This window comes from Gastrolobium bilobum, unplaced genomic scaffold (assembly GCF_033153095.1).
Source record: "Gastrolobium bilobum isolate Gb01-03AN ecotype WA unplaced genomic scaffold, APGP_CSIRO_Gbil_v1 utg58275, whole genome shotgun sequence".
Taxonomy (NCBI): domain Eukaryota; kingdom Viridiplantae; phylum Streptophyta; class Magnoliopsida; order Fabales; family Fabaceae; genus Gastrolobium; species Gastrolobium bilobum.
Window position 1 is genome coordinate 146,416 of NW_026896427.1, and position 72,089 is coordinate 218,504.

Sequence of the window (72,089 nt, forward strand, 5' to 3'; positions counted from 1 at the left end):
TGTGTTGTTCCACTTAGACGGTAAGTTTGAGTATGTGGCGTCATACAAGACGGTGACACTTTTGGTGGGTGCAAATGGCGTCTTGCACTAGTGTGGGTAATAGACGTATTCCTGCATTTCTCTTGTCAGTAGATTAGTTATAACACACATGACATGATTATCTGCTGCATTGCACTGATTTTGGAACTGATATTGCATTACTGCTTTTAGAACTTATATTGCACATGTAAGTGAGCTTGGGGTGGAAGATCCTTGAGGACCCCTTGTCTTACTGAGATTTCTGTTTAGAGATCTCACCCTACGTTTGGGGCACATATTTCAGGTTTAGGTAATGCGGGGGTTGAGACCTCTAGAGGCAGGAGGCCAGAGTTTAGCTGATTTATATGTTGTTTTGCTGCTTATGATTGGATGCTGGATTATGCCTGTTGCTATTATGCTTTTAGTTTCATGTTATGTTATTGAATTGAGACTGTTGTTGGGCCTTGTTGCCTTATTTGGTGAGCATGGGGATTGTCCATGCCACATTTGTTTATGTATCGTTGTTTAGATTTGAGTTGTATAAACTATCAGGGTTGTCCGACTTACGTGTTGTAATGTCGTGACTAGACACTCAGTTAGTGATCTTATTTATGATATGAGATTTTCAGTATAGATATCTGTCTTTTGCATTTACATACAGACAATGTTTTTGAAATGAATTAAGTAATTCAAGTTAGTAATGATAATGACGTCATAATTGAAAATAAAAAGTTATTCCGTATTTATAATTAAGCGTGACTTAATACGAAGACATGTTAACAAACCGGACATGCACGAGGTGTTACACCAACACATTTTTTTCTCCTTATATTTTATGTCTAACAAACTCGTCTTTATGTGGGTAAGATCATTAGATTTACTCCTGTAAATATTTTAAAGACAAGCATCTAAACAAAATGAACAATTAGATTGTGATAAATGAAAATCCATCTCTTAAAAATACTAAAAGAAGCCGAGTCAAATTACACAATTTATGAATAACTACAGAACAAGCTAATACAATGATAACTACTAACTCAAATATTTGTCAACTCTACATGTATAAAAAGTTAGAGTTGAATACCTCGTAATGTTGATTTAGATAAAATACAATAATATACTTTTAAGATTTGCATTAACTTTTACTAAACAAATAAATTGATTCTTTTCGGTGCATCGTCTCACGGGTAAGATGCTAGTTATTTCTTCTATTTATTTTTATTGGTAAACATTTCTTCTATTCCTTTTAACATTATCATCTGATGTGTTAAATTTCCGTAATTGAAAAATAATTAATAACTCAAGTGAGAAGAAATTTATTCTTCTTAATTAAAAAATTTGAATTCAAGTCTTGAGAATTGAGAAACTAATTTTGAAACTGCCTCCTCCTACAATAAATCTGATAATGCTCAAATCGGATTAATATTTCCATCCTCTCGTCATTTTCACTTGGCAATTAAGTCAATTCTCTACCCCGCAAACTTTCCTTACGTAACGACACTAGTACCTTCTTGATATATTGCAAATAATATTTCATCATTTCAACGATAATGGTCCCACATGCCACAAAATTTATATCATTTTCATTTTCAATAATGGTCCCACATACCACAGATATTATACTAGCTAGAAGCTACTAGTCTCGTGAGTCGAAATTTTTTTTAGTGTATCTGTTAATTTATCGTGTGAAACGTGCATAAAAAAATAGGGTTTTATTTTTTTTTCATATTGCACAGACAAAATATCTAATGCAACACATAAAAAAAAAAGTGAGACTCATTAAAAAAAAAAGAGAAAATAAAAAAGTGAATACCATCAAATTTTTTGTATGTTGCATGAGACAAAACATGAGAAAAATAAAATCCAAAAAAGTACACACCATCTTAAAAAACAAAACAAATAATGTGATATTTTTTGTTCTATTTCACCATATAATTAGATAGATTAATTAAATCTTCGGTCCATCCAATATGCTAAAGTTTTTTTTTTTGGTATAATCTATAGGTATTTTTATTCAATCTTCTCCGATCACCTTATTTTTGAAGTACGGCAGCAAAGACTATCCCCTCGTTAGAAGAGTGGGTTGTTGCGAAATCGGCAAGTATACTGTTCGTTTCAAGTAATAAAAGTGATAAGTAAAGATCGTTCTCTCGAGGATTAATGCACCAAGGATTCATTTAACTATTCCCCTTAAGTTGGAAAAGAAAATTGATTTGTTGAGAAAATGATTGATTGTTGTAATTGTAAAAGCAAAATTTTTAAAAAAAAACAAGAATATTAAAAAGCATGCAAGAATTAATCAAGAACGAAAATAAAATATGAATTTGATTAAAAATGGTAAAAAACTGTAGCCAGGATGTACTTCACCTCCGATCCTCCCTTATATTCCTATATTGCATTTTATAATTAACTTATTAGTTTGCTCAGACAATTCCTTATTTCCCTATAAAATAATTGAAACCTAATGTCTTAGTGATTTCAACCCTTTAATCCAATTAGAATTCTAATGTCTTAGTAATCCCTCTTGAATTAAGCATTAAGCAAATGAATCATAAGTCTGCAATCTATGTAAGCCTATGTCTAGGTCATGCATAAATTATTATTCTACCCTTGTCCAGACTAAAATCCCAATATGTCTATTATGAGTCATAACCCTCAAAGCCCTATAATTTAGAGTGATCAGTTCTAAACAGGATATGGAAAAATTAACACAGGTAGAATAAAACAAACAAACTAATTAACTTATAAAATAGCAATACAAGAAATATAAAGAATTCACATTGGGTCCGTGATCCCAACTATAAAAAGAAATTAGCCAGACATATTCATGTCTGACTTAAACAAATTAAAATAAAAATTGTTCATGAAAGAAAAAGAAAAATAGAAGAAGAAAATAAAAGATCAATGGTCTTCGGTCTTCAACTCCGTCGGAATCCTGATCTCCAACATGAGTCTCCTCCTCTGAATATTGTTGCCTCTGTCTAATTGTCTTTTTGAGTTTCCAAGAGATGTCTTTTTACAGGGATGAAAACCATATCTTTGATTTTTCATAATATCTTCAATGAAATCTTCACTATAATTTTCAATCATATATTTGATCAAATCCTTCAAATCTTCTAATTATATCTTTGACCAAATCCTTCAAGTCTTCCTCTTTTTAATTTAATGGAAAACTTTCCTTAAAATTAATCAAATGAAGATTTGATAAGATCTTCAATGATTCAGAAATTCAAAGCAACTCTACTTGATATCTTCAATTTATCTCTTTATTGAGCTGAAATTACTGCAAAATATCAGAAATATTATGAGAATATTATTGAGAATAAAATAATAATTTAATTATAATTCTCATACTTTTTAATTACTTTTAAATCAATTTCATACTCATATTAATTCTTAAAACATAGTAAATTGGAGACTCATAATGGGTGCATTCAATTTTGCCAAAAAAAAAAGAAAGTGAAAGTAATCTTGCATTTGTACATCCTCTGCCCCAAAGAATATACTAAAGATTTATTCCTCGTACGTCATATCCAACAACTTAACATTATTTTATTTAAAAAAAAAAAATTATCTTCAATGTATACAGCCCACTTAAAAATCTGAACATGTAAAAACTCCTTCAATTTAAAGTTTTATCCTTTGCCACCTACCCCTTAACAGTGAATGAAGATGTCTCACTCAGCCTCCTCACCTGTTGCTTCGACCCAATGTGCAGCACCTGACATCAAGCGACCTTGTGTAAATTATGCTCCTTGCATTTGGGGCGATGTTTTCCTTCTGTATCATTCACAACATTGGTATTATATTTATACATGCAATTTTTTCGTACATACCTTAATTTTGGTATTGTTACTCTAGTAGTAGTTTATGAAATATTATGTTATTTTAACTTAGACTAGTCTACTTCCTACGCGAAAGACTCACCATAAGTAGAAATATGTATGAGAAAGTATAAAAAGCTCAGCTGTTAATTAGTTAAGTGTAACTTGTAAAGTTTGAAATAAGAGAGTAATTTTTCAAAGTCTTGAATAAATTATGTATAGTTTTTATGTGGAGGAATATTCTTTTTAATAAAGATTTTTAAAAATGGTAAGAAGACATAAATTATGTAGTCTGTACTTGATACAATAGCAGCAGCCCAAGAAATAGAAGAAGAGGAATTTGATGGTGCAAACCAATCAAGAGAACAAAGTATTGCAAAAAGGAAAGGGGTGCGTGAAAAGAAGATACCAGTTTAGAGATGATGTGTAGAAATTACGGAGGTAGCCACATGGGTTAGAGGTGACGTGTAAAAAGGGAAAAGAATAGTAAAAGTGAGTGGAGAGTAGTTGTTAGGAGGGGCTTTGTAATAAAAGAAGGAGAAACAAAGGGTATTGTACTTCTTATAGAATTTTAATAACAAAATATTCTTTTTCTTATCTCTCTATTCTCTTTCCATTCTCTTCTCTTCTCTGTCAATTCTTTCTATCAGTAGGGGATTCCCTCTACCAATTGGTGCTTTCATCCTGAACTATGGCCCCTGAAACTGGCTCTCGATCCATGGACGGTCATTGGGAGAACATACAAGCTAAAGTGGAGGTGTTGAAGGAGCAGATGGACAAACGCTTTCAAGAATTGACTTGCAAATCAGATGCTATTTTCAACAACTACAAAGAGCGTCAACCATCACCCAGTGGCTCAATGACCCCCAATCTTCAAGCTCATGAGATCATGCTGCAATGAAGAATTTATGACTCAAGGTATCATGCTATGATGGATTGACTAAACCTCAAGGTTGGATTTACAAAATCAATCAATTCTTTGATTTTTACGATATGAAAGAAGAACAACGATTGAAGATTGCCCCTTTCTATTTTGAGGGCAAGGCTCTGAAATGGTACCAGTGGTTCAACAAGAATTCCACCATTGATTCTTGGTAAAGATTCCTTCAATCTTTGCAAATTCGATTCGGCCCGTCTGAAATGGAGGATTATCATGGCCAATTGACTAAATTGCTTCAAACAGGAACAATGTTGGAACATCAAGAAGCATTTGAACATTTGTCCAACCAAGTAGATGGCCTATCAAAATCCTTTCTTGTATTGGGTTAAAACAGGAAATCCAACATGATGTTTCTGCATTTCGCCCTTCTTCCTTGTCATATGCAATGTCCTTAGCCAATATCCAAGAGTCTAAATTATAACTCAAGAATAACCCCCAAAATTGCATACACCCTATCCTTCATTATTACCCACACCCACACCACAATCACAATTTAACCAAAATACAAACGCTGTTAAACCCAATTTTATAAACACCAATGCTACGCAGAAGAAACCTACTACTCAACGACTCATCCAAAGCCAAATTCAAGAATGAAGAGAGAAGATCCTGTGTTTTTCTTGCGGAGAAAAATATTTCAAAGGCCACAAATATAAAGCTTCTGTACAGGTGTTAATTGTTCCTGATGAGGAGAATTTAGATTGCGATGTTCATCCTAATCCTGAATACATTGATGATAATCCAAACCCCTAAACAACAATATTATTTGGCTAAACTTTTGGGGTTCCAATATTCAATTGTATATAAGCCAGGCAAAGAGAATAGATTTGCAGATGCACTCTCACGAGTTCCTGCCATTTTCTGTCTCATGTCTCTTTCTAGTGTTCAGTTTGATATTTTGGAGCAATTAAAAAAAGGAAATCAAGCTTCTCCATTCTTTCAACAATTATATACAAAGTTGGTAGCAAGTCCATAAAGTCATGCTGATATAGAAGTCATAAATGGCCTTTTATTACAAAGAGGCAAGTTACTTCTTGACCCCTTATCTCCTTTGATTCCTAAATTTTACACGAATGTTATGCCACATTATCTAGTGGTCACATAGGCATACAAAAAACTTATGCAAGGGTAAGTAGCAACTTTACTTGGAAGGGCCTACAAAAATCAGTGAAAAAGTTTGTCAATTCTTGCGTAGTGTGTCAACAAGTGAAATACTCAACACAAGCTCCAGCAGAGTTACTTCAACCAATTCCAATTCCTAAGAGAATTTGGGAAAATATCATCGGAAGTTTACAGCTCAAAAGGTTGCTGCATTTTTCTCTACACTGGTATGCAGACTACATAGGTTACCCAGCTCTGTTATTACAAATAGGAATCCCATTTTCCTTAGTAGATTTTGGTTGGAACTTTTTGAACTTAGTGGCACAACCTTAAAGCGTACTACTGCATACCACCTTCAATCTGATGGACAATCTAATGTTATCAATCGTGTTTTGGAGTAGTATTTGAGATGTTTTGTTGCTGAATTTCTTAAACAATGGTCTAGGATTTTACTTTGGAATGAACTCTGTTATAATACTACTTTTCATAATTCTGCTGGAATGACACCTTTTAGAGTTGTTTTTGGGCGGGAACCACCTTTAATTGTGGATTACATACCATCACCAACAGTTTCAGAGGATGTGAATAGATTACTGTATGATAGAAATGTTATTTTACAACAATTGAAGGATAATTTACAGAAAGTTCAGACTTTAATGAAGAAGAATGTTGCTAAACATATAAGGGAGGTCAATTTTGCAGTTGGTGACTTGGTTTGGGTTTTGCTGAGAGCCATATCAACAAACCTTTGTGGCAGATCATATGTCTTACAAGCTCTCTCATAGATATTTTGGTCTGTTTCTTATACTCAAGAAGATTGTGAGGCTTCACGGGGTGCCCGAGAGTATCATTAGTGATAGGGACCCGAAGTTCACATCTCGGTTCTGGGAGGCGCTACAGGGAGCTTTTGGTACTCAGTTGAGATTGAGTACAGCTTATCACCCTCAGACTGATGGACAGACTGAGCGGAGCATCCAGACATTGGAGGACATGTTGAGGGCTTGCACATTAGAGCAGGGCTCAACATGGGATCGGTACCTACCATTGGTTGAGTTTTCGTACAACAACAGTTTTCATGCTAGCCTGGGCATGGCACCTTACGAGGCACTGTATGCTAGGAGGTGTCAGACTCCTACCTGTTGGTCTGAGGTTGGAGATCGTGATTGTAACACCCCGTGTATATCCGGTTTGTTATCATATCATCATATTAAGTGTTGCTTAATTAAAATGTGGAATTAACTTTTTCTTTTCAAATTATGATGTCATTATAAATTACCAAGTTGATTACTTAATCCTTTTTCAAAATAATGCTTGTATGTAAGTTGCAAATAGACAGCTATCTACACTGAATAACCTCATAATATAGATAAGTGAGTATCTAAATCACGAAACTACAACACGTAGTCCGGACCGTAATCCTGATACATTATACAACTCAAATCTAAAACAACATAGACAAGTCAATGTGGCATGGACACCCCCCATGCTCACCAAATAAGGCAACAAAGCCCAATAGAGTCTCAAATCAAATAACAGGATAATAAAAGTAAAACAGCATCCAATCACAATAGTATAATCATCATCATGCATCAGTCAACTAAGCTCCAGCCTCCTGCCACCCGAGGTATCAACCTCCGATTGATCTGAACCTGAAAATGTGCCCCAAACGTGGGGTGAGATCTCTAAACAGAAATCTCAATAAGACAAGGGATTCTCAAGGATCTCTCCACCCCAAGCTCACTTACATGTGCAATATAAGTTCTAAAAGTAGTAAAACAATACAAGTTCCAAAATAAGTGCAATGCAACAGATAATCATGTCATGTGTGTCAAAATATTCTACTGGCCAGAGAACATGCAGAAATTACATACGTCTATAACCTACAATCAGTGCAAGACACCACTTGCACCCACCCACAGAATCACCATCTTATATGACGCCACAAACTCAAGCTTACTGTCTAGGTGGAATAACACATGCATACCATAAAGCACTTGCACATAACAACTCAACAGCATTTCAAATATCAATACATGAAAACACATCATGCATATAAATCATCCCTCCATGAGGTATGGTGGAACCAACAATGGCTAAACCGAGGACACAAAAGCTTACCTCTCAAGCTATCCGTCCAAACCAAGAGTCCACACTGGCCCAAGGTCACCAAATAGCACAATCACAGTCTGTGTATAACAAAAACATCATCAATATCCATACTCTAAAGGATTCATTTCATTATGACAACATTTCCTCTTTCGTTTTCATCTTTTCTAGTTCATAATTATTAAGTATAATGCCCCACCATTAAAGGTATTAATGTTTCCCAACAGTAACATTGAATTCCTAGGGCATCGTGTCCAAATGAGGGCTTTCCCACGCAAAAACAACTGGTTTCTGGTCATTCTGATAGGTAGGAATTGATTCCTTACCTTGGTAATCGATTCCCAACAGAAAGGGAATCGATTCAAACACTTGGTAATCGATTCCCAACAGAAGGGAATCTATTCCCACGCGTGCAGAACAGAATTCTGCAGCAGATTTCTGCATAATCCGAGACCAAAATGCTTCCCCAAGGTTCAAGGTCCGGTTTTTCTAAAAGACAGAAGTTCCAAAGCATTAAACATGCATATATTAACCACTTTTAACTTCATTAATCAAAGTTCCCTCATTTGATGACTTAAACAAGCTAAAATCATGGATTTTAAGAGAAATGATCATGGTATACCTATGGAGGTCTCAAAACAGTAGAAAGATGTGCTCTTGGAGCTCTCAAATCTGCCTCAATAATTCAGATTACACAAGCCACGAATTTGATCACAAAGCAAGGTCCTTTTCCTTCAAAGGTGGCTTCTTGAAACAACAAATGCCAAGAAAATGGCCTCCACACCTCACCACTACAAGGTCAGCAACTCTCACCCACAAAACATAGCCCACAACTAAGAAATGGCTAGACTTTCAACCTCACATGGCTAGAGCACACTCATATAAGGAACTTTGGTGAAGAAAGTAAGGGAAAATGTAGGAACTTGGGCTTGGAAATGGAGAAAAGCACCACCCTTGCAATGGAGAGGAAGGTGGAATCCAAGGGGTTCCGAAGTCTCACATAGAAGGGATGCAATTTCTGACCTAGGGCTTTGTGCCAAGTCCTTATATAGTCACTTAAGTTTTAATCGCACAATATTAGCATTAATAGCTAAGCTTATCATTTTAATCTCAAACTTCAAATTCTGAACCTAGCCATTTTTCTAGGATTTTTCATATTTTAATTTTAATTTTTCGCAACACTTTTCTGATACGCGCTTTCACGTTGTCAGTATTACTTCTGACAACAATTCTCATTATTTTGACTACAAACTTGTTATACTAATCCTATATATTATTCTAGTAATATATACACACTTTTCATAATTTTTCGGGATACTTCATTGGTACACATTTATACCGTGGAGCAGAACCGGTATCTGCACTTTTCGTCAGAAAAGCGACTTTCAACATTAATAATCACTTACTATAATTATTTAAGTCTTCTAATAATTATTAGAGTCAATTATGGAATTATCTCATTAATCTCATAATTAATTATCGAAATTAATTAAATTCTTAATTTAACAGTGCGGGTTCTTACATTCATCCCACCTTTTAGGATTTTGTCCTCAATATTAGAAACATACATGTCCCGAAACTCGGGGTATTGCCGGAAGAGCTCGTCCTCTCGCTCCCAAGTACACTCCTCAGGAGTTCTTCCTGTCCATTGCACTTTTACCATAGAAATGACTTTGCTTCGAAGCTTCTCGTCATGGTCAAGAATCTTGAGTGGTCCGACGGGAGTCTTTAAGTTCTCCTGAACCTCCACGTCATCAGCTACACCACGTGCAACAGATCTGCTATATACCTCCGAAGCTGAGACACGTGATACACGTCGTGGATGTTGGCCAAGTTCGGAGGCAAGGCAAGCCGGTAGGCAACAGGCCCTACCCTACCAAGAATCTGGTATGGCCCTATAAATCTCAGGCTAAGCTTCCTCACTCCGAGATCCCGACCAACACCGGTGACGGGTGAAAGTCTCACAAACACGTGTTCACCCTCACTGAACTCCAGTGGACTATGCTTGACATCATAGTAACTCTTCTGGCGATTCTGTGCCTGCATCAGCTTCTCTCTGATCATCTGGATCTGCTGGGTGGTATCTTGGACAAAGTCCAAGTCAAATAACTCCTTATCTCAAACCTCAGACCAACAGGTAGGAGTCTGACACCTCCTAACATACAACGCCTCGTAGGGTGTCATGCCCAGGTTAACATGGAAACTGTTGTTGTACAAAAATTCCACAAGTGGTAGGTACCTATCCCATGCTGAACCCTGCTCCAAAGTGCAAGCCCTCAACATGTCCTCTAAGGTTTGGATGGTCCGCTCAGTCTGAGGGTGATAGGCTGTACTCAATCTCAACTGAGTATCAAAAGCTCCCTGTAGCGCCTCCCAGAACCGATATATGAACTTCGGGTCCCTATCATTGATGATACTCTCGGGCACCCCGTGAAGCCTCACAATCTCGCGAACATAAAGCCTGGCCAACTGCTCTATAGTGACGCTCACCTGCACCGGAAGAAAGTGGGCAGACTTAGTCTATCTGTCCACAATGACCCAGATAGAGGTTCAACCAGTTTGATTCTTCGGCAATCCCACTACGAAGTCCATGGAAATGCTCTCCCATTTCCATTCTGGAATCTCTAGAGGTTGAAGCTTACCAGGCGGCTTCTGGTGTTCAATCTTCACCTTCTGGCATATCAAACACTTGGACACATACATAGTTATGTCCTTCTTCATGCTCGGCCACCATAAATTCCTTTTTAAATCTTGGTACATCTTCCTTTTTTAAATCTTGGTACATCTTCGTAGCACTAGGGTGGACAGTAAACTGGCCCTTATGAGCCTCTGCCATCACCTCCTCAGTCAGAGGACTTCGAGGAATCACAATCCTCTTATGGAAAGTCAACAAACCATCCTCATTCCAAGACACACCATCTTGATTCTTAACATAATCAAGGCACTCCCTTTGCATCTGCGCCTCTTTAATCTTTTTCATGAGCTCATTCTCAACCCTAACGGTCTCCATTTCGAGAAGTGCACCCCCAAACAAAGAGGTCACCGTCAGATCCCGAAACTTCTCAGTAACATCATACTGACCCATCGTCAAACTGGATAGACTCACAGATTTTCGACTCAAAGCATCAGCTACCACATTGGCCTTGCCTGGATGGTACTTCAACTCAAAGTCGTAGTCCTTAAGAAACTCTATCTATCTCCCCTGTCTCATGTTCAGCTCCTTTTGATCAAACAGATACTTCAAACTCTTGTGGTCACTGAACACGACAAACTTCATACCAAACAGATAATGCCTCCAAATCTTGAAAGCAAAAACAATAGCAGCCAACTCCAAATCATGAGTCGGGTAGTTCTCCTCATGAGGCTTCAACTGCCTCGAAGCATAAGCAATCACTTTGGCCAACTGCATCAGCACACAGCCCAGCCCCTTTCCAGAGACGTCACAATATAACTCAATCTCCTCAGCAGGAACAGGAAGAACCAACACAGGTGCAGTTGTCAGTCTCTCCTTCAACTCCTGAAAGCATTCGTCACATTCGTGAGTCCACACAAACGGAGTCTCCTTCCGGGTAAGGCGAGTCATGGTAGAACCATCGTGGAGAATCCCTTAATGAACCTCTAGTAGTAACCACCCAAACCCAAGAAGCTCCTCACTTCAGTAACTGTCTTGGGCCTCTCCCAATCCAACACGGCCTCAATCTTGTTGGGATCCACTGCAACCCCCTCAGCAGAAATCACATGCCCAAGAAACTTCATCGACTTGAGCCAAAACTCACATTTCGAAGGCTTCGCATAAAGTTTTTTCTCCTTCAGCACTTGCAACACAATCCTCAAGTGCTCCGCATGCTCCTCCTCCGTCTTAGAGTAAATCAAGATATCGTCAATGAAGACGATCATAAATTGATCCAAAAACGGCTGAAAAATTCGGTTCATGTAATCCATGAATACTGCAGGTGCATTGGTGAGTCCAAACGGGATCACCAAATACTCATAGTGACCGTATCTCGAACGAAACGCGGTCTTAGGGACATCCTCCGGCTTGACCTGAATCTGATGGTATCCGGATCGTAGATCAATCTTCGAGTACATGCAAGCGCCCCTGAGCTGATCAAACAAATCATCAATACGAGGGAGGGGATACTTGTTCTTGATTGTCACCTTGTTCAGTTGCCTATAGTCGGTGCACAATAGCATAGTCTCATCTTTCTTTTTCACAAAGATGACCGGTGCTCCCAATGGAGACACACTCGGTCGAATGAAGTCTTTTACCAAAAGATCCTCAATATGCTTATTCAGCTCTACCAACTCTGGTGGCAACATCCGATATGGAGCTAATGAAATAGGCCCCCACTAGGCAACAAATTTATGGAGAACTCTATCTCCCGCTGTGGCAAAAACTCAGGAATCCCCTCAAGAAACACCTCGAGGAATTCCTTCACCCCAAGAATGCAAGTGATATCCTCATGTGTCCCACTCACCAAACCTCCCAATATGACATAACCAAATGCCCCTGCTCTCAAGGCTCTCCTAGCATGCAACACTGAAATATAAGGCGAGGAACTGGCTGTGGAATCATACGGAGACATCACCACTCGCTTTGCACAGCAATCAATCATCACACAATTATTGGACAACCAATCTATGCCAAGGATGATCTCCAAGTTAGCCATCGGCAATCCTATCAGATCTACCAAAAACTCCTGGCCATCCCACTGAAACACGACATCTCGATGTACAGTGGAGGTATCACACTTTTCTCCGATGGTGGTAGTCACCCGCAACGATGGAGAAAGCACATCACTGAGCAACTCAAGCCACACAGCAATCGGGGTCGCGATGAAAGAGTGCGTCGCCTCAGAATCAAATAAAACATCAATCGCAGAACCACAAATGGAAACAGTACCTCTGACAAGGTTCGGAGCTCGATCCGACTGCTGCATATCCAAGTGTAAACACGACCAGTGGCAGGTGGCACTGCAGGTGTCGCTGTAGGTGGAAGTGGAACCATCTGAAGTGGAACTTCCTGAACCGCCGCACCTCTCGCGATCGACGATGGACAATCTCTGGAGTAGTGGCCCGTCTGGCCACACTGAAAACAGATTAACTGGCCATTAGCACACGGCCCCGCATAGAATTTTCCACATCCTGAGTATCTGGGAGTATGAGGTCTAGCTGAACTCTCCTGAGTAGAAGTCCTCTTGAACTGGCTAGGTGCCTTCCTAGCAGCCAACTGCTTTCCCTTTCCCTTACCAGCAAACTTCCTGTCCTTCCAGGAAGTGGAACTACCAGTTCCCTTAACCTCAGCAACTTTCGCCCTCTTGGCCTTGCTCACGATACAGACATCCTCAATGTCCCTACTCTGCTGTACCAGCGTACCAAAGTCTCTAGACGCAGCATCAGCAATACGATATGCAATCTCCTCATTAAGTCCCCTGCAGAACTTAGAAGCCAAGAAAGTAGGGGTCGACATAGCAATCCGAGAATGTCCAAACTTGACCAATTCATTGAACTTAGCTAAGTACTCGTCAACTGACATCGAGCCTTGCACCAGTCTGTCAAACTCTCCCTGCTTCTTCTCCTGAGCATCATAAGGAAAGTATCTGCCTAAAAAGCAATCCTCAAAGAATGGCCATGTAATCACATGACCCTGCATCTCATAGACGTGACAGGTGTTCGTTCACCACTCATGCGCATCGCCCTCCAGTATGTATGTGGCAAACATCAACTTCTGTGGATCTGTGCGTTGTATAACTCTGAAGATCTTGTCCAATTGCTGAAGCCATCTAGCAGCAGCAATAGGATCGTAAGATCCATCAAAAGAGGGTGCCTTATGCTTGCGGAAAGCATTCAGCCGACGGTAAATAACATCACGATCCTCAGCTGGCTCCAAGTAGGGTAGCATCACCCCAATAAGATGACTGGCACCCTCAATGTGACTCTGGCTATCGTCCTGATGACTGGGTGGAGGCGATGGTGGTGGCGGCGGTGGAGGATACTAGCCACCAGCAGGACCAACCCTCATTTTCTCCAACATGACCCTTATCATGGTCATGTTCGCCAAGCGGTTCGCCTCCAGCACGTCCTTAGTGGCTTTCCTGTTCGCCTCTCCGACGGCGTCTAGCATAGCCTATTTTTCCATTCTCATGGCCTCCTAGTCAGCTAGTCGAGCTGCCTGCATCTCAGCCAATGCAGCTAGGACAGGATCAGGTTGATCCTCATTTGTCTCCTGGTTTCTCCTCGGTATTAGCATGACTTTGCACAAGTTAGACAAAGAATAAGTTGACCAGGCCCACACAATGTGGTCACACATGCATCATCATAGCAAAACCCAACAGAGAAACACACAAAACAAGACACTCAGCAAAACATCCTAAGTTATTGCAATACATAGAGGCTTTATCTTAGAAAGTGCTCTGATACCATAAAATGTAACACCTCGTGTATACCCGAATTGTTATCATATCATCGTATTAAGCTTTGCTTTATTAAAATGTGAAATTCACTTTTTTCTTCAAATTATAAAGTCATTATTAATTACCAAGTTGATTACTTAATCCTTTTTCAAAATAATGCCAGTATGTAAGTTGCAAATAGACAGCTATCTACACTGAATAACCTCATAATATAGATAAGTGAGTATCTAAATCACGGAACTACAACACGTAGTCCGGACCGTAATCCTGATACATTACACAACTCAAATCTAAAACAGCATAGAAGTCAATGTGGCATGGACAACCCCTATGCTCACCAAATAAGGCAACAAAGCCCAACAGAGTCTCAAATCAAATAACAGGATAATAAAAGTAAAGCAGCATCCAATCACAACAGTATACTCATCATTATGCGTCAGTCAACTAAGCTCTGGCCTCCTACCACCGGAGGTATCAACCCCCGAGTTACCTGAACCTGAAAATGTGCCCCAAACGCGGGGTGAGATATCTAAACAGAAATCTCAGTAAGACAAAGCGTCCTCAAGGATCTCTCCACCCCAAAATCAGTGTGTCAAAATATTCTACTAGCCAGAGAACAAGCAGGAATTACATACGTCTATAACCTACAATCAGTGCAAGACGCCACTTGCACCCACCCACAAAATTATCATCTTGTATGACGCCACATACTTAGGCTTACCGTCTAGGTGGAACAACACATGCATATCAAAAAGCACTTGCACATAACAGCTCAAAAGCATTTCAAATATCAATTAATGAAAACACATCATGCATATAAATCATCCCTCCATGAGGTATGGTGGAACAAACAATGGATAAACCGAGGACACGAAAGCTTACCTCTCAAGCTATCCGTGCAAACTAAGAGTCCACACTGGCCCAAGGTCACCAAATAGCGCAATCACAGTCTGTGTTTAAAAGAAACATCATCAATATCCATGCTCTAAAGGATTCATTTCATTATGACAACATTTCCTCTTTCATTTTCATCTTTTCTAGTTCATAATTATTAAGTATAATGCCCCATCATTAAAGGTATTACTGTTTTCCAACAGTAACACTGAATTTGTAGGGCCTCATGCCCAAATGAAGGCTTTTCTATGCAAAAACAACTGGTTTCTGGTCATTCTGACAGGTACGAATCGATTACCAAACACTGGAAATAGATTCCTTGCCTTGGTAATCGATTCCCAATAGAAGGGGAATCGATTTTCACACTTGGTAATCGATTCCCAACAGAAGGGAATCGATTCCCACGCGTGCAGAACTGAATTCTGCAACTGATTTTTGCATAATCTGAGATCAAAATGCTTCCCAAGGTTCAAGGTTCGGTTTTTCTCAAAAATAGAAGTTCCAAAGCATTAAACATGCATATATTAACCACTTGTAACTTGATTAATCAAAGTTCCCTCATTTGATGACTTAAACAAGCTAAAATCATGGATTTTAAGAGGAATGATCATGGTATACCTATGGAGGTCTCAAAATAGTAGAAAGATGTGCTCTTGGAGCTCTTGAATATGCCTCAATAATTCAGATTACACAAGCCACGAATTTGATCACAAAGCAAAGTCCTTTTCCTTCAAAGGTGGCTTCTTGAAACCACAAATGCCAAGTGAATGGCCTCCACCCCTCACCACTACAAGGTCAGCAACTCTCACCCACAAAACAGAGCCTACAGCTCAGAAATGGCTGGACTTTCAACCTCTCATGGCTAGAGCACACTCATACAACGAACTTTGGTGAAGAAAGTAAGGGAAAAGGTGGGAACTTGGGCTTGGAAATGGACAAAAGCTCCACCCTTGCAATGGAGAGGAAGGTGGCAGCCAAGGGGTTCAGAAATCTCACATAGAAGGGATGCAATATCTGACCTAGGGCTTTGTGCGAAGTCCTTATATAATCACTTAAGTTTTAATCGCACCTTATTAGCATTAATAGCTATGCTTATCATTTTAATCTCAAACTTCATATTCTTAACCTAGCCATTTTTCTAGGATTTTTCATATTTTAATTTTAATTTTTTGCAACACCTTTCCTGTACGCGTTTTAACGTTGTCAGTATTAGTTCTGACACCAGTTCTCATTATTTTGACTCCAAACTTGTTATACTAGTCATATATATTATTCTAGTAATATATACACACTTTTCATAATTTTCCGGGATACTTCATCGGTACGCATTTATACCGTGGAGCAGAACCGGTATCTGCACTTTTCGTCAGAAAAGCAACTTTCAACATTAATAATCACTTACTATAATTATTTAAGTCTTCTAACAATTATTAGGGTCAATTATGGAATTATCTCATTAATCTCATAATTAATTATCTAAATTAATTAAATTCCTAATTTAACAGTGCAGGTTCTTACAGTGAGTTATTTGGCTTGGACCTTGTCCAAGAGACTACCCAGCAGATCCAAATTATCAGAGAGAAGCGGAAGCAAGCACAGAATCGCCAGAAGAGTTACTATGATGACAAGCATCAGCCACTAGAGTTCAATGAGGGTGAACACGTGGTAGCGAGACTTTCACTTGTCACCGGTGTTGGTCGGGCCCTCGGAGTGAAGAAGCTTAGCCCGAGAATCATTGGGCCATACCAAATACTTGGTAGGGTAGAGTCTGTTGCCTACCGGCTTGCATTGCCTCTGAACTTGGCCAACATCCATAACGTGTTTCACGTTTCACAGCTTCGGAGATACATAGCGGATCCTTCACACGTGGTGCAACCTGATGATGTGAAAACTCGAGAGAACTTAAAAACTTTCGTAGGACCACTCAAAATCCTTGATCGTGGTGAGAAAAAGCTTAGGAGCAAGATCATCCCTTTGGTCAAAGTGCAATGGGAAGGAAGAACTCCAGAGGAGTGTACTTGGGAGCGGGAGGATGAGCTTCTCTGACAATACCCCGAGTTTAGGGACAAGTATGTCTCTAAATTTGCGGACAAAATTCTTAAAAGGTGGGGTGAATGTAAGAACCCGCACCATGAAATTAGAAATTTTAATAATTTAATTATTAGTTTAAGAAATAATTCCAAAATCTACGTTGAATAAATATAAGAAGACTTAAATAATTATTATAAGGGCTTAATAACGCTGAAAGTCACTTTTCTGACGAAAAATGCAGATATCGATTCTGTTTCACTGTATAAATGTGTACCGATGAAGTATCCCAAAAAATTATAATAAGTACATGAATATTCCTAGAAAAATACTTAAGTTGAGTAAACTAAGTTTGGAGTCGTAATTATGAGTATTGATGTCAGAACTAATACCGATGACGTGTAAAACGCGTACCGACAAAGTGTTGCAAAAAATTATAATAAAAATATAACAGATCCTAGAAAAATGGCTAGGTTCATAATATGAAGTTTGAGATTAAAATGATTAGCGAAGCTATTAGTGCTAATGCCGACGGATTAAACTTAAGTAGATTATAAATACTAAAGGGCACACTTTTCTAGGTCAGTTTTCATTCTTCTAAGCTGATCCTACGTGCCTTGGTTGTTGCCACCCTCTCCTCTCTTAAGAAAACTTGAGCTTTCCTCCATCCTTCCACCAAAGTTCCCACATTTTCTTCTTGAAAACCCTCATCCATGATTGTGTAGACTTGTAGCAAGCATTGGGGGTGTGGGGAGAATGTTCTTGGGAGCTTAAGATTCTGTTTTTTGAGCATTTGAAGGTTGCCTCCTTGGTTGTGGGAGTGTGAGTGTGTTCCACCTCCATTGAAGCTTCAAGAAGTCACCTTTTGGTGTAAAGAACCAAACTTATGGAGCATTTTCGTGGCCTTGAAGTAGCAAAACCATAGAGTTGTATAGAAAGCTCCAAGCCACTTCCTTTTTCTGATTTCATAAGCCTAGAGGTAACTCATGATCATTCATTCCCCTTAAAAATTCATGATTTTAGCTTGTTTGAGTCATTAAAAAGGGAAACTTTGATTATTCAAGATTAAAGATTGATAATCTATGCTTAAAAAGTGTAAATGAACTTCTATTTGTGGAGTCATTGGACTCAAAATCGTTGGAGGACCCTTAAAATGGTGATTATGCAGAATCGGCACGAGTTTCTGCATTCTGTCTGATAAATATTCAAATAATTTTCGTGAAGTATTTGAATACTTATCAAGAGGTATTCAGATACTCTTCAAGGAGTATTGGGATATTTTTTCGGGAAGAAAAATATTCAGATACCTTAGTAAATGTATTCGGATACTTTGTAGTATTCAGATACTGGAGTGAAAGTATTCAGATACTTTATGGTATTTGAATACTGTAGTGAAAGTATGCAGATACTTTGTGGTATTCGAATACTTTAGTGAAAATATTGGGATACTTTCTGGAGACATGGAGTATTCGAATACTCATCGAGGAGTTTTCGAATACCTCCTGCAGATTGAGCCTAAAATCACTTAAAACAAGTTGGAAAGTCTTAAACACTTAGTGAAACTTTGGGCTATGAATATTAATGATATTTCTGGTATAAACAAGCTGTGATTGTGTTGTTGGTGATCGTGGACTGGTGTGGACTGTTAATTGGGACTGTTAGCTTGATAGGTAAGCTTTTGTGTCCTCGATTTTGCCCATTGTTGGTTCCACCATACCTCATGGTGGGATGTTTTATATGCATGCTGTGTTTTCTGAAAATATGTGATGAATATTGAAATGCTATTGAGCTGTTTTATGAGTGCAAGTGCAATATGATATGTATGTGGTGCACCACATAGACGGTAACCCCTGAGTATGTGGAGACATACAAGATGGTAACACCATGGGTGAGGTGCAAGCGGTGTTCCTTGTACTGTAAGTTGTAGACGTACGTAATTCCTACCTTTTATTCTCTAGCCAGTAGGATTCTTACACACAAGACATGGATATATGCTGCATTGCACATATTTATGAAATTATACTGTTGTTGCTATTTTGGAACTTATATTGCACATGTAAGTGAGCTTGGGGTGAAGAGATACTTGAGGACCCCTTGTCTTACTGAGATTTCTTTGTAGAGATCTCAGCCCGCGTTGGGACACATTTTCAGCTACAGGTACCTCGGGGTTGAGACCTCTAGTGGCAGGAGGCCAGAGTTGAGCTTACTGATGCATACTTACTGCTTTATCTATTTTACATGATTATGCCTGATTCTCATTTTATGGCTATTGTATCTGAGACTTGATAATTATGCTGTTTTATTTGGTGAGCATGGGGGTTGTCCATGCCACATTGTTATCAGACTTGTTTGTTTATGCTTGAGATGTATAAATGTATCAAGATATTGTCCAGTCTACATGTTGTAGTTCCAAGACTAGATATACAGTTATTTATACTATGAGATTATTCAGTTAGTTATTTATTGCAATTTACATACAGGCGATATTTTGAAAAGGAATAAGTATTCCACTTGGTTAATAATGAATAGTTCATAATTGGAAAGAAAAAGTTAGCTTCCGCGTTTTATTAGCTGCACTATTGCCATATGTATATTTAACACACCGAGTGCACACGGGGTGTTACATACTTCAACATAATGACCAACCAATACAACAGGTTCAGATTCTTTGGGATAACATGTCTCATGAAGTCATTACTTGGGAGACTTCGGAGGATTTTCAACAACAATACCCTTCTTTCAACTTTGAGGACAAGGTTGATTTCAATGGGGAAGGTATTAATACAATAGCAGCAGCCCAAGAAATAGAAGCCCAAGAAATAGAAGAAGAGGAATTTGAAGATGCAAACCAATCAAGAGAACAAAGTATTGCATAAAGGAAAGAGGTAAGTGAAAAGAAGATACCAATAAGGTTTAGAGATCATGTGTAGAGATTATTGAGGTAGTCACTAGGGTTAGAGGTGACGTGTAAAAAAGGGAGAGAATAGTAAAAGAGAGTGGAGAGTAGTTGTTAGAAGGGGATCTGTAATAAAAGAAAGAGAAACGAAAGGTATTGTACTTCTGGCAGAATTTTAATAACAAAATAATCTTTTTCTCATCACTCTATTCTCTTTCCATTCTCTTCTCTTCTCTGTCAATTCTTTCTATTAGTAAGGGACTGCCTCTACCAGTACCTCTTGCTTCTAAGAAACAACACCTTTCAGGGCTAAAATTTATCTTTGTCATATTTTAGATTCAGTTTTTGGTGAAAGAAAAATAGTCGAGTATTAAACTTAACATACAGAAACATGCAAAGCATATCAATTGATCAGTTGTTCAATTAAGAGTTTACTATTTCAATATTAAGATCCCTTCCAATATTTCTAGTAAAATTTTGATTTCAAACCTCAAAAATATTGCACATACCCATTAAAACAAATTTTTATCATGACGTTTATATATTTAAAAAATGAAATTCTCCATAAACATTTAATTCCTTGTTACTAATCACATGAAGTCAGTGACAATATGAAGCAACAAGTTCAAAGGCAAAAAGAAGAAGTGAAGATGATGATCTATGTAGCACCGATACCGATACAGGATACGTGACAAGACACGACACTCCGACGTATTAATTTTAAAAAAATATTAGATTTCTACACCTTAGGACACGTTTTGATATTAAATAATATTTTTATTTTATGTAGTGTATATTGTATTTCATATTCAATAATTTAACAAATTATGAAGTTAAACTTATAATAACCATCAATTTTGCAAAGAAACATAAGATAACTAAAATATTTATATTAAACTCAATAAAATAGTAATCGTAATCCAATGAATTTAATTGTTAGAACTAAAAACACAACGCAACACAACCTTTGCATCATTTTTTGAGTTTCTACAACGCGTGTTCGAGTGTCGGAGAGTGTTGGAGTGTCGGAGAGTATCAGGAAGTGTCGGACATGATACGTCAGGGTTTTTGAAGTGTCGGTGCTTCATAGATGATGATTCTATCTTCAAGTAAAAATGTCGCACAAAAACTAAACTTCATTGACTCAGTCCAACGTTTGGGTATATCTTATCATTTCGAACGAGAAATTGATGAAGCATTAGAACAAATACACAATACTTTAATTAGTAACAATAACATCAGCGAAGAAGAATGGAGCCTTCACTGTCTTGCCTGACTGTTTCGTTTGCTTAGCCAAAAAGGAAATCGCATTTCATCAGGTATGTAGAACTTTGCCTGCAATTAATATTTACAATATCACCAAGAAAATCTACTAGCCATTGATCATTTTATACATATATTATATACATAGATTCATAATAATTTCATTAACATCTCATAGCACATATTTGTTAGAATTCAAATCAAACTTGGCAACTACCGACGAACTAATAATTATTTGGACTAGAAGTATGTGGAAGTTTCCACCGCCATGCAAGAAGATTGTGTTGATTAAGCTAGAAGTGTTAGATGCCTCTACAATATTGTGCTATCCATAAATATAGAAGAGAAAATCAAGCAGAAATTCTGCACCGCCAAACTTACGAGGAGTTATTAAATCAAAAGTCCAAGTCTTAGTTGTCATCTTATATGATTATAAGCAAAACTTTAGATTATTATATTATATTGTTATGAAACAAAGTCGGTTGTTAAAACTATACATATGTATGGTGTGATAGTTTAGTGGGTGTGTGTCAAGAGAGGGAAATAATAAAAAAATTAAGAGAGAAAAATAGATGTGCGTGATAGTAGAATAGAGTTATCCCAAAAGACTTGTGTTTTGTTTTTTTGAAAAAAGTTTGATACTATTGTACTTGATCTATTTTTATTATTCCATCATTCCATCTCACAACAATATTTGGGTGAATTGTAATAGATGTATTTAGTAAATTCAAGAACAATAATCGAAATTTCAATGGAAAACTAGCCAAATATGTGCACGGAATGTGGAGCTTGTGAAAGAATATTGAGACTCAAATTGAAACACGTAACAAATACTGAAAAGGGAATACATCATATTTCTTCAATACATCAAGCCTATTAATAGGCAACACTAAAAACTGAAAGTACCAATGAAGAGACTCATTACAAAGCTAATCAAGAGTCTCTTAACACCCTCATAACACCACTAATTAACTACTCATAACGTCAGCCATTATATCCCTAATAAACATAACAATTTAACTTCATAACTCACATAAGAAAAACCAAAAGACAATTAACTCTTCAATATTGTAACTGACACAAGAAACTAAAAAAACTTCAACATTTCCTCCTTTAAACTGATGTTTGCTAACAGTCAGTTTAAAGTATATAGACACCTAATAATCTTCTTAACTTCTCAAATGATTCTTTCTTGAGAGCTTTAGTGAATATACAGCAATCTGGTCTTCACTCCTGCAGTAGATTAAATCAATAGCTCCATCATTACAAAGATCTCTTAAAAAATAAAACTTCACATCAATGTGCTTGCTTCTTCCATGTAGCACAGGATTCTTGGATAATCTAAATTCTGAATTATTATCACACATAATTTGAGTAGCTTTGAGTTGCTTGAATTGAAGCTCCTCAAGAATTCTCCTTAGCCAAATGGCTTGGCATGCACAAGCTGTAGCAGCAACAAATTCTGCTTCTGTGCTTGACAAAGTGACAATTGGTTGCTTCTTCGATGCCCAAGAAATAGCACCTGTACCAATCATTAAAACATAGCCTGATGTGCTCTTCCTGCTTGATCTCTTGCGTAATCACTGTCAGTAAATCTCACTAAATTAGATTTTACACCCTTCTTGTAAAATATCTCAAAATTTCTTGTTCCTTGCAAGTAGCGAAGGATTCTCTTGGCAGCCAACAAATGCATTTCTGTAGGATTCTCCATATACCTACTATTAAACTCACGGAATACATTATGTTTGGCCTTGTTGCAGTGAGATACATCAAACTTCCCACAATTTGTTTGTAGAAGGTGCTGTCAACCTTCTTTCCTCCATGATCTTTATGTAGCTTCAAGCCACATTCAACTGGAGTGTGCACAGGATTACAATCCTTCATCTGAAACCTGTCTAGAATATCTTCCACATATTTATTTTGAGAAATAAAAATTCCATCACTTGATTGGGCTACAGTTATGCCAAGAAAGTAGTGCATCATACCAAGATCAGTCATTTCAAACTCATTCATCATAGACTTTTTAAATTCTTCAAACATAACATCACAATTTCCAGTGAATATAAGGTCATCTACATATAAGCAAACAATAAGCATTTTTCCTTCATCACCAATCTTAACAAAGAGTGTATGTTCACAAGGACACTTTATAAAACCAGCCTTAAGAAAATAAGACTCAATGCGACTATACCAAGCTTGAGGGGCTTGTTTTAGTTCATAAAGTGCTTTTTTCAATTTGTAAACTTTATGCTCATTTCCAACCTTCTCATAACCAGGGGGTTGTTCAATAAATATTTGTTCCTCCAAGTACCCATGCAAGACTGCCGATTTGACATCTAACTGGTAAATAGGCCAAGAATTTTGTGCAGCCATTGCAACCACCAACCTGATTGTATCATGTCTCGCAACAGGAGAAAAAACTTCTGTATAATCAATCCCATATTGTTGCTTGTACCCCTTGACAACCAAGTGTGCTTTGTGCTTGTCAATTTCACCATTTTCCTTTAACTTTGTTTTGAACACCCACTTCACACCAATAGTTTTGTGTCCATTTTGAAGATCAGTTAACTCCCAAGTATCATTCCTCTCAATTGCATCAATTTCAACATTCATTGCTTTTCGCCATTTTTCATCTTTGATAGCACTCTCAAAAGTCACGGGATCACATTCTGAAAAAAAAGCAAAGTGAGTAATTGGATCTTAAATTCCAGTTACCTCATAATCTTCCATCCAAGCAGGCCTTCTTCTAACACGACGAAGAGATTGAGTTCCTTCTTCGTTAACTCCAACTACTGTTGGTGAGGATTGACTAGCTGAAGAAGTTGCAATGGACGAATTTTCAGGCATACTAGATGCTGAAATTTGTACTTGTTCAGAATCAATATCACAAAGAACTTGAGTAGGCTGCTGTATATTCCAATCACAAGTGTTTTCTTCATAAAAAACAACATCCCTGCTAACCATAATTTTTTTGTCAGTGGATTAAATAATTTATATGCTTTATATGTATCACTCACACTTAGAAAGACACATTTTTCAGCCTTGTCATCAAGTTTTTTTCTTTTTTGATCCGGGACATGAGCATATGCAATGCATCCAAAAATTCTAAAGTGATCCACATTTGGTTTTCTCCCACTCCAAGCCTCTCCTGGCGTCATATTTTGAACTGCAAATGTTGGACTTCTGTTCAAGACATGAATGCACTAGTTTACTGCTTTTGGCCAAAACGTCTTTGGAACTCTTCCTCTTCCAACAAGCTTCTAACCATATTGAGGATGGTTTTATTCTTCCTCTCTGATACACCATTTTGTTGTGGTGTATACGCAGTTGTAAGCTCTTCTCGGATGCCATGTTCTTCACAAAAAGCTTCAAATTCTTTTGAGCAATATTCACCACCACGATCTATGCGAAGTGTCTGAATTATCCTTCCTGTCTCATTCTCCACACGAGCTTTGAAATTTTTAAATGTAGAGAAAGCTTCTGACTTTTCCTGTAAAAAATAAACCCACGTTTTTCTAGAAAAATCATCAATGAAGGTAATTAAATATTTTTTACCTCCATTAGAAATTGGATTTATTGGACCACAAATGTCTGAATGCACCAATTGCAAAATTCCCATTGCTCTCCATGAGTTCCCTTTTGCAAATTCAGAACGATGTTGTTTGCTAACAACACATTGTGATTTGAGGGAGGCCTGTCACCATATTTTTCTGTTGGAGCGTCTTCAACCCACCAAAGCTCAAATGGCCATAGCGAAAATGCCACAACCATGAAGGATCTTTCATTTCAGCCATTAAACTAGTTTGGATTCCTTCAATCTTTAATGGAAACAATCTGTTTGAACTCATCTGAATAACAACAATAGCACCTCTAACAGAATCATATATTTCACAAACACCAGTTTTAATAGTGATCACATAACCTTTTTTTTTTTTTGGAAATAATAGGAAATTAAAACAAAAACACCACATAACCTTTTTCTTGTAATTGGCTAGCACTCAATAAATTACTTTTCAAATCAGGAACATATAATACATTAGATATTGTTTCCACAAAACCATTCTTGGTTTTTATTTTAATGTCACATTTTCCTATTACTTTCACAGTAGAATGATCATCAAAACTCACAGTAGATTGAAAATTTTCATTCAGATGAGAGAAAGAAGACTTACTACCACTCATGTGGTTGTTGCAGCCAGTATCCACATACCAAACATCTAGCTCAATTTTCTTTTCATCTTTAGCAACCATCAATAAGGTTTCACCTTCTTCCTTTTTTGCAAAGTTTGGACTTTCTCCTTTTTCTTTGCTATTTAGCAACCTAGTATAACATTCATATTGATAATGACCAAATTTATGACACCTGAAACATTCTACCTTGGATTTATCAGGGGCTCCTCCTCTGCCTCTGCCTTGAAATTGATCATTATTGGCTCTAAAATTAGTGGACCTTCCTCTGCCTCTACCTCTGCCTCTACCCCTTCCTTGAAAATTGTTGGAACGAGTATCGGTAGAAGACTTTAATGCTTGCTCATCTGTGTCTCCCTGTTTGAACTTCTGTTCATCACCACCAATGAGCTCTGCAATTCATCAAGTGAAAAATCATCTATATCTTTAGATTCTTCTATAGCACAAACAACAAAGTTAAATTTTGCTGTTAATGATCGAAGAATTTTTTCTATGACAGTTATTTCTTCTGTTTTGCCTCCATGAATTCGCATTTTATTGACAATGGTCATCACGCGAGAGAAATAATCTGCAATTGATTCTCCCAACTTCATTCGAAGTGTTTCGAATTCCGAGCGTAAAGCATGAAGTTGCTGCCTCTTTGCTCTTGCAGAGCTTTGATACTTCTTTTTCATGGAGTCCCAAATATCCTTGGAAGTTTCTTTGGAAAGAATGGTTTCCAAGATAGAACGGTCAATGGCCTGGAAGAGATAATTCTTCACCTTCAAATCCTTCAACTTTACTGCTTCATGAGCTGCTCGTTGTGCTGTTGTCAACTGAGCTTCTTCTGCTAGTGCTGGTTCAACAACACCATTGGTAACTACATCCCAATATTCCTTGGATCGAAGGAAATTCCCCATCAACATGCTCCAATGATCATAATGACCATCAAAACGTGGAATGGCTGCTTGCACAAAATTAGAATCTGTGGCCATGACTATTCACTTTTTTTTTCTCACAACTTAATTCCCTCATGTGGAAGATATGATTCTGTTAGATGAAGGATTGTAATCCTGTGCACACTCTAGTTGAATGTGGCTTGAAGCTACATAAAGATCATGGAGGAAAGAAGGTTGACAACACCTTCTACAAAAAAATTGTGGGAAGTTTGATGTATCTCACTGCAACAAGGCCAGACATAATGTATTCTGTGAGTTTAATTAGCAGGTATATGGAGAATCCTATAGAAATGCATTTGTTGGCTGCCAAGAGAATCCTTCGCTACTTGCAAGGAACAAGAAATTAAAAAGACTTCAACAGCTTGTACGAAGCTTCACAATTAAGGGCTCATGGGGAAGATATACTAGATGAAGCACATGATTTCACATACGCTCACCTTAAGTCCTTGACCCATGAATTTAGCCCATATCTCGCTGTGTAAATCATGTTAGAAATTTTTATAATAATTGTGGGCTTCAATCAATTGTAGTTTTTCTTGTTTTGATAAAAACGGGCTAAGTCATGATCCATATGGGGTGCAATATAAAGCCCATTTAATTAAGTGATCCTTTTGTTTGAGCTTGGATATCTGTAAACTGATTAGTGTAGGTAACAGTGTAGTCCTAACCCATAGGCCCATGATGGGAAGGGGACTAGGGTTAATAAGTTTGGCTAGATCCCCTCTGCATTCACAATGTGTTGGAAAATCGTCACTCCACAACTCGCCCCATCGACGGTTGTGATCAGGGAGTGTTGTGAATTACAGAGGTAGATTCTGGTCTTTCCATTGCAGGAGCATTAGAGAAAACAAGAAGTCTTCAAGAAATTAAGAATCATGTCTTTAACAAGTAAGCCTGAGTCTTTTGGTGTTCTAATTTCATATAATCATATTTTATGAAATTTCTTACATTTGGTATCATAGCCTAGATCATATGAATTCAGACCCAATTGTTTATTATTAGATATGAATACGTTATTGGGATTAATTTTATCATCTTTTTTTATTCTTGAATATATGAATTTTATAAAAATGATAAAATTATTGGAAAGGTATCTCAGGATGATAAAAAATAAAAAAAAATTATTGGAAAGACACGATTATGTTAATGATAAAATTGATGTATAAAGACGATAAAATAATTATGCTCAAGATGAAATTCGCATCTTTTTGCATCCCAATGCATAAATTTTATTCGAAAGTTTTTTTTGTTAAGCACAATTTTCGAAATCCATAAAACTTGTATTGCATTTTTGTAAAGCCGATTACAAGTTTTGTTTCAAACCTAATTTGATATCATTTTTTGTAAATTTGGTTCGGTGCATTCTTGCGTTGGGGTTTTCTTTTCATTTTCAATGCTTTATTACCCATTACCCGTGATTTTATTATTGAGTGCGGGTTTTCTATATATGTTTTCCAAATAAATTATATTATGATATTTGTTGGGTGATTTATCTTGATAGAAATATCGTGACATTATTTCTATTGCATTTGGAATGATTGTTGATTATATGGCAGAGAATATAACATCAATAATACAATAATCAAATCAATTAATTATACATTTGCATTCAAATAAATTTATTATTATTATTTGATTTGACACCTTTGATGGAATTGATTGAAAGGCTTCAAGATATATTTCGATTTGTGGGTTAATGAAAATATTTGGATAGAAATAAATACATTACAGTTGGTGTTTTTATATTTAGTTTGAAACTATTTAGAATGAATAATTTAAAATAGAAGTTATTTGGTAGTCATGTGGGGTACGTACATTGCATTCAACATGAATAAAAATGCACGAATCCATAATATCTTTGATGAAACTGCTTCATTTAGAGTTAGGTATTATTTATGGATGCAATTTATTTATATGGTGATTGATTTGATTGTAGAGAAGAAAACTTGTTTAGATTTTTTGAGTAAAGCCCATCCACAGGTTATGGTGCTTGAGGCACTTGTAAGCCCAATAATGACCTAATTTTATCAAATATTATTTGTCTGGTGATATAATTAAATATGATTTTATGATATATTTAAAATAAATAAATAAATTGTTGTAATAAATATCGTTTTATGGAAAAGTGATAAACCTTATATGCTTACTCTAATATATTTTTTTATTAAGATGCATGCTTCCGCTGGAAATATTTGAGTGCAAATTTTTTTTTGGAAATGCTATTATATTTGATTCATTATTCGTAGAGATATTGCATTTTCTTGTGGACTGGGTTATGGTTTTGGGCAATAGAAAATTAATTTCGGTGCAAGAGTTTTAATGAATCACTATGGGTAATTGCTACCAAAGTGGGATTAGTTATATTGGTTAGTGGAAATTCTTTTGTAAAATTTGAGAAATAATTTTAGTTATTTCATGCAATTTCCTGGCCAAAGGGAGTAATTGTGTGCTATAACTGTGAACTTATTTGGGATGAAGTTAATGGAGATGCATTGGTCTAGGTGATCTGTCTATCCAAATGGGACAAATCTTTGAAGCTAATGTATGCTCACTGAGCAACTTTTCTTTGAGGTTGTACATGAAGTTATTGGAGGCTCATTGGTCTAGGGATTTATCTGCCCAAAGGGAATGGATTTTCCAACCCAATGTTGTGCTCATTGATTAACTCATATGAGGTTCTGACCTTGGTTTAGACCTTGGTTTGTGCATTCTGCCTAAAGGGGAATGTGCTATTATGTTAGCCTTGTTATGACAACCTGTTGTGCTCAATGATTAACTCATCATGAGCAACTTCTTTTTGAGATTGTAGATGAAGTTATTGGAGGCTCATTGGTCTAGAAATCTATCTGCCCAAAGGGGATAGACTTTCAAACCTAGTGTTGTGCTCATTGATTAACTCATCTGAGGTTCTGGCCTTGGTTTAACCTTGGTTAGTGCATTCTGCCCAAATGGAAATGTACTATTATGTTGGCCTCATTATAATATCTTGATTTAATTGAAGGTGTATATTGTCCTTTAGTTTATTTTGATGGATACTAATTTTGTCTTAATAATGAATTTCTATGTTAGTTTCCTTAAATAGATTTGAAAACATATTTGATTCATTTTGAAATATTTATTTTAATTTTTTATATACATAAATATTTATTTGAAATTATTTGCTCTCATTCATATTAAATTTTGTGAGCTCTTATTCATGTTTAATTTTTTGATAAATATTTATGTTCCTTTTTCCAAATTTTAATTAATGAAAAATTGTTACATATTATGGTGATTATGATGTCAGTTCTTACTCTTCCTAATTATGCATATATTTTATGTACTCTTTCAATTAAGTTTCATTTTGTTCATGTTGGGTATGAGAATTTGTGGTATAATTTGTAGTTTAGAGAAAGCATTATAAATTTTGGAAATAATGTTATAAAGTTATTCATATTATTTCAAAATGTTATTTGTAATGTTATTTAAAAATTGTGAGAGTTCTTTAATAATAAAATTATTATAAGCAATTACTTGCACAAATGGGTTGTTGTATGAAACAAATCTTGAAACTTATATGAAGATGAAATTTTAAATAATGCGAAATAATTGTGTATTGTATACTCTGCCCAAAAAACAGTTTATAGTATACTAACTACTTTGTGGAAATTGTTTAATTGTCATAATTAATATAATTGCATTGATGTAATAAATATACTTTTGATATGAACGATAACAATGCCATAATAGAATTTTTTATTGGATTGGATTATGATTAATGGAGAAGAGATCTAGCTATTTTTTTTATGAATTTTGATCTTGATAGGGCATTGCATGTTAGCCTATTATTAATATAGAGAACATACTTGACGTATTTTTTAGTGGGAGAGATATAATTGATTTTGTATGATCTTGAAATTATTGTGGAATCAGTGGGAAATAATTGCTTAGTCGTTAATGTCAGGATATGAGTTTATTTTGAAATGAATTTTCTATAAGGCCTTTTTTTAAAAATAAATAAATTATATATCCTTCTTTTTTTTAAATCAACATGGATTTTATTTTACATTAATAGTGATTTGATGAGGTAGTGATTTTCTTGAGCTATGATGAAAATAATTTCTATTAGTATATTTACCATAAGGTCAGTGGGAGAAAATTTCCTTTTCTTATATTGTATGTGAATGACTTAGTTGTTGAGAATATTGATTGACTCTCTAACCAAAGGATTTAGGCCCATGATAAATACATGTGAAGAATATGGGCATTGTGAATTCCTTTGATTTAGTTGATTAGTGGGAGTTTGAATCATTTGTTATTTTCTTGTCATATTGAACAATTTATTTTGGATATAATTGATGTTTATTTAATAGACAAATTTTATTTTGAACAACTGATAAGGATTTGAGTTTTATTATTGCATATATTGAATATATGTATTTATGTTTATCAATTGTGAGATATTTTGGAACTCAGTGTCGTTGGGACCATGGTGCTTGTGGTTGACACTATATTGGAGTTTAAGGCATAAATTGGAACTCGGTGTCGTCGGGACCACCATGCCTGTGGTTGACACTATATTGGAGTTTGAGGCATGATTTTGGAACTCAGTGTTGTTGGAACCATCATGTCTGTGGTTGACACTATATGAGAGTTTGGGACATAATGGTGTTGTTAGGACTACAGGGCCCGTAGTCGACACCATATTTGATTATATGATCATTTTTTGATAAACCATGGAATTTCTCCGGCTTTAAGGCATTTGAGAGAAATTTGAGGACTGACAGAGAAAATAACAGTTTGGTTGTTGTTGGATCACATTGGAATGCTATTTTCTTGCTACACTGCACACTAATGACTAGTAGACGGAGTCAAGTAACATTTGTGATCATGGAAGGTCTTATATCAGTAAGGGTATAATCACCGCCTGTTTCAATGCTGTTTGATTTTAGTTGGATGGAGTCATATTCAGATATCGCACCTTGGATTATGTGTTTTCTTAAAATGTGGCCACATTATAAGAATTAGTCCTTAGCTCGAGAGTCGTTTTCAAATAACTTGTTTTCCTTTTCTCTTTTAAATTAAAATTTTACAATTGATTTTGCCCAAGTGGGAGAATGTTAGAAATTTTTATAATAATTGTGGGCTTCAATCAATTGTAGTTTTTCTTGTTTTGATAAAAACGGACTAAGTCATGATCCATATGGGGGTGCAATATAAAGCCCATTTAATTAAGTGATCCTTTTGTTTGAGCTTGGATATATGTAAACTGATTAGTGTGGGTAACAGTGTATGTAACACCCCGTGTGCATCTGCCGTATTAAACATACCTATTGCAGTAGCACAGCTAATTAAATACGGAAGCCAACTTTTTCCTTTCAATTATGACGTCATTAATATTAGCCAAGTTGATTACTTAATCCATTTTCACAATAATGCCTGTATGTAAATTGCAATAAAAGCTAACTGAATAACCTTATTAAATAAGTGTGTATCTAGTAACGGAACTACAACACGTAGACCGGACAATATCTTGACAGATTATACAACTCAAGTCTGAATAAACAAAACATAATCAATGTGGCATGGACAATCTCCATGCTCACCAAAGAAGGCAAGAAATCCAAACAAAGTCTCAGCGCAATAATCATATAAAGACAATAAAATAACAACATCCAAACATGGCAGTATAAACAGTATGCATCAGTCAACTAAACTCCGGCTTTCTGCCGCCCGAGGTATCAACTCCCGAGGTACCTGAACGTGAAAATGTGCCCCAAACGCGGGGTGAGATCTCTAAAAAAAATCTCAGTAAGACAAGGGGTCCTCAAGGACTCTTCCGCCCCAAGCTCACTTACATGTATAAATATAAGTTCGAAAACAGTATTTACCATGCATGTTCATGTTAAGGCATTTAAATCATGACAATATATTTCTTGCTCAACGAGCCATACAACTCAATTAATCATGTCATGTATGCAAGTGCGGTTCGACTGGCCAGGGAATAGGATAGGGATTATGCACGTCTGCGACCTATCTAAACATAAGGGTCGCAACCTTATGCCTTACACTCCAGAGTCGCAGTCTGATCGTGTAAGTAACAACATCACATTCATACATTACATCAACAGTTAAATTAACATATCTTAGACATATACCAATGCATATTTTATCTTTCAAAAAAGCGTACATGGATATAAACCACCCTCCCATGGAGGTCGGTGGAACAAGCAACAGATCAATCCGAGGACACACAAGCTTACCTCGCAAGCTAACTATCCAACTCAAGAGTCCAACCCAGTCTAAGATCCAAACACAACACAATTACAATCTGTTTAGACCAGCAACATCATCAATAACCATAATCTTAGAGTTCATGATACAATGACAACGCTCTCTTTCTCGTTTCATGCCATTAGGCTTCTCCCAAAGTCTTATGCCCTTAATCCAATTGATTCTGACTTAGATTATTTATTACAGAGGTTCAACTAACAAATCTAGGGTCCATAAACCCCAAATACAGTTCTGTATGAACAGAACAGTGACTATCTCAAAATTTCCAAAATATCCGGATATTTGTCAGGGGCATATCCGGATATCACAAACCCCATATCCGGATATCAATATCCGGATATTTCGCGACAGAATGCAGTTCTGCATTTTTGCGAAGATATCCATACAAGACTCAATCTTTAACCCATATTAACGTCCAAACATGCATTTTTAGACATATCTAGGTCAGTGATGGTGTTGGTTACCTACTCAACTCATTTTACATGCGAAGACTCAACTTTTAACAAGGAAAGCTCATGATCAAAGGTTCGAGGACATACCAATGGTTCAAAACGGAGCAAATGGAGGTGCTTGGAGCTTCCCACACAGCTTGGTTCTTTGCAACCAAAATGGCTTCTTGCACCCTCACACAACAAGGAGATGGCTCACACAACTCCACCACAGAACTCAGCCCTCACACACTCAAAACAAAGGTTAAACAACTCAGAAAGGCACCCTCATCTCCCTCATAATGTAAACCCACACCAAGCCATGGTGTTTTGATGAAGAGAAAGTGAAGAAAGGTGATCACTTTGAGAAGTTTTGGAAGAAAATGGAGGTGGAAAGGTGAAGTTTAGAAATTGATGAAGCACAAGGAAAGAAGAGGCACGTAGCATGCACAATATGCCTAGGTTTAGTGCAAAATTTGTATTTATAGGCAGATTAAGTTTAATGACGCTGTATTAGCACTAATAGCTACACTTAGCATTTTAATCCCAAACTTTGAATTCTGAACCTAGCCATTTTTCTAAGATTTTTCATATTTTTATTTTATTTTTCGCAACCCTATGCCGGTACGCGCTTTTATGTAGCCGGTATCAGTTTTGACGCCAATTCTCATTATTTTGACTCAAAACTTGTTATAGTTGTCCTAGATATTATTCTAGTGATATATACATATTTTTCATAATTTTCCAGGATACTTCATCAGTACGCATTTATACCATGAAGCATAACCGGTATCTGCACTTTTCGCAGAAAAGCGACTTTCAACATTATTAATCACGTACTATAATTATTTAAGTCTTCTCATAATTATTAGGGTCAATTATGGAATTATTTCTTAAATTCACATTTAATTAATTAAATTCCTAAATTAACGGCGCAGGTTCTTACAGTGTAGGCCTAACCCATAGGCCCATGATGGGAAGGGGACTAGGGTTAATAAGGTTGGCTAGATCCCCTCTGCATTCACAATGTGTTGAAAAACCGTCACTCCACAATTCGCCCCATCGACGGTTGTGATCAGGGAGTGGTATGAATTACAGAGGTAGATCCTGGTCTTTCCATTGCAAGAGCATCAGAGGAAACAAGAAGTCTTCAAGAAATTAAGAATCATGTCTTTAACAAGTAAGCATGAGTCTTTTGGTGTTCTAATTTCATATAATCATATTTTATGAAAATTCTTAGATTAAATCAGTCACTGCTTAAGGCAACATCTTCACAAGGGAGTTCCTAGGTTGGAGGCAAGGCATTACATGTGTTTCTACGAAGAAGATCCTTCCCACAACAAAATTCTTCTAGACTTTCCAAAATTAAATTTCAATATGCTACAGAAACTTCATCAAAAAGAACTCAGCAATATCACCAAGAGCTACAATTCTAAAACCATGTATTCTTCTATAGATTATCATACATATATAATAATGTTTTAAATCATAAAAGGGAAAATAGTTCCTCAAATTTTTATTAAAAGATTGCTGATCAACTAATAATCAATATGATATTGCTTGTATTTGTGTTATATAAGAATCAGACTTTGAGACAAAGGTCCCACATGCTAGAGGTAGGGTCGTGCAGTTGGCCACTAGCTAGCCATGTCATATGAGCCTAAATATAGCACTGAGAGAAGGATAGTTGGCAAATTAGTTGCATGAATCTCTCTTCTAGATGATACTTATGACGCATATGGCATAGTTGAAGAACTTGAACTCTTCACACAGGCTATTCAGAGGTTGATTTGAGTCCAAAATGATTGATCAATTTTATATTAATTTATCTGTTAGGCTGAGAAGATCGAATAGGGACAAAAAGCATTCTACTAGACTAACTGATTTTGTTGCTGGAAGGAACCATTGATATATATCAGTATTAGTTGCATGTAGTTAAGAAGTGGTTAAACGGTTAGCTTACATGTGTATAGTGTTGCATGTATTCATTAGGTGGAAAGTTAGTTAGATGACACGTGGTTAGGCTGGTGGCAAGTGAGTTGAGTTGAAACAGGTATATAACATTGTGTAACCAGATTGAAAGGATTCAATAAAAATTTGATACAAATTCTCTGTTCCTTTTTGCTCTTTTTGTTCTATTCTTTCCTTAGGTTCCTTGAACCTAACATTGGTGCTTTCTTTCCTTTCTCACGTTCTTGAGACAATGATGAGGGTTCAAGAACTATCAGAGGAGTTGCATTCCTTTCAGCAACGGGTGGACACAAATTTTGAAGAACTGTGTATGCAAGCAACGAGACAAGCCGCTGAGACCAGAAATCAGATTTCGTTGTTGGTTAATCAGATGCAACAACTACACGAAACTATAATCGCTGATCAAGCTTAGAGGCATGAATCTTCCAATACCAATACTTCTTCCGCGTCTCACAATTCGCATAGACTAGAAACTATGGAGCATCGTTCTCTACTTAAAGGCGTTCGCATGGAGATACCAGTATTCAATGGTCATGATCCTAATAATTGGATCTTTAAAGATGAGTTTTTCTTCACTCTTCAAATGATTCCAGAAGAAACAAAGGTGGCATTGGCTAGGTTGAAAATGGAGGGCATGGCTGCTTCATGGTTTTAATGGTCCTTTAATACAGGTAAAGCTCGTGCTTGGTGTGATTTTGCTTCTGCACTTCGTCAACATTTTGGTATGTCTGGTTTTACAAATTTAAAAGGAGCATTATCAAAATTGACCCAATCTTCATCTCTTTATTTTTATATTCAACAATTTGAGGCATTGGTTAATCAAATTCCAGATTTAGATGATGATCTTCTCATGAATTTTTTTGTTTCGGGTCTTCAATCTGAGCTCTGAAGTGCTGTCCAATTGAGGGAACCTATATCCTTGCATCAAGCCATTCAACTTGCCATGGCTTATGATGATCACTTTAGTGATTTAAAGAATTCATTTCAAGGTGCTCCAAAGAAATTTTTTCCAAAACCAGTTCAGGTGACTGAGGCTACTCCAGTGATTCCAAACACTGCCACGGTTCATAATGTTCTTCCACAATCAATTTCAAACACACAAAGGTTATCTTTACCAGCATCTAATCAGATGAAAAGGGTGTCCAATGCTGACTTACATAAGAGGAGAGAGTTGGGCCTCTGCTATACTTGTGATGAAAAGTGGTCTTCGAAACATATATGTAAGAATAAATCGATGCTACTGGTGGGAGAAGAGGAGGAATTACATGAAGATCAGGAAGAGGAAGAGATAGTATGGCAAGTTGAAAGACCGTGGAGAATCAAAGGATGCATCATTACATACCTTGAGAGACAAAAATCATTTTTGTGCCTTAGTATTCAATTCTTTTTTGAGAGGTATGAATTTTTCTATTTTAGTTGAATCTAGCAGCACTCACAACTTCATCCAGAAACAACTAGCAATTAACCTGTCCTTACCTATGTCACATTCACACAGAATTCAGGTGTTTTTGGGTAATGGGGATGTAATGTATTCTAAAAAGAATTGTCAAAAGGTACCACTGTTGATTCAGGGTAATTTGTTTGTATATGATCTTTGGGTTTTGGATTTATCTGATATTGACATTATACTGGGCATGCCTTGGCTGGAAAGTTTAGGAAAGGTAACTCATGATTATATAAGGAAATCAATGGAGTTTGTGTGGGAAGGTAATTCAATTTCCTTGCAGGGCCATAATGATAATTCTGTTACTGCTAACATGAATGCATTCCTCACCAATAAGTGGGCAATGTGCAATTCTCTGCATGTAGAACATGATTCACAATTGCAGGTCACAAGCATACCTGAGTTGATAGAGTTGAAAACAGAAATTCATCCACTCTTTTGGTCCATATTGCTGAAATTTCAGAAAGTGTTTTCCTTACCTAGTGGTTTACCCTCATTCAGAGGATTGGACCACTCAATTCATTTGAAGGAAGACACTAAACCTATCAATGTTAGACCTTATCGTTATGGACATAGCCAAAAGTCCGAAATTGAAAGACAAGTATAAGAATTATTGGCAGCTGGGTTCATCCAACATTCACATAGTCCATTCTCCTCTCCAGTTCTGCTGGTTAGGCAGCAAGACAATTCATGGAGACTTTGCATTGATTATGGGGCTCTTAATGCAGTCACAATTAAGGACATATTTCCTATCCCCACGATTAATGAGTTGTTGGATGAATTAGGGGGTTCAACCATTTTTACAAAGTTGGACTTAAGAGCAGGCTATCACCAAATCAGATTGCTGCCAACAGATGCTCACAAGACTGCCTTTAGAACACATGAGGGGCATTATGAATTTTTAGTCATGCCCTTTGGCTTGACAAATACCCCTGTAACATTCCAAGCTGTCATGAATCATCTGTTCAAACCTTATCTTAGGAGATTTATTATAGTCTTCTTCGATGACATCTTGGTTTTCAGTAAAAATATTGAAGACCATGCTAAACATTTGGAATTGACTCTCTAATCCTTACAGCAATATGATTTTTTTTGTTAAGCTCAATAAATGTGCATTTGGTCAGAAAGCAATTGAGTATTCGGGCCATGTGGTAGATGAAAGTGGTGTGTGTGTTGATCTAAAGAAGATCTCAGCCATACTTCAATGGCCTATTCCAAAAAATATTAAACAGTTAAGGGGTTTCCTTGGACTTACTAGATACTATAGACGATTTATCAAGAGATATGCTTCCTTGGCTCTTTCCTTAACCAACTTATTGAAAGGACCTGTTGTGTCCAAGTGGCTTGCAGAAGCTGATGAAGCTTTCTTGAAACTTAAGAAGGCTATGTCTTAGACACCAGTGTTGAGGTTACCAAATTTTGAGGAACTGTTTGTGTTGGATACTGATGCTTCGAACCAGGGTGTAGGGGTTGTGTTGCTTCAAGGTGAGAACCTTATATCATATTTAAGCAAAAAGCTAGGTCCAAGACTAGCAAGTGCTTCCACTTATATCAGAGAGTTATATGCTATCACTACGGCTGTTAAACGTTGGCGCCAATATTTGTTGGGTTCCAAATTTATAATCATAACATATCATAAAAGCATCAAGGAACTTCTCACTTAAACTATCCATACAACTAAGCAACAAAAATATTTGTGTAAACTGATGGTCTATTCCTTTCACATTGAATATAAACCAGGCCATACAAATACAGTAGCTGATGCATTATCCCATGTTTTTGATGAAGATGCTGCATTGCGAGTCTCCATTTGTGAACCTGAATTTGACCTCCTTTCAGAAATCAAACATCAGAATTTGCATGATCCTCAATTATTATAGATTCATCAAAAGTTAAGAGATCATCCCAATAGTGATGCTGATATGATGATTCGGGAGGGGGTGCTTTTGTACAAAGATAAATACCTCATTAGTTCTTCTTCATCATTGATTCCTTTATTAAAAAAAGAAGCCCATTTTTCATTGGTTGGTGGGCATGTGAGTGTATTAAGGACCTACTTGAGATTGTCAGCTACATTCCACTGGTCGTCTATGAGAAAAGATGTGAAACAATTTGTTCAAAATTGTTATATCTATCAACAAGTGAAATATGAAACATCTAAAGTGGCAGGGTTGTTATAGCCTCTTCCAATTCCAGAATGTATTTTTGAGGAACTTTCCATGGATTTTATATTTGGATTATCTCCATCGAAAGGATTCACAACTGTCTTAGTCGTTGTAGACAGATTGTCTAAGTTTGCTTATTTTGGTCCCTTGCCAAATTCTTATACAGCATTTACAGTTGCAACTTTATTTTGTGAATTGCTAGTAAGAATTCATGGTTTTCCTCGATCGATATTGACAGATAGAGATCGGATCTTCTTAAGCCAGTTTTGGAGCCATTTATTCAAGTTAAGTGGTACTACCTTAAGGACAACTTCTTCATATCATCCACAATCTGATGGTCAAACTAAAGTGACCAACAGATATCTTGAACAATATTTGCGTTCTTTTAGTTATGAACAACCACGTTCTTGGTGCAATTTTTTGTGTTGGGCCCAATACCACTACAATTCAGCCATTCACTCTTCTATTGGCATGTCTCCTTATCAGGCAGTCTTTGGGAAGCCTCCAATCATGATACCCTTCTATCCGAGGGGAATGATTAAATTAGAAGCAATTGATACAATGCTGCAGCAAAGAAATGAAGTTTTAGCTCAACTCAAGGTCCACTTACAGAGGGCTCAGAACCGTATGAAGGTTCAATTTGATAAACACCACAAGGAGTGTTCATTCAATGTTGGAGATAAAGTTTGGGCTCGTTTACAACCGTATAGGCAAGTGAAGTTGAGAGAAGAGCCAATCATAAACTTGCTAAAAGATTCTTTGGTCCTTTTGAAGTTCTTAGGAAGTTGGGAACCACTGCATATGAATTGAAGCTGCCTCTAGGGAGTCAAGTTCACCCGGTGTTCCACGTATCACAGCTGAAACCTTGTTTGGGTCCTATGCCAATTGTACCAAATCCTCTGCCACCTTCAGCTGTTGATAACAAACAGGTACAAGTTCGAGTGGCCATCTTAGGCATGCACCATATTTCCTACCAAGAGCAACAGATGCATGAGTTTTTGGTTCAATGGTCGAACACGGTTCCTGAAGATGCTTCGTGGGAGAAAGAATAAGAATTGTGTCACTGTTATCCATCTCTCGACCTTGAGGACAAGTTCATTGTTGAAGGAGAAGGGAATGTTAGGCTGAGAAGATCGAATAGGGACAAAAAGCATTCTACTAGACTAACTGATTTTGTTGCTTGAAGGAACCATTGAAATGTATCAGTATTAGTTGTATGTAGTTAAGAAGTGGTTAAACGGTTAGCTTACATGTGTATAGTGTTGCATGTATTCATTAGGTGGAAAGTTAGTTAGATGACACGTGGTTAGGCTGGTGGCAAGTGAGTTTAAATGAAACAGGTATATAACATTGTGTAACTAGATTGAAAGGATTCAATAAAAATTCGATACAAATTCTCTGTTCCTTCTTGTTCTTTCTGTTCTGTTCTTTCCTTAGGTTCCTTGAACCTAACATTATCCCAATGGGAGCATTAACGCTTAACATGCTGAATCTCGTGATCTTTTCATCCTACAATTTTTCTTCATAATTCTCTTTTTGTTTGATTTTCAGATGGGATATTATTCCCATTCAATCTCTTCCTGAGTGCATGAAAGAAATATTCCATGCAATTGTCGTAGAACTGTGGGATGAAATAATTGGTGACTACAAAGGATGGAAAATCGAGCTTGGTGTTGCAATATGTTAAGCAAGCTGTAAGGCTTCTAGTTCCTTTAAACTGGTCAATGGTGCTTAATTTGCAACGTTCACTTAATTAATCAATTAACATTTTGGTTATTTTACTTGCAATTTTATAACTTGGCACGATCGAACTTGGTTGAAGCAAAATGGGGCCATGAGGGTTATATTCCAACATATGATGAGTACAACGTTAACGGAGCCGAATCTTCTTCATAGTCACTTCAGATAAATTCTTTTGTTGGCCTGGGAGAATTTTCAACCAAAGATGCTCTTGAATGGGTTTCCAGTAATCCACCAATCATGAAAGTTGTATATCACTTATTGGCAGACTCATGGATGACATAGCCTCATATAAGGTACTAATTTTTATTTTTATTTTTTGTTCAACTTTTTTTTTTAGGTTTGTGGCAAGCCTCGGAACAGCGATATGGTTGCTCCTTGTGATCGAAAGATCAAAGATTCGTGTTAGGAAAACATTCATTTTGAAAAAATGTGCATACAATCGACTCTTCACTCTTATCCTCATTGGGGTTTGCACTATTTTTTGTTGTTTATGTTTGATTTTGATATAATCTAAATCAATATGAATTCATTATATCTGATATTTTCCCTATGGCAAGAGCTAGCTTTGGTTTAATTCAAAAAAATTTGAAAATCATATGACAAATCTAAGATAGCTTTTAGATTTGCTTTATTTAATTTACAGTTTGAGCAGCAACGAGTACATGTTGCTTCGGCAGTTGAATGTTGCATGAAGCAATACGAAACTTCACAAGAAAAGGCATATAAACTAATTCTGATCAATGATTTATGAATGGTTATAAGAAGAGTGCCTGAAGCATGACCCCGTCCCAAAGCCCGTGCTTGATTGTATTCTTAATGTGGCGTGTATTCTAAAGAAACAATTCAATCCAAAAGTTGATGTTTTTAGGTAAGAGCCTTTTTAATTGTTTAGATTATTTTCTAACACACCTCCATAATGCAAGAACTCTTTGAGCTTGAAGCTTTGGTATTGTACAGGCTCAAATTTTGATTTACTTTGTGCTTATTTAATTCCATTATAAAGTGAGAAGTGACGAGAATTGAACTTATAATCTTGTGGTCACTTAATCTCTGATACTATATTGAAGCTCAGGGAAAACATCAGAAAAAGTGAACTAATTCTCATTGATCTGGAATAATGATTCTACAAGATGATTAAAACTGAGATGGACGAAACATATATACAATAATAATCTCAGGAAGAAAGGAAATGACAAACTACGTAACCAACTTAGATAACATATTAACGCTTCTAACAATCTTCAGGCAATCTGTTGTTATTGGTTGGCCAGTATATGACTCATCTTACGTGGACTTGTGTAACCTGAGATTGGTTAGTGAATTTAGCGCACATGCATTATTTGTTGAGATGGAATCAAAATGTGAAGTTAATGGGCTTGCATTATTTGAATCAAGAGCTTATGGGCTTGCAGCATTTGGGCTGGCTGTGTTAAATTACGATGATGCAGCCAATGCCTAACGTTGCTAAGGCCTTTTCAATAGCGATACAGGAACGTCAATTCCGTTCGGAAGATCATACTCTTTTGAACAATGCTTAAGCTCTAGCAGTAATCAATGATCAAGTAATCAATGATCAAGGAGGTTTTCGAAGAGGTGGCTAGGACAATGGATGTGGAGGTCGTAGCTTCAGAGAACGAGGAGGCCATAGAGGTGGTTATGCTGGTCTATGTAGCACCGATACTGACATAAGACACGTGACACGACACTCCGACACGTTAATTCTAAAAAATGTTAGATTTCGACACATTAGGACACATTTTGTTATTAAATAATATTTTTAATTTATGTAATCTAAGTTACATTTAATATTCAATAATCTGACAAAAAAGTGAAACTAAACTTATAATATTCATCAATTTTGAAAAGAAACATAAGATATCCCAAATATTTATATTAAATTCGTAATCCAACGAATCTAATAGTTGGAACTAAAAACTCAACACAACGCAACCTTTGAACCTTTTTTGAATTTATATAACACGTGTTAGAGTGTCGGGGAGTGTCGGAGAGTGTCTGAAAGTGTCGGATACGATACGTCAGGGTTTTTGAAGTGTCGGTGCTTCATAGATGCTGCTAGACGATTGACAAAGCTTTGCACACATTGCAACATAACTAACCATACCGTCAAGATGTGTTACGTTCTCTGTGGTTTCCCACAGTTATAAAAAGAGCATTATTAATAATGTGTCCATAGTTCCATAAAATGTTAAGAATAAACGTTAAATGTCAGTTTAGTTTTTAATGGGTTTAATTAAGCAGTCAGTTTAATTTTTAATGGTTTTAAATTTGTCAGTTATGGATAGTTTATGAGTAATAAGTTTAGCATTTAATTTTAGGAGTTTTGAAAGTTAAGAGTCAGTCGTTATGTTTTGTTATTAAGTTTGGCTTTAATTGTGGTTTATGGCTATTTAGTGTTGCAGTTTTATAAAGAAAAACTATAGCCAATAAATAGCCTAGTATATTGTTTGAGAAACATAGAATTGAGAAGCAACGAAGTTTAGTAAAATATTTCACATAAGTTTGTTCTCTTTCTCCACAAGTCCTCACGACATTCTTGAATAGTTGTTTTATTTGTTGATTTTGTATTTGAGCGATCCTACAAATTGGTATCAGAGCTATGGAGAGTGTAAGTAATATGGCGTTGCCTAAATTGACAAAAGGGAATTACGAGAATTGGAGTATCCAGATGAAGGCTCTTCTCGGTTCCCAGGAAGCTTGGGAGGTCGTCCAGGAAGGCTTTGTAGAACCAGCGACCACCGCAGGATACACGGCGGCCCAAACTAGAACGTTGAAAGAGACACGTGCAAAGGACAAGGCGGCGTTGTTCATGCTCTTCCGAGTTGTAGACGAGTCAGGCTTTGAAAAGATAGCGAATGCGGAGACCTCAAAGGAAGCGTGGGACATTCTGGCAAATGTCTATAGAGGAGCCAACCGAGTTAAGCAAGTTCGGCTTCAAACCCTTCGTGCCGAGTTGGAGGGAATGAAGATGAAGGACACAGAAGGAGTATCCGAGTTCATTACTCGTGTTCAAACCATTGTGAATCAATTGAAACGAAATGGAGAAGATGTAGCGGACACCAGAGTGGTGGAGAAGATCTTGAGATCTTTGACCGACAGCTTTGAGAACGTGGTATGTGCTATAGAAGAATCCAAAGATCTAGCTACGCTCACCATTGATGAGCTAGCCGGTTCTCTTGAAGCGCATGAGCAACGGAAGAAGAAGAAGAAGGAGGAGACTCTTGGACAAGCACTTCAGACCAAAGCAACACTTAAAGATGAGAAGGCTCTCTATTCTCAAAACTTCCGAGGTAGAGGACGTGGTCGCGGTGGACGAGGCACTGGCCGTAATGGTAGAGGCCGAGGCCGAAGTCAAGAAGGTTGTAATGATGAGGTAGGACAATCAAGTCAACAGAACTGGCGTGGAAGAGGAAGAGGTCGACGAGGAGGACGATCATATTATTCCAACGTCGAGTGTTACAAGTGTGGCAAGTTTGGTCACTTTGCGAAAGATTGTAACTCGGACAAGTGTTACAACTGTGGAAAAGTCGGACATTTTGCAAGAGAATGCAGAGAAGAGAAAAGGGTGGAGGAGACATCCAACCTAGCCACAGAAGGGGAGATGAAGGATGGTGTCTTGTTAATGACACACAATGAAGGAAACTCAGATGATGACATGGAGTGGTATCTTGACACGGGTGCGAGTAACCACATGTGCGGACATAAGCATTTCTTCAAGGAGATGAGAAAGGTGGAGACCGGACATGTTTCGTTCGGGGATGCCTCGAAGGTTGAGGTAAAAGGCCGTGGTACGGTATGCTTCCTGCAAAAGGACGGGTTGATTGGCTCAATCCGAGATGTGTACTATGTACCCGACCTAAAAAGCAATATTTTAAGCATGGGTCAATTGATGGAGAAAGGTTACTCGGTTATGATGAAGGACCGAGTATTGTATTTGAAAGATGAGAGAGGTCGGCTGATAGTCCGAGTTGAAATGGGCAGAAATCGAATGTACAAACTGAACTTGAGATGTGTACAGGTCGACTGTTTACAAGCCGAGGTGGAAGACAAGGCGTCACTTTGGCACCTCCGCTTTGGTCACCTACATTATGGTGGTCTAATCGAGCTGGCAAAGAAGAAGATGGTTGACGGACTGCCTGACATCAACTATGAAGGAAAGTTTTGTGAGAGTTGTGTACTTAGCAAGCATGCTAGGACCACGTTTCAGAAGATGGCGAGATTTCGGGCCAAGCAGCCTCTGGAGTTGATTCATACTGATCTGTGTGGTCCAATCACCCCAGAATCCTTTAGCGGTAAGAAATATTTCATTTCTTTCATTGATGATTTCTCACGAAAAACTTGGGTTTATTTCCTGAAGGAGAAGTCCGAGGTGTTTGAAGTATTCAAAAAGTTTAAAGTAATGATTGAGAAGGCAACAGGAAAATTCATCAAGTCGGTGCGTTCTGACCGAGGTGGGGAATATACCTCGACAACATTTCTGACATTCTGTGAGGAACATGGGATAAGAAGGTTTCTAACAGCACCATACTCACCACAACAAAACGGCGTTGCTGAAAGGAAGAACCGAACTGTTCTTGACATGGTTCGGTCAATGCTGAAGAACAAGAAGATGCCGAAGGAGTTTTGGGCGGAAGCTGTGCAGTGTGCTGTGTATGTGCAGAATCGATGTCCACATTCGAGTTTAGAGGACAAAACACCGCAGGAAGCTTGGAGCGGTCAAAAGCCGTCAGTGGCTCATCTCAGAGTATTCGGTAGTGTGGCCTTTGCACACGTACCGGACCAGCTCAGAACTAAGCTCGAGGACAAAAGCAGGAAATATGTTTTTATGGGATATGATGAAAAAACAAAGGGGTATAAGCTGTTTGACCCTGTCAACAAGAAGGTCGTAGTGAGCCGAGATGTAAGGTTCAATGAAGCAGATGAGTGGGACTGGAGCAATTCACCCGAGGTGAATTTTGAAGGCGGAATCTCAACACAAGTTATCAACCCGGCAAGTCCTGAAGCTTCTGATGATGAAGACGAGGTACGACAACCCAGGATGCGGAGCATACAAGACATATATGAGTCAACAAGTGAGGTACATTTTGTTTGTCTTCTTGCAGATTCTGAAAATATAAGCTTTGAAGAAGCCATCCGAGATAAGAAATGGCAAGACGCCATGGATGAGGAGATAGAAGCCATTGATCGAAATAACACGTGGGAGTTAGCCGAGCTACCTGGAGGGAGTCAGCCCATTGGGGTAAAGTGGGTATTCAAGAAGAAAATGAATGCTCAAGGGGAGATAGAACGATATAAAGCTCGGCTAGTTGCAAAGGGTTACAAGCAAAGGGCAGGAATTGATTATGACGAGGTATTTGCTCCCGTCGCAAGGATGGAGACAATTTGGCTATTGATTTCACAAGCAGCTCAACATATGTGGCAGATATTTCAAATGGATGTCAAGTCGGCATTCTTGAATGGAGTACTTGAAGAAGAAGTCTATCTCGAACAGCCACCGGGATACATGAAAGGTGGAGAAGAGAAGAAAGTGCTGAGGTTGAAGAAGGCACTTTACGGGTTGAAGCAGGCACCACGGGCGTGGAATACTCGTATTGACACTTATTTCAAGGAAAATCGTTTTGAGCAGTGCCCCTATGAACATGCACTTTATATAAAGAAAATTGGAGATGATGTTTTGTTTGTGGCTCTTTATGTGGATGACCTCATCTTTATGGGGAACAATGATGGAATGATACAAGAACTCAAAAGAACAATGACAAGGGAGTTTGAGATGACAGATCTCGGTCTGATGAGATATTTTCTTGGTCTGGAAGTCAAACAAGACAACTTGGGTATTTTTGTCTCTCAGGAGGCATATACGTAGGAGATTCTCAAAAGATTTAAGATGACAGATTGCAACCCGGTTTCAACCCCTATGGAACCCGGTTCAAAACTCTCAAAGTATGATGGTGGAGATCGAGTTGACGCAAGCAACTACCGAAGTTTGATAGGATGTCTTCGTTATCTGACATGCACAAGACCGGATCTCTCACTGAGTGTTGGGATTGTAAGTCGATTCATGGAGGAGCCGAGTTATTCACACTGGAAGGCGGCAAAAAGAATCTTGAGGTATATACAAGGGACAGCTTCATTGGGACTTCACTACTCGAGGTCCGAAAATTATAAGTTAATTGGGTACACTGATAGTGACTGGTGTGGAGATGTAGACGATCGGAAAAGTACCTCGGGATATGTATTCTTCATGGGCAACACGGTATTCACTTGGATCTCGAAGAAACAACCCATTGTGACTTTGTCGACCTGTGAAGCTGAATATGTAGCTGCGTCTTGGTGTGTTTGTCACGCAGTATGGCTCAGGAACTTACTAAGCAAGCTGGAGGAGAAACAAGTCGGCCCAACCGAGATCCGTATTGATAACAAGTCGGCTATAGAGTTAGCCAAGAACCCGGTGAATCATGAAAGAAGCAAGCATATTGACGTCCGTTTTCACTTCATCCGGTATCAAGTAAAGGAAGGAAATGTGGAGTTATTACATGTGGCAAGTCAAGACCAGGTCGGAGATATTTTCACAAAACCACTGCCGACGTTACTACTGGAAAACTGCAAAAGAATGATTGGCATGAAAGATGGCAGAAGCATTTAAGTTTACGGGGGAGTTTTGTTAAGAATAAACGTTAAATGTCAGTTTAGTTTTTAATGAGTTTAATTAAGCAGTCAGTTTAATTTTTAATGGTTTTAAATTTGTCAGTTATGGATAGTTTATGAGTCATAAGTTTAGCATTTAATTTTAGGAGTTTTGAAAGTTAAGAGTCAGTCGTTATGTTTTGTTATTAAGTTTGGCTTTAATTGTGGTTTATGGCTATTTAGTGTTGCAGTTTTATAAAGGAAAACTATAGCCTATAAATAGCCTAGTATATTGTTTGAGAAACATAGAATTGAGAAGCAACGAAGTTTAGTAAAATATTTCACAGAAGTTTGTTCTCTTTCTCCACAAGTCCTCACGACATTCTTGAATAGTTGTTTTATTTGTTGATTTTGTATTTGAGCGATCCTACAAAAAATAATTCCAATAATCAACAAGCACCTATAATAAGCATGATCCAAGACCAATACTAGCAAATCCTCACCTGCTTGCAGAAGCCATCTAATTCTGATACTAGTTCGTCCATGCATACTGCAAATGCTGCTCTTATTTCTAATTCTATTTTTGAAAATGTGCAATCAGGTATCGATGTGGTTGAATGGGTCATCAACACAGATGCAACCGACCATATTACTTGCATTTTTCTTGGTTTACGTCTTTTCATAATATTAAATCAACCTATATATCTTTACCTAATGGAACTACTGTTATAACCTCCATTTCTGGTATTGTGTATCTCACTTCCTCACTAGTTCTCACCATTGTATTTTACGTTCCAAAATTCCGTATCAATCTCCTTTTAATGTCTAAACTCCTAAATTCCAACTCTTATTGCCTTGTTTTTAACAAGTATTGTTTCGTTCAATAGCAGACCTAGAAATTTTTTTTAATGTATGCACACTTAGAATAAAAGAATAAAGGAAAAAAAAATTTAAAGAAAATTTTAAATATATTAAAATACAAAAGAAAAAAAAAGAAAACTTTAACTTAATATAAAAAAAGTAATAAGATTCAACTAAATTGTTACAATAGAACATTTTGGGTCCTCAACAAAAATTACGGGCCTCAATTTAATCTCTTAGGAAAAAAAAAGTCTACTCGTGATCCTTCATAATTCAAAAATAGACCCAGATAATCAAAATCATGGTCATCTGAAATTAAAAAAAACCCACATTAATCCCTCAAAAGGACTAACATGGTTCTATTTTGAAATTTAAAGGGATCACGAGTCAACTTTTTTTTTAAGAGATAAAATTAGGTCTTGTAATTTCTGTTGATGACCCAAAATTTATTTTATTCTTTTTTTCTCCAAAAAATTTGTGTGTGCACTTGCACATACACACGTCCGCCAGTGGTTTCGTTCAACAGAAAAAATCCTACTTCTAGACGAGGATTGGTTTTGCTGAGAAACGTGATGGACTATATGTGGTGAAGAATATTAATTTAAAATGGTATAAGATGACAGCTGCAATATACTTGATGAATCGTTTAATAGTAGTTATAATACTTTGAAGGCTAACAATAATGTATCGCATGATGCATCTCTTTTATGGCATCGACGATTAGGCCATATTTCAAGAAAGATTTCCCAATGTATGTCTTCACAATTTCCTTTTGTACCATCAGCTCATGTTCAGCCTTATGAAGTCTGTCATTTAGCAAAGCAACGAAGATTACCATTTTCTTTAAGTGAAAACAAAAGTAGCATGATATTTGAACCGTTGCACGCTGACATATAGGGTCCTTATTCCACAAGTTCTATTCATGGCCATATGTATTTCCTCACCTTGGTTGATGACTACTCCCGCTTCACTTGGATACTGTTGATGAAATGTAAATTAGAGACCCGCAAACACCTTCAAACATTTATCAACTTCATGCAAAATCAATTTAATGTTACTCTTAAAACTCTACGTTTAGAAAATGGGGCTCAATTCATTATGCCAGAATTTTACTCGATGAAAGGAATTCTACACTAATGTAGTTGTTTAGAGACCCCACAACAAAACAACAAAGTAGAAAGGAAGCTCCAACATATGATGAATGTAGCACGAGCTCTCTCATTTCAAGCTCACATTCTAAGTACTTCTTTGTTGTGTTATGCAGTTACACACGTGGTTCAATTAATTAACCGCATCAGTACACCAACACTCTCCAATAAATCTCCATATGATCTACTATATGGCTAGCCCCCAACCCTGATGCATCTTCGTGTTTTTGGGTGCTTAGCCTATGCATCAACCCTTACATCTCATCGCATATGATTTTGTCCAAGAGCCTGTAAGGCAATGTTCTTGGGATATCGAGAAGGAGTCACTTCAAGAAAACTTATATTTGGAGGCTGTGTAACTGAGGCGATTTTACCTAAACCACCTCTAATTGATACCTAGAGGCGGTAATTTCGGCAATTTAATTGATTCGAGGCGGTTAACGTGAAACCACCTCCAAATGTGTACTAGAGGCAGTTAAAATAACCACCTCCATTTACCATTCAGAGGCGATTACATTAAAATCGCCTCTAATTGCTACTTTTAGAGGCAGTTAAACCATAACCACCTCCAAATGTATATTAGACGCGGTTAAAATAACTGCCCCCATTGACCATTTAGAGGCGGTTGAGATATAATCGCTTCTAAATGCAGCAATTAGGGACGGTTTTAATATAACCGCCTCTGAATGGAAATTGGGGCAATTATTTTAACTGCCTCTAATAGACATTTGGAGGCACTTTCATGTGAACCGCCTCAAAATATACATTAAAGGTGGTTAAAATAACCGCCTCCAAAGCATATTTAGAGACGGTTCATGATCTATCGGACAGTGAGATTCAAAGAGGAAAATTTCTTTGTTCAGCCGTTGGATCGTCCTCAAATTTTGTTAGTGTGTTCTTATCTTTTTTTTTTTTGGAGTTACCCAACCCTAATTATCTCTTTGAGACGAGTTGGCTCCCTCCGGTATCCCCACGAGCTTCGACTCTTTGAGCCGGCTATGGGACTAATCCGGAGTGCGGGGGAACAGTGATGGCTAAAGGTTCAGCCCCCTCCCCAAGAATGCATTCAGCGGGAATCGAACACATATCCAACCCCACTAACTCAGCGCCAAATTACCAACTGAGCTGCACCCATTGGGTGTTAGTGTGTTCTTCTCTTGTAATACTTTAATATGACCGTTCAAATTTTTAAGTTGAATTATCTGGTGTTATATATAATTTTCCAAAGATGACTGTTGCACATTGAAAAAAAACCATCTCACTTTCACTTTGAAGTCCCACATTGGATGGCACTTGTTCTTCCTTCTCCATTCCCTTCCATATAACACCCACACTAACACACACATATACAAAATTCAATAAGTTATTTATATTCAACTAATAAAAATTATATTAGCTTTTAAAAATAATTTTTTTTAAAAAAATTATATTAACTAATCACTATCGAAAAATATATTAAAAATAAAAATTATATTAACTTTTGAAAAAACAATTTTAATATTAAAAATTAAAAGATTATATAATTTTAACTTTTTGGAGGCAGTTACACGTTGTTTGGAGGCAGTTAATATAACCGCCTCAGATTGCCTTTTGGAGGCGGTAATGGAGGACGTTAAAATAACTGCCTCAGATTATCTTTTGGAGGCGGTAGTGGAAGCGGTTAAAATAACCGCCTTAGAATATGTCTTTGAGGCGGTTAGAATTACTGTCTCAGATTGTCATGTAGATGCGGTTATTCCAGCGATTTGTGAAAACTGCCATATTTTGCCTCGCGACGGTGGTAAATGAGGCGGTGTATTAACTGCCGAACCAAGCATTTAGAGACGGTTTGAACCGCCTCAAAATGCAAATATAACCGCCTTTGAAAACCACTTTTGTTGTAGTGAGTTAAAGGTTATTTGTTTTACGAGCTAATATTCAAAGAAATCTTTGTCTCAAAAATTGTAATTGTTGAGACTTCGACAAGTGCACCGGTCATAAAAGTAATAAAGTGTACTGAGTACGAGATCGTTCTCACGAGGATCGGAATTTCAAGCACTAGTTCGCTAATCGCGTTTTAGTTGGACAATCGAGAATTTAGATGAAGAGAATTGTAATTGAATAACTTTAAAAATTAAAGACAAATAATGAGATGTGTAAGAACCTGCACCGTTAATTAAGGAATTTAATTAATAAATTATGAGAAAATAGGAAATGATTCCATAATTGACCCTAATAATTATTATGAGGCTTTAATAATTATAGTAAGTGGGTAATATTGCTGAAAGTCGCTTTTCGGAAGAAAAGTGCAGATACTGGTTCTGCTAGTCGGTATAAATGAGTACCGAAAAAGTATCCCGGAAAATTAAAGTAAGTGCATGTTAATTACTAGAATAATATGTAGGACTTGTAAAACAAGTTTCAAGTCCAGATAATGAGAACCGGTGCTAGAAACCGGTATTGGCTTGGAAAAGCGCGTACCGGAAAGGTGCTCAGAAAATTATAAGAAAAATATGATAAATCTTAGAAAATTATGTAGTTTCATAATCCAAAGTTTGGGATTAAAATGCTAAGCGTAGAAATTAAAGTTAATACTGTGTGTTAATCTTTAAGTGAGCTATATATACCCTTATTAAGGGCACAAAACCCTAGAAAACAGTTTCTCTACGTGGGTGAGGGGCTGGTCAGCTGCTGGTTCCACTGTTACATTGCTTCACCACCATTTTGTGAGCTTTGTGACCTCTCTTCCTCCTTTTCTCTTCACTTTGTACCTTGCGTGAGTGGGAGAGATCATTGTGAGTGTGAAAGGAGCTCTTTTCCTGAGTGTGGTGGCTGTGTGGAGGCTGTTTGGAGTCTGGTCTGCCTTGTGGGAGTGTGTGAGCTTCTTCCTCGAGTTGTTGGAGCTCCAAGGAGCAACCTTTGTGAAGAAAGGACCCTCCTTGGTGTGTATTTTCGTGTTCTGTGAGAGACAGAACCTTGGAGCTGTTGTGTGAGCTCCAAGAGCACCCTTTTTCTGAGTTTGAGCTATGGTAAGCTTCACCACCTTTGATCTTGAGTCTTTAAGCTTAAAAATGAAACCTTGATGCATGTAAAGATTAAAAGATGATAACTTAACGTTGGGTAATGTCAAACACACCTAGAAATGTGTGTTTAGGTGTTTAAAATCGGTAAAAACCCAACCTTGGATGGATATCTTCACGAAAATGCAGAACTGCATTCTGTCGTGAAATATCCGGATATCTGCCCGATGAATATCCGGATATGGGGTTTTGGATATCGGGATATTTGATATCCGGATATGGGATTCTGGATATCCGGATATGCACAGTGAGATATCCGGATATTGAATATCCGGATATGGTCCCGAGGAATATCCGGATATTCTGGGATTTCGAAGAACAGTTGCTGTGTTGTGAGGACAGTAGGCTATTGGGGGTTTGTGGACCCTAGATTGATGAAGTTGAACTTCTGTTTTAATTAAACTAAGTCAGAATCAAGTGATTAAGGGCTTATGGCTTGGTGAGAAGCCTTAAGACATAAAGCGTAATGAAAAAGCGTTGTCTTTAATTTGTATGCATGTGGTACATGTTATTGATTTATATTTGGTTCATATCAGATTGTGATCTGCTGTGATTGGACTTTGAGCTTGTGGCATTGGATAGCTAGCTTAGAGGTATGCTTTCGTGTCCTCAGTTTAGCCATGTTGTGGTTCCACCATGTCCCATGGGGGTATGGTTTATGCATGTTGTGTACATGCTTTTGGATATTTGATATGTTGATTGAACTTTACATGTAATGGCTTTTAATATGCATGTGTTGTTTCATCTTGACGGGAAGCCTGAGTATGTAGCGCCATACAAGACGGTGTACCGGGGTGAATGCAAGTGGTACTTGCACGGTGTGTAGGTGATAGACGTATACCTGCACTGTCTCTGGCCAGTAGATTAGAATTGACACACATGGCATGATTATCTGCTGCATTGCATTGTTTTAGAAAAGATAAATGATAAACTGCTTTTGAACTTATATTGCACATGTAAGTGAGCTTGGGGTGGAAGATCCTTGAGGACTCACTGACTTACTGAGATTTCTAGATTAGAGATCTTACCCCACGTCTGAAAAATGCTTATTTCAGGATCAGGTAGTATGGGTACTGATGCCTCAGGCGGCAGTAGGCCGGAGCTTAGCTGATTATGTTTTACTGCTTTATGTTAGCATGACTGGATTGGGATGCTGTTTATGTTTTCCGCTATTTATGATATGTTGTTGCTGAGACTGATGTTGGGCATGTTGCCTTATTTGAGTGAGCATGGGGATTGTCCATGACACTTTCTGTTAGTATTTTTAATTGGAGTTGTATAAACTGTTAGATGGTCCGGTCTACGTTGTTGTAGTCCCGTGACTAGAGCCACACTTATATTATCTATGTTATGAGGTATTTCAGTTAGCTATTTTATTGCAATTACATACAGGCCATGTTTTATTAATTGATTATTAAGCAAGTTGGTAATGTTAATGGCATCATAATTGAAAAGAAAAAGTAATTCCGCATTTTTAATTAAGCGCAGCTTAATATGATATTATGATAACATTACCGGATATATACGGGGTGTTACAAGATGTAATTAAAGAAATTTCAGAATTAAAAAGACAATTGAAAAGATGATGATTGATTAAGAATTTAAAACAAGCGTAGTTAGAGTTTCGACTTCCCCCAATACCCTCGTTATGTTATGAATTAAAGAGTCAAGAACCTTTTCTTAATATATTGCCAATCAATTCTTTCTAAGTTAATTAGGGCTCAATTCCTTGTTATCCTAAATCTATATGATCTTAAAAGAACTCTAGTTCCCCGATTATTACCAGAGAAAACATGCATTAAGATTAAGAATTACAAGATTGCACAATTACCCTATGTCTATCCCTAGATCACAAGGATTATGATAAATTTATCCAATCAGGGTTCATGCACCAACATCCTTATTGTCATACAATTCCCCAAAATCATTGTATAAGGAGCAAACTCGTAGAAAACAATAAAGACAGATAAATTTATTCAATTATAAAAAGAAAAGAATTCAAGAACAATTTAATCCATAAACATAAACGATTCAATTGGGTTCCATCTACCCCTAACTACATAAAGATTTAGCCTAGCATACTGAATTCAAAATTAATAGTAAAGAAAAGAGTACCCCAAGCCTCCATTGTTGTCATGTTGACTTGGTTCCTCAGTGTTCCAGCGCTCCGCAACAGGATTCCTCCTTCAGGTCTCTATGTATTTCTCTGGACTTGTGAATTGGTGTCTTGGTCTGACCCTCAGCTCCCTATTTATAATCTTCAAAGCCACATCCTTCATTGCATCTCCCACCGTATCCGTATCAGATTTGTAATTAATTTCATAATTGTTTCCTTTTGCGTTTAAGATCTTGTAGATTGGTGACAGATTTAATACTTGAAATCTTGTTATAATCCTGCTTCAATCTTCCATGAATCTCTTTAAATCATGTTTGATACGCTTCCGCTTTAATTCCGGATATCAAAATCTTGTCTTCATTAGAAAATCTCAGCAAATCTTAGTAAATCTTTGCTGTCTGGAACGTGTTTGGGCGCTCAAGCGCGCTGTTGGCCGCTTGAGCGTGCTTAAGTGCCTGCAATTTGCTGTTCTGCCTGCCCTCACGTGCTCGAGCGTGCTACTGGACGCTCGAGCGTGCTCCTCATGGATAAATTCTTGTCTTCTGGGGTGCTTGAGCGTGCATCTGTGCGCTTGAGCATCCTGGATTGCTCATTTTGGCTATTTTTCCTGCTTGCACGCGCTCGAGCATCCTCTGGTGCGCTTGAGCGTGCTCTTCAGGCCCTTGAATTGTAAGATTTTTGGCTTCCCTTGGTCCATATTGAGCCGCTACTTCTTCGTCATGGTTTCTTTAGCACTTTTTAGCACCAATAGGTGTGGTTTTACCTTCAAAATGCAAATAAAGTCAAAACATCAGCTCAGTTTCCTATCGTTTGACTTATATGTTGTAAAACCTTGAATTCCATGCATTCTACTACATAACTGTTGTATAATTTAGCCTAAAAACATGGTAAACCAAATGTTTATCAAACATTCCTAGATTTGAATATTGCTATCCTTAGCAATCAATCAGAATAAACGAAGGGAATAAGGAGTAGGAATCTTAATGCATGGAATTTGACAGGAAGGATCCAACAGAGACATGATAACAGAGCATTCAGACTATCAATATTGTTGCATCAACTAACAAGATTCATAATTCATCAGAAAAAGTTGCAACAAAATTCATAAGATCAAGAATAAAGAGAATTTCCTAAAACACTCCCTTAATAGGAATTCAATTCACTCACACTCAACTGTTTAGAGGGTTGGTGTTTCACTTGTTTCCCACTGAATCAACACTACCATAGGCTTGATTATATTCTTGCTCTCCGTAGTATTGTGACATATCTCACAGATCAAGAGGTCTTTCTTAGGGTTATAACTTGACCTGGCTAAAGGAAGGAAAAAATTTAAAGAATGAGCTGCAAGATTAAAATTCAGATTCAAAGAGGAACAAATATAATCGTGTACATTTTGTAAACAACTTCCTTTCTTCTTTTTAGTTCATTCTTCTTCTTTTTCTTTTGAACTCTTTTCTGGTTTGTCGTTTTCTTTCTCAGAACAATTTTTCTTTCTTTTCACTTCTTTTCTTTTTCGCTTTCTGAATATTTTTCCTTTTCTTTGTTTCTTTCTAACCAACCTTACTTTCTTGGCTTTTTCCTTTTTCCTTGTACTTCCATACATCACAATTTATATCATCAACAATTAACACCTTTTCCTCAATTCAAATATGAAAGTCAATCTTAAATAAGGTGATAATTTATATGGAAAGTGGCTTATTCATCTTTATAGGTTTTCAAAGAATAAACAGACCTAGGCTTAAAGGGGTTTAACTAAGGAATATCAGCAATGGTTGGCTATTTGGCCATCTAGTTTAAAGAAAGAGCATGCCTCAATCATATCCATAGAATATATCACATACCAATTCAAGCAAGAAACAAAGTAAGTTCTAGAGTCTTTCATACAGTGGGATACACACTCAATAAAAAATTTCTGTATAGGCTCAAAACCTCACGGCAATGAATGCACAGTAATTTCCCCATTCTTTATCATAAAAATATCATCTTTCAGGGAAGTATTTAATAAATCATGAAAATCATACATTGATGCTTATTATGAAAGAAATTCAAATAAAACCATCATCATGCTTTGAATCAATTACTGGTTAAAAATATCCTGCCATTTTTCCAATTAAAAACACTGAGAAAACTTTAAAAAAATTCAGAATTTTCACAAAACAGTGGCTTGGGGTTCTTATTAATTAAAACTCTAAAAAAATCAATTAAATTCAAATTGCATAAAAAGAAGAAAAAGGTTGAGATAGTTCCCTACACTAGCCGGATGTTCTGTGTATACTCATGAAGTCTCCCCGGTCAATTAGCACTACGGCTGATGAACTACGCGTTTCCCATTCCTAGATTTAAATGTTGCTGTCCTCAGCAACTAATTTAAATCTAAATAAAATTGCGTTGATAGTTTAAGAACTAGTCGATTCCTTGTGAAACAGTATCATCAAAAACTATAAGTCAACAACGCTAAAATACCATACTGCATCATAGAGTCATCTCATACCATAAAACATAATAATCCAAAACAACATAAAACTGAAATAAAACATATAAAATGGTTAAAGTGATCAGTCGTCCATCTCCTCGTCCTCTGCATCTCTCACTATGGCTGGTGGCATGACTATATCCTCGCCATCCTCATCATCATCGTCCTGGCCATCAGTAGCCGAAACTGTGCTAGCTCCTCTCTGCGCAGCATCAAACGCATCCTCCTCCTCTGATCCATCATATGGCTCTAGCTGGAAGGCTGGTAGTCCATCAGGCTGGGTGATGCTAAGGTATCTTAGAATATGTATCTGATACTCGAGTTATTGCCTCTGCATATACCGGTTCCTGCGTCGGATGAATCCTACCTGTGTCTCCAGAGTAGTCAGTTGACTCTCTACTGATCCTCCAACAGCTGATCCAGAGGCCTCATCTTCCTGGGCTGGTGCACGTCTAACTCTCCTCCACCTACCTGCCTCTGCTATCGAACCATCTTCCTCTACCGGTTGTCTCAGCTTATCCAAAATCCACTTGGCATTTATGGTTGGCAGGAAGGTAATCTCTCTTCCATCAGTCCATGGAATCTCTACCCCTGCTTCCTGACACATGTACTGTATCAGAGAGCTATGGCCAATAGAGGCCTTTTTACTGGTGTTGTGGGCCATGTCATATAGGCTCTCAAAGAGGATCCTGGGTAGGTCGATGGGCAGCCCCTGCATCATAGCCCAGATCAATATTGCCCTCTTTACTACCACCTCAGTGTGGTTAGAAGAGAGCATGATGTTGTTGACCACAAAGTGATACCATAATTTGGCTTGGTTATTCAAGTTCATCAGCCACACTCTCTTAGGACGCCTGTCCTTAGTTTTGTCCCAGTTTTCCCCTGGGTTTGTTATGCACTCCAGGATAGGTTGTGTTGTTTCCATTTCATCTTCATCATCATAATCCAGGGAACAACACTTGTTTTGATATGCACAAGTGGTGATAGCTGTCCTGTCACAATGGGCCGTCTTCAGTAGGTTCTGAATGGAGAGAGAGTCATAATTGATCTTTTTCCCTCTTACGAAGCTCAAATACTGCTTTTCCACTACTTCTTCATCCTCAATATAAGCATTTGCAAAGAACTCCCTGCAAATATCCTCCCTAGTTACCACTAGCAAGGTGCAAAAGTTTCTCCAACCCCTTCCGGTGATATTGTTGAAGAAGTCAGGGTGTTGGCCCATGGTGAGATGGAGAACTCTCTCCTTGCATATTGCCTTCCCCAAGATGTGGGCATGGTATCTTTGCTCATGGGCAGGTGACTTGAACTTTTGTACCTCCACCCTTGGTGGTTGGGAACTAGAACCAGCACCAGTTTTCTTGGTGCCTCTGTGCCTCTTGTTTCTCGTGTTCTTGCCTTTTCCTGACATCCTGAAATTCAGAAAAATATTTCCAAGTGAATACAAGTATGCATTTTGAATTCCCAGATTTAGTATACGTTTATCATCTAGGGAAAACTTGTATAAGCTTGCATGATGTTATTTGAGGGAATGACTAGAGTAATCATGAATATTTCACCATATAATTTCTAGCATGTTTCAAGTAAAGGAGCACTTTATCACTCAACAAAATCAACAGTTAGTTTATGATGTTTTCAATTGCAATGTATTAGCAATAATGAGTAATCATACAGCCATGGTCTCAATTATGTCATCATTGTGATACATTCTATGTAATGAGCATATTTGTGGTCTTCCTGTCAATTTCATTGTGACCATTTTTGCTATGCATATTTATTGTAATTTAACTTCTGGATATGCACGATGATCAAACAATCTAAGGCACAATTGATATGCACTTTATCTGATAAGCATTTCATCAAACACCTTGAATGCAACCATTATTTGAACTATATACTAAACCCACAGTGCATCATCAAGCTTCTTAGACCAGTCTTTTCTGGAACTTCCCACCGTCTTCTCCAAGATACGCTTCAGCTCTCGGTTGGAAATCTCCTCTTGGCCACTTGTTTGCGGATGATACGGTGTTGCAATTTTGTGTTTCACTCCGCATTTAGCCAGCACGTATTCCACTTTCCTGTTGTCAAAGTGGGTTCCGCTATCACTTATAATTGCTCGCGATACTCCATATCGGACGGATATGTTTCTTTTTAGGAACGTGATGACTACCCGAGCATCCTTAGTAGGAAGAGCGACAACTTCTCCCCATTTGGAGACATAGTCCACCGCAACAAGTATGTATTTGTTTCCATAGGAAGGCGGGAAAGGTCCCATAAAGTCTATTCCCCACACATCGAAGATTTCAACCTCCAATATGTTGTTGAGGGGAATTTCATGTCTTCAGGAGATATTCCCCGTTCTCTGACATCTATCACATGATTCTACGACCTTCCTTGCATCTTTGTAGAGTGTTGGCCAATAGAAGCCACTCATCAGCACCTTTGCGGCTGTTCTTTCTCCTATGAAGTGTCCACCGTAACTTGAACCATGACAGTGCCACAAAACATCTTTCATCTCCTCCTCTGGGATGCACTGCCTTATTACTCCATCAGCACATCTATAGAAAAGGAATGGCTCATCCCATAAATACTTCTTTACATCGTGCAGAAACTTCTTTCTTTGTTGCCATGTGAAGTCTACTCGAATTTCCCCTGCTGCTTTGAAATTTGCAAAATCTGCAAACCACGGAGGCGTACTATTCTCCTTTACTTCCTCCAGTTGTAGATCCGAGATAACTTTGATGGCCAAAATTTGGTCATCGGGGAATTCTTCTCTGATCTTCGGCTCAGGTTCGTCTTGAAGATCTTTCTCTTGAATTCTAGAGAGGTGATCAGCCACCAAGTTCTCCACACCTTTCTTGTCTCTGATCTTATAACACCTCGCATTTCTAAGTTTAAATATTAAAATATTAAATGAGAAAAAGAGAAGGATTAGTGAAAATCTTGAGTATAAAGCCAAAATACAAAGAAAGGGAAAAACGGTAAATTAACCATGCACACAACCCTAGGAAGGAAATTGAGTATAAGATCTCAGATGATAAAAATAACCATGGAAATGGATTCAGAACGAAAAATCGAGTGGTTAGAAAGTTTTTGAAAAATCAGTGAATAGTGTTTTTACCGGGTAAAAATATTGCGGTACGATTGCACCGTAAAACGTGTCGATTGAGTTTTGAACTCTAGGTTTCAAATATGACTTATAAATGGTTTATAGAACTTGGAAATATGATTTCTGATAAAATTGGGTGAAATTAAGTTAGTTTGGGGAAGCGTGCCAACGGCACACGCAACAGCTTAAAACAGTGTTTTCTCCGAACGACCGAAAAACTCATGATTCATCTGATCAAGTATAATTAAAGGAGAATGGTTAACGTTAAAAATTAGAGTTTCTAAATAGGTTGTGAATTTTGGGACGTTTAGTGGAATCGGAGGGAAATTCAAATGAATTTGAAATCGCGTGAGGTGGCGGTGGGACCCACCCCACTCAAATCCACTTAAGACACATCACCTCCCCTCACTATTCATCATCTTCTCTCTCCCTATTCCCTTGCAAAACCGCACCAAACAGCCCTCCATCACCATTTTCATCAAAAAATTTCATTTCACAATAACTTTTGATCGTTTCTCCACAAAATCCATCGATTTTTGTCTTGAAACTTGATGGAAAACACCTTCTAAATCCATTGGTGGTACTCTTAAGTCTTGAAACCATCTCATTGGTGAGTTATGGGCAATTTTTAGTCACAAAATTGTTGAGAAAAATTGATGTTCAAGGAGTCATTTGGCCTTCCATTGCTTGGATAAGTCTTGAAGGAGTATCAAGCCTTGATTGTGAGTATGTTTTTACATCATTTCCATGGTTTATTTGTAGATCACATTTATGAACCCTAAACCTTGAATTGTTGATGTGTGATGTTAGAGAGCTCAAATGGAAAATGTGTATTAGATGATAATGTCTTAGAATGACGTGTTAGAGCTAGAAATGTCATGAAAATTATTGAGGAAAAATATGGATTTTTAACTTAGAGAAATTTTAGGTATCATGACTTTGCATTTTGAAAATGTGTTAGGATTTTATTGGTGAGTTGTTGGATGATTATATAATGATATTATGGGATTGCATGAAGTGTGGAATGGTTAAAAATTGAATGAAAATCCCTTGGGATTGCGTAGGTAACAATTCGGCCATTTTGGGAATTTTAAGGATTTGATGTTGTTGGTCTTGCTTGGATGATGTATCATGTGTGAAATGGTATTTAGATGGGTTGTGTGGTGGTTTGAAGGTTGAAGGATCAATGAAAAATAATTGAGAGTGTTAAATGCCATGAAGGATCCTAGAGTAAAATATTAGTCAAAACGTTGTTAAAAGACGTAAAGTAAAAAACGGTACTTGGTATGGCCTTTTGGCAACCTTAGGATGTGTAATAAAATGAGAAAGAAAATTTAGAAAAATAAATTTTGAATTAAGCCTAAGAAGGCCGAACGTACAAGGTGTAGGAGTCGAAATTTGACGTTTTTCGCGTTTGATAGAATTGTCGTGTACTGACGATTCGTACATGGATATTGTAGGTTGTCGTACGTTGATTTGAATCCCGAACCGTGAGTCGGTGGATTGCCCTTGGTCCTGGACCAAGTGGGATTGAGGCATTCTGTTGAGTAACAAGTTTGGAAAATAAGCTGCTGTGAAGCTAAATGGAGGAACGTATTGAGGTAACCTTTTGGTATGGGGCTTGTTCCCCTTGTGTGTTCCACCATACCCGTTGAGGTGATGGTAGGAAATGTATTTGAGTAGTATAGAATAACATGAACATGCATGTAGTATTTATGAGGGTACTTCGGTACCGAGTCTCTGTCCAGTAGACAGTTAGCCTTCGGGCAGTTCGGACTTCCACTGGATAGGTCTTCGAGAGGGAATTCCAGTTGACCTAGGGTCGTGGTGTGTAATCCGGATAGGAGCACACTAGGAAGTCTCGGGTGTATGCAGATGAGAGGGGTACCTTGGTTGGTTGTTCTTGGAACACGCCTTGGATGAGACCCGTAGGCTTATATATGCCGAGGACGTTGCGTGGTATTGGTAGCTACCATCCCGCTTCATCGTATTTTGTATCCCGATATTCCCTATTTTCTCTAAATCCCTTGCTATATCCGGTTTTGAGAGATGTTGTTTTATATTATTTATATGCATCGAAGTGAGCCATTGGGCGGATTTTTCTCAAGAACCTCTGGGTTACTGAGATATATTCGTATATCTCACCCCGTCTTGGGGACTTTATTTCAGGAGGTAGTAGTGGCACAGGAGCGGCGGGCAAGGAGCCCGTAGGATGAGTCGTTGGAGGACTTTTATGTTTTGCATTTAGATGGCCGTTGGGCCTAGGCTATATTTAGATCATGAATAATGTATATGATTAGGAGCATGGTCATTATTTGTTCATAACGTATATTTTGTCTAAGTGTATTCTTGAACACCATGTTATTTAGGGAGTATTATCTTGTATATTTTAAAGAGGAATTGTAATATGTTCATTGGAGTTGTAAGTGGTACCTGAATTGATGTAATCATGAATCATGTGTAATATGATGAAAGGGCTTTAGGCCTATTTTAGGATCATGATTAATTGTATATTGAGAAAGTTGCATGTAAATAGACTTGGGTGATTGAAACAAGTTAAAGGTTTATAAAGTTAGCCATATATTATGAATTGTGTAGTAACTATATCCTGAGTTGGGTTGTAAGTGCCCCAAGGTATTGTTGGTCCTTGTGTGTACCACCCATTGATTATTAGGTACATTTGAGATACTAGAAAGCTTATGTAAATTTGGGGATTTTAGGAAAAACAAAGGAAATTCTGGCAATTTTTTTGTAGAATTGGCAGAATTTAGGCAAAATTCGAGAGAGCATATCTCCATGTACAAAAGTCCGATAAGGACGTGCCATACACCATTTTGAAGCTTGAGATGTCCCCTAAATTGTGTCAAAATCTTAGAATATTCTGGGTTGCACGCGGTCCTGTAGAATTCTGGGAACACGGACTGTCAGAACGCTCCTATGCAGGGGCCGTTTCTGGCAGTTTTTGGGAATTTTATTCCCGCTTCGTTTCTCTGTCAAATTAAGAGTATGATATTTCAAATTGAAGGTTGAGGTGTCTAGTTTGTGGTGTAACAATTTTAGAGAAATTGGATGAGTGGAATTTCTTCATTAATTCATGGAGTGAGGGATGTTTAGTGTCGTTTTGGAGTTAGTTGGCAGTTTTGCTTGTCCAACTTCAAACGGAGATATCCGGAGCAAACGAGATCGAAATCACTCGTGTGATTTCTCATTAGAAAGGTAATTAAGTCCTGTAAAATATAATAAAAGATGAGATGAACACGAAGAAAATTGAGAGAGTATAAATGAATATACCGAACCATGTTCGGATAGGTAGAAAACGTAAAATTGGGAATTTGGTTAAGTGGGTTTATGGGAACCCCTTAATGACTTGTATGAAGTAAAATAATTTATAAAAATAGTTTAAATAAATATTCCGCAAGAGTTTACAGTTATGGTCACAGCTTTTAATTATTACGCTTTTTATTGTTTTAAATGCTCGCGTAATAATCGGAAAAAGTTTATTCGCATTTTTATAAATGAATTGTTGTGATTGTAACTGCGCTTAATATCATAATTAATGTTAACAATACCGGTGTACAATGGGCTGTTACATTTTATGGTATCAGAGCAGTTTTGTTAGGGAACTCTGATAATGTATAGTTGTGTTATGTGCTGCATAATTGTATGTAGATTCTTATCGATTACTGCATATGTGATTCCTTAGTGTGGGTCTGATCAACCCATTCCTTTGTGTTACATATGTGGTCATCGTAAGAAGCCTGCGTGGCAACCCTGGAGCACCGAATGTAAATCCTTAGCCAGATGTTGTGGCTGTAGTGTTGACTGCTCCATGGACAAGAGATGGCAGTAAGTAAAATATGAATATTAGAGAACTTAAGGAAAACAGACTTAAATATTTTGTCTGACCTTTTTGGTGAAAACTATAAAGTTGTATCATAAGTAAAATTGTAAGCAAACCTTTGATATGTACAGTATTAGCATAGACAAAAATTGTAGTATTGTGGATAATAAATATATATTTGAGAGGAGTTTATAGTATGAAGAAGGTATGGGTAAAATTCCTATGTATTTGTGTAGTGTAGTACAATAATTCTGTACAGGTGGACTTGGCGAATGGACTTCATTAAGGTGAGTGACTTAGAATCTGATGGATTATTGAAAAATGTGAACAGGTATGCTTAGGTATTAGTTTGAATATTTTGTGTTTGATTAGAAATTATAAGTCCCTGATAGATGGTGTACACTTGAATAAATTGGGGTGGTTAATATAGAGAAACAAATGGAATATTGATGTCTAATCCTAAGAGATTTGAAAATTTGAAATTTATTATGTTAGTGAAGCGTTAATTTGAGAGATATTGAAATAGAGAATTGAAATCCATAAGGATATAGTAATGATTAAACATAGGTGAGATGAATTAATTATGTGTTATATGTATAAGGAAAAGTTGAGGGAATCGCCATGGATGGCATAAGATAAATGTACAATGAAGGCACTATTGTAGTTAATGAACGTCGATTCAAATTGAAAGACTTGTCAATGATAAAATGGATAGGATGGTTGAATCGTATAATCATATGTAAGATAGTAATGAGAATTGTAAAGAAATTATGATCTAGTGATCTGTATATATATACTACTAATAGGAGTGTGCTTGTGAAATCATTGGGTATTTGATATGGATTGATAGACAAAGTGGAGGTATTTTCAATGTAATGAATATTCTACATCCACCAAGGGTGCAAGTTATCAGGAAAATTGATGGGTTGCTCTATAGTATGGAGTATAAGTTTATCTGAGCCGTAGCAGGCAATGGATTAGAAAGGTGACATGATTTGTGGGTTATTGCTGTACCACAATAAGGTGAGAAGGTATGATTAAAGAATGAGCTAATGTACAATCTGATGTGAAATCATGTGATTAGTGTATGAACTAAGTTACAATAAAGTGCGAAATTAAGTGGTTAGTGAAAGAACTGATGGGTAAAATGAGCATAAAGTGTGAAATTATGTGTTAGCAAAAGAGCTAATGTGTAATGTCAAAAGGAAAATGATAAGACTAGTTAATGAGCTGAGGTATAAGTGTCAGTGCAAAGACTGACGAGTATTTTTTAGTGCAAGGACTGATGTAGAATTTTAGTGCGAGGACTAATGTGAAATTTTCAGTGTAAGGACTGAGGTAGAATGTCAATGCAAAGACTAATGTAAATTTTCAGTCAAGGACTGAGGTGAAGTTAGTTCTCTGTGATTGGACGGAAATGTTTAGAAGAGCCCTGTGTGATGGGAAGTATATGTGGGAAATATGATACTTATATTAAGAGATGTGAGATGTGTACAGAACTTTGAGAAAAGTTTAGGATTCATGGAATAGAGATTATGCTATGAACCATGCTAGGTGAATAGTCAAAGTAAAATAGTAAACAATCTTTGAGAAGAATAATCAAGGAAGAAACAGTGCACCATACGTATATGTGATATGATTAATATACTACTACTATGATTATGGGGGTAGCCCCATGTGGTTATACAAAATAGTTTTGCCGTTATATACGGGTATGATACAGACTCCAAATGGACTGGGTCCATATGTAATCTGGTGTGTACTGGGTACACGTTGACTGTTATATACAGATGTATTATGAATATAAATTCCTCTGTGCACTGGGTGCATGTTGTACGGCGTGAGATTATGGATATCTCTGTGTGGCTTATGTGCCAGAGTGTATGGTTATCTCCGTGTGGATTATGTTCCCGGAGACTATTATTATCTTATATGAGTAATGTGAGACGAGGAAGTGTTCCGCATTGATGTGACTATTAGTACAGGAGAGAGGTTTGATATAAATGCACAAAGAAGAAACGTTGTAGGGATTCTCCTAGCACAGGGCCAGCTGGGGGTAGGTTATCATTACTGCATGGATCATATGGGTGGATTCTCTGATCGGTGGGTCATTACATCTGGGGCCCTTAGGACAGGAAGAGCTCGAGGGGTTAAACCTGGGAATGTTTTTACCCACTGTATTGGGAGAGTTTTGCCATGTGATTATCGTAAGATGTGAGGTTATATACTTGTAAGTGGACAATAATATGTCAAAGTTGGATGTAAGATGTGAGGTGTAGGGAGTAAGAGTTTCGAAGTGTGATATGGAAGCGCACTATTGTGTGTGTAAAGTAAGTCTGATGAAATAATTTTTGGCTCTAAGTGAGGTAGTAAGTTTGTTGGAATTCTCGCCTTATGATGAAAGAGATAATAACGTGATTAATGTTGACAAAGTGAGTAAGTGTTCTTCTAGGAAGGCTAGTGATGATCAAGAGTTCAAGTAAAATGGTGACTTATTAGCCTTAATAAAAGGTAAATGGTAATAGAGTCAAGTATGAATGGGTAAAAATAGCTGGAAACAGGAGTTGTAATTGGTTACCTAAAAGTTGATAGCTTGGCTTACTGGTAGAGTAGATTGAGGAGTGATATATATAATCGCATATGCCACTTGTGGTGGAAAGTGTGTGGAAAATGCATAATGTTGGGGTTGTTTTGGTTAGGTACTAATGATGTATAGTCGAGTGCTTGTGGTAACTTTGAATATTCCGAGAGATTGGTATACCAACCGATGGTGAATTGTAGAAGTAATGGCAATGATGGATTTAGTTTCATGTGACCCGAAATTAAGTTTCAAAAATTCCTATAGGATGGGACTTGTATGTGAGAGATATGGCATTTTCGAATGGTCCATCAGGTAATACCGAAATAGGTTTGGAAATTGATTCGCCAATGTGTTTGGTGGAAGTTAGTAAAGTTGTAAGGTAATAGTGTTTTGAGTTTGACGTCCATGATTAAATGACGATGATTACGAAAAAGTGGTATAAATAAGTGGAACGTATGGTTAAATCGCAACGTCGGGATTGAATGAAAAGTTAAAAATAGTTAGCTGGTGAAAATATGAAGCATGAGACCTTGATGTGGAGGTCATTGATGAGTGTTGTGTTTAGACTATGAGAGGGCTAAGTTTATGGAATGGAGCTGGCTGAGTTGATAAAGTTGAGATGGTTAAGTTAATAAAGAGATTAACAATGAGTGTAAATTATAAATATGATTTTGTAGATGGAAATATTCATGAGTGGGTTTGTGGTTAAAGGACTTAAATGGCTAATCGGAAATATAAACTATTGTGAGGATTGTTAGTTTCGCATCACAAAGAGAAAGATATGGTGGTGAGTACCTAAGAAAAGGTGAAGACACGTGACAAGGAAAAATAAAGTATATAAGTATAGAAATTAATGCGAGTCGAAATTATAGGATACGACAAAGTGCCATTGAAACTAGAAAGTATGTGCTTGGGTGAAAGCTAGGAAAACAACGAAATGATAAGAGTAGTAATAGTAATGGAAAGGACTGGCATGTTTGGGGTATTGTCAAAACAGTAAGGACAGCGATAGAACTTAAGTACTAAAGAAAGTGTGAGTTGGAAATATTCCAGGAATAACCAGTAAGTATACATGAGAACGGTTAGATCCTATTATGAAAACGGTTAGAGGTTTTTGAGAAAGACCATGGGTCAGAAATATAGATAGAGATGATAATGAGGTGAAGTGATACAGACCAATTTGTAATATGGTTATATTATTACCTACAAATTAGCGAAAGTGCAACTATGAACCAGAGGAAGTTTAAAGTATTGTGAATTAAAAGGTCACAAAACCATAATAGACGAGTATTTGTGAAGGTTCGAGGAATAATAAGTATCACAAAAAGGAGATTATGCCTGTGATAAAAGTAAAATGGTAAAGATACACACCTGAGGAGGCTACTTGGGAACGGGAGAATGAGATTCTCCAGCTGTATCCTGAGTTAGCGGACAAGTGTGAGTTAATTTTGCGGACAAAATTCTAAAAGGGCTTTAGGCCTATTTTAGGATCATGAATCATGTGTAATATGATAAAAGGGCTTTAGGCCTATTTTAGGATCATGATTAATTGTGTATTGAGAAATTTGCATGTAAATAGACTTGGGTGATTGAAACAAGTTAAAGGTTTATAAAGTGAGCCATATATTATGAATTGTGTATTAACTATACCCTGAGTTGGGTTGTAAGTGCCCCAAGGCATTGTTGGTCCTTGTGTGTGTCACCCATTGGTTATTAGGTACATTTGAGATACTAGAAAGCTTATGTAAATTTGGGGATTTTAGGAAAAACAAAGGAAACTCTGGCGAATTTTCTGTAGAATTGGCAGAATTTAGGCAAACTCCGAGAGAGCATATCTCCCTCTACAAAAGTCTGATAGGGACGTTCCATACACAATTTTTAAGCTTGCGATGTCCCCTACATTGTGTCAAAATCTGAGAATATGTTGGGTTGCACGCAGCCCTGTAGAATTCTGGGAACACGGACTGTCCAGAACGCTCCTATGCAGGGGCTGTTTCTGGCAGTTTTTGGGAATTTTATTCCTGCTTCATTTCTCAATCAAATTAAGAGTATGATATATCAAATTGAAGTTTGAGGTGTCTAGTTTGTGGTGTAAAAATTTTAGAGCAATTGGATGGGTGGATTTTCTGCATTAATTCATGGAGTGAGGGATGTTAGTGCCGTTTTGGAGTTGGTTGGCAGTTTTGCTTGTCCAACTTCAAACGGCGATATCCGCAGCAAAAGAGATCGAAATCACTCGTGTGGTGGCTCATTAGAAAGGTAATTAAGTCCCGTAAAAGATACTAAAAGATGAGATGAACAAGAAGAAAATTGAGAGAGTATAAATGAATATACCGAACCATGTTCGGAATGGTAGAAAACGTAAAATTGAAAATTTGGTTAAGTGGGTTTATGGGAACCCCTTAATGACTTGTATGAAGTAAAATAAGATATAAAAATAGTTTAAATAAGTATTCCCCCAGATTTTACAGTTATGGTCACAACTTTTAATTATTACGCTTTTTATTGTTTTAAATGCTCGCGTAATAATCGGAAAAAGTTTATTCGCATTTTTATAATTGAATTACTGTGATTGTAACTGCGCTTAATATCATAATTAATGTTAACAATACCGGTGTACAACGGGCTGTTACAGATGTCGACTTTAAATTCTTGAAGGAGTAGCATCCATCTGAGCAGTCTTGGTTTTGCATCTTGTTTATTCAACAGATACTTTAAAGCAGCATGGTCAGTGTAAACAATTACTTTAGACCCCAACAAATATGGTCTAAATTTATCAAAAGCGTAGATAACTGCTAATAACTCTTTTTCAGTGGTTGCATAATTCATTTGTGCATCATTAAAAATTTTATTAGCATAATAAATCACATGCAACAATTTATTCTTTCTTTGTCCTAAGACAGCTCCTATAGCATAATCACTAGCATCACACATTAATTCAAAAGGTAGTGTAAAATCAGGTGCGGTGATTATAGGTGCAGTGGTCAATCGATCTTTTAAAATATTAAATGCTAACAAACATTCATCAGTGAAGTTGAATTCCTCATCCTTGACCAACAGCTTGCATAGTGGCTTTGCTATCTTGGAAAAATCTTTGATAAAGCGCCTGTAAAAACCTGCAAGACCGAGAAAACTTCGAATGACTTTAACGTTAGAGGGAGGGGGAAGTTTCTCAATAACAGATATCTTAGCTCTATCAACTTCTATACCTTTTTTGGACACTTTGTGTCCTAAAACTATGCCATCTTTTACCATGAAGTGGCATTTTTCCCAATTCAAAACAAGATTACTCTCTTGAGATCTTTGTAAAACACAAGATAAATTTTCTAAACAAATGTCAAAAGAGGGGCCAAAAACAGAAAAATCGTCCATAAAGATCTCAATAGATTTTTCAATCATATCAGAAAATATGGAAAGCATGCACCTTTGAAATGTAGCTGGAGCGTTGCACAGGCCGAAGGGAATCCTCCGGTAAGCAAAGACTCCGTAAGGTCATGTAAATGTTGTCTTCTCTTGATCTTCTGGAGCTACTGCTATTTGGTTATAGCCTGAGTACCCATCCAAGAAGTAGTAGAAGGCATGGCCAGCTAGTCTCTCCAACATCTGGTCCAAGAAAGGAATTGGGAAGTGGTCTTTCCGAGTGGCTGCATTTAGTCTTCTATAGTCAACACATATCCTCCACTGGTGACTGTCCTTGTTGGAATCAACTCGTTGTTCTCATTTCTTACCACAGTGACTCCTCCTTTCTTAGGTACCGTTTGTATAGGACTTACCTATGCACTGTCGGATATAGGGTAGATCATCCCTGCATCCAATAGTTTAACTACTTCCTTCCTTACCACTTCTTTCATGGTTGGATTGAGTCTCCTTTGTGGCTGCCGTATAGGTTTAGTATCATCTTCCATTAGAATTTTATGAGTACAAAAGGAAGGATATATACCTTTTAGGTCGGAGAAGGACCATCATATGGCAGCTTTGTGTTTCTTTAACACTTTGAGAAGATTTTCTTCTTCACTAGTTGACAGTTCAACATTGATGATTACTGGACATGTGTTGTTGTCACCAAGGAAGACATATTTCAGATTTGGAGGGAACTCCATAAGCTCCACCTTCGGTGCTCCAAGAGGGGTGTCATCTTTCTTTCTTTGTAGTCCTTCCACCACTGGTTCTTTGTCTGCTATTTCAGCTTTTTCACTGATTTGTTCTAACTCGAGCCCTTTCCTCTTTCATAGTATCATCAATTTCTTCTTATGTTATGTCAATCATAAAACAGTCTCCTCCGTCTGATGGATGTTTCATTGATTCAAAGACATCAATGGTGACTGTTTCTTTGTTCATTCTCAGCATCACTTTTTCTTGCTCCACATCGATCATTGCTCTTGTGGTGGCTAAAAATGGCCTTCCAAGTAGTAGGGGAATCTCGGCATCTTCTTCCATATTCAAAATTACAAAATCTGCAGGGAAGATAAATTTGTCAATTTTTACTAACACATCCTCAATTACCCCATCTGGTCGTCTGATCAATCTGTCGGCTAACTGGAGAGAAACTGTAGTCGGCTTTAGCTCTTTGATTCCAAGAGCTTTGCACATGGATACCGGCATCAGGTTTATACTTGCTCCCATATCACATAGTGCTTTTCCTACTTCAATATTTCCTATGGCTATAGGAATACTGAAGCTGCCTGGATCTTTCAGCTTGGGAGGAAGTTTCTTCTGGATGATTGTGCTGCATTCTTCTGTTAGGGCCACTGTTTCGCACTCCTTCAGCTTGTATTTCTTTGACAGAAGGTCTTTCATGAATTTCGCATAGTTCGGCATGCTTTCTAGGGCTTCTGCAAATGGAATGTTCACTTGCAGCTTCTTGAAGATATCCAGAAATTTAGTGTATTGTTGTTTCTGGATTTCTTGCTTCAACCGCTGGGGGTATGGAACACGTGCATAGGGAGATGGATCTGCCGGTTTTAGTTGCCGGTCTAGAGCTTTCTTTTTCTCCCATTTGAATAGCTTTTTCTCTGGACTGCTATTTTCAGTTTCTTCTGCATCTTCTTCTTTCTCCTTTTCAGCTACAGGTTCTGCTTTTTCCTTCTTCTCCACTAGTGGCTTTTCCACAGGTTGGATCCCGATCCCACTTCTAGTAACAATTGAATTACATTGAGCATTTGGGTTTGTATCTGTGTTACTTGGGAAGGTGCCATGGGTTCTTTCAGCACATTGTCTTGACAGCTGACCAATTTGAGTCTGCAAGTTCCGGATCGAAGCTTCTTGATTCCGGAATGATGCTCGTGTTTCATCTCTAAAGGCATCTGCATTTTGAATGTAGTCTGATGTGCTCTTGGACAGCTGTGCAAAAGCCTTTTCCCATTCTGAAGTGGTGCCTTGAGGTGGAGGTTGTTGTTGCAATGGCAACAGAGGGTTCAGTTGATAGTTAGACTTGTAACTAAACCCAGGGTGTTGGTTAGGATTTTTCCACCCTTGATTACCATATTGATTTCTTCCTGGATTTTTCTGGTTCTTTTGATCGTACTAGATTCCATTGACCTCTGTTGGTGGCTTTTCAGTTGTTCTCATATAGTCACAATCTTCAGTCGCATGAGCTTCTGCACAAATACCACATTTAATTTGAGAATTA

General features: G+C 37.3%; 1 protein-coding gene and 1 pseudogene across 1 annotated transcript in view; one reads left to right on the plus strand and one right to left on the minus strand.

Moving 5' to 3' along the window:
* The first annotated feature begins 32,339 nt into the window (after positions 1 to 32,339).
* LOC133299677 (sesquiterpene synthase Cop-like) lies at positions 32,340 to 42,092 on the plus strand (annotated as a pseudogene).
* A 28,330-nt stretch (positions 42,093 to 70,422) lies between these two features.
* Positions 70,423 to 72,089, minus strand: part of LOC133299678 (uncharacterized) — a 1,750-nt gene continuing 83 nt past the window's right edge. The window contains exons 1-3 of the mRNA XM_061499163.1: positions 71,985 to 72,089; positions 70,772 to 71,897; positions 70,423 to 70,683 (exon numbers count right to left, since the gene is read on the minus strand). The exon at positions 71,985 to 72,089 is cut by the window's right edge and continues 83 nt beyond it. Coding sequence (XP_061355147.1) covers positions 70,423 to 70,683; positions 70,772 to 71,897; positions 71,985 to 72,089 — 1,492 coding nt within the window. The remainder of the gene's footprint in view (positions 70,684 to 70,771; positions 71,898 to 71,984) is intronic.